This window comes from Neolamprologus brichardi, chromosome 6, assembly GCF_056152115.1.
Source record: "Neolamprologus brichardi isolate AB-2024 chromosome 6, ASM5615211v1, whole genome shotgun sequence".
NCBI classification, from domain to species: Eukaryota; Metazoa; Chordata; class Actinopteri; order Cichliformes; family Cichlidae; genus Neolamprologus; species Neolamprologus brichardi.
Genome location: NC_142109.1, coordinates 19,542,159 through 19,614,247, shown reverse-complemented (window position 1 = coordinate 19,614,247; position 72,089 = coordinate 19,542,159). Strand labels below are relative to the sequence as shown.

Here is a 72,089-nt window from a genome sequence, read left to right as displayed (position 1 = left end):
ACTTGTTCACATGATAATAACTCGTGCAACACTATATATTTTCCATTTGATGTTTTACAATTGGCTTCTGGTCTGACTGTCACTTCCAACACTGATCCACTGATTAAACTATGAATGCAGGACACAACACCTGTAATACAAACAGAATCCCAAAATGTGGAGATATTGAAATGGCTGTTGCTTTTTACAAAACTAATAAGGTGACCAACCAAACTTTGTTGAATGTATCAAAAAGCAACTAGGGGGTTTTGTATCTTGCTCAATAACATTTTGACATGCAGGTTGGAGCAGCCAGCAATCGAGCCACCAACCTTTGAACTGACCTACTAGATGACCTAGATGCCCTGCTCTACCTCCTGAGCTACCACCACATCTATAAATGCCATTTTAATTATATCCTTAAACAGTCTTGTAACTTCCAATATTCACAAGTGTAAGGTTGTTCTCTGAATAATTGAATGGATTCTAAATGTGCAATAGACTCTAACAGTGCAAACTTAATTTACAATAGAACTATGTATTGTGTAACAAATATTTTGCAGTCACCACAGAGACTGTTACCTCCACTAAACAGATATGGTGACTCGAAGATGAACATTTTATAATCACAAATACTTTTCTTCATTGTCATAGAATTTATCTGAATGCTATGAAGGATTTGAAGCTATGAAGCATTGAGAATATATTTTTTGTTTTTAAAGTTAAATCTAAAATGGGAAATTTTTAACTCAAAAGAGACAAATAACAATAATTACAAACAAATGTTCAGATAAAACTATGCAACCAACTTATATGTGATGATGAGCTTTAGAAACAGTGAGAAACGTTACCCTGCATTTATTACTGACACAAAACAAAAGGTGTCGATGATGTTTTCTTGTTTTTTTCTTTTCTCTGTTCTCTCTGTTTCTACTGTGACTGCACATTAGCAAATGTGCTAAAAACCTGTAGCAAAAAACAAAACAAAAACTGCATTGTGCCAATTAGTCACATGATAAGCATTCATTATATTGGTGGGTTTTTTTTAAATTTTTTGTCTAATGTCTTTATTCATATTATTCTTTAAAAATGGAATTTCATTGTTTAAAAAAAGAGTCATGCAAAGATAATCAGTTTACCAAATGAGTTGCCAAAAAACAACTAGTATGACTTATTTTCAAAAGTAACACATAAGTTATTGTAACATAACCGGACATTCTGTTGTCTGTGGTTTTAGGGTTTTTTTCATGTCAACAAACATATTTTAAGTGCAAAAAAGCAATGAGGCAACGCCTTCAACAGGCCACTCATCTTCATAGGTTTTTTTTTTTTTTTGTCTCTGTGGGTTTCCTGTTGGCCCAGTTTCGTGGGTGTAATGATGCGTGTTGGTATCTCTTGCAGAAAGCGCTTTTTCATCTTCTTTCTCACATTTGCAGCACCAGTGGCTTAAGTATTTATGTATGTTTATTTTTTAAATATTACAGACAGTTTCTGTTTAACATCCCACACAAGTACACAAGAGTGAGCACTGCTTTATATGTATTTACACATCCTGTATAATATATCATGTAGGTGAAATTATTAATTAAAACACAATGAATTCATATATATTCATATATTTTGGTCCCCACGTGTCTTTTGATTGCAGAATAGGTGCAGATCTTCAGTTTCTGTCCATTGCATTTATGTAAATGAGAGTAGGCCAAATAACAGCAACATACCTTTGTAAAATGCAACACAGTTCAACAGAACCTCAAACTACATTCTCCAAAATTATCACACAGATGTATCAACCAGTCTCAAGACAATCCCAGAAAATAAACCTTTATACTTTATAAACTTTGAGAATGTATTGTGCAGATAATATCTGGCACACACGCATCATGTTGTAATGCTTGTGGTCTGTTACATAGCAGGGGTCTCTACTACTGTTATAGTATTGAATGGGAGTGTTGTTATTATATTGTCATGTAATTGTATTTTTTCTTGCCTCCTGCCTTGGCTGTTTCTAAATGAAGTAAAAATAAGGCAGTGACTACAGTGCTTTGTTTCCACAAGTCACTGGTAAAGTAACCATGGCACATATTCATTGTGCAAACAGAATAAATGTAATATTTAAATCCCAAATAATGCTGCTAAAGATCTAAATGCCAAACTTGTTGAAAACATTCAGCATGGACTTCCTCACACAACCACTAGAGGTCACTTAACATTGGAAAGTAACTGTAGATCTTCCTAAAGTGTTTGCACTGAAGTCTTCTTGCTTGCAATCCAAAGAAGTGAACAAAATTGCAACAGCATCATCGTGAAAATGATAAAAGTTTGAGAAATTATAAATCTATATGAAGATTAGAAGTGTGAGTAATTTTACTATTTTTTATTTTTTATGCTGTTTTCTTATGCTATACTGATACTTTGTGTATCTGTGGTCATGTATGGGTGTGATTTGCGCAGAAACCACTTCTGAGCTTTAGGTTTAAAGCAATCCACTTCCCACATATGCATGCAGAGTATGTTATGTCAGTTTATTAATAGGAACAAAACTGGCATCTAATAACAGAACTGTCATTTAGGTTTAACCGTTGCGTTTCAGTGTTTACCAAAAGAAACATTTTGTGATTTATTAGTATTTCAACCTCAGACTCCTCATTTCTGGCTCATTTGAAAAGAACATATAGAATAAAATAAAGCAGTTTTCATTACTTCTTATTGTAATGTATGTTATGAGCCTGGCCATCAGTCAAGAATGCACAAATTGAAGGGTGCACGAAAGCATTCAACAGGCCACCAGTGTGCAGATTGTGTTGTTCTGCATGCTGCAATCAGCTGTCAGAGGGCATGCTTATTCTGTGGTTTTCCTGTGAGCCTGCTGCTCACTAGATGGTCTACATTATGGTTATGATTTGTCAACTCTATTATCTCAAACCCTTGAAATGCACCATTCATAGATTAAAGTTGAAGATGAAGTGGAAATTTAAAGCATAATCATTGCAAATACCTAAAGACAGCTAGAAGAGAAAAGAGTGATATATAGATGTCACATTCATGTCACATTCATCCTCAGACTCATACTCTGTTCTCTGGTTAAAGATATTTCTAGCTCTGCAGCTCTGTTAACAGAGACCACTGAAAGGGCATCTGTGTGTTAGGCTTACAGTGCAATTCTGTTCGATTCACAGTATTTTTTCTGAACAGTGCAAGGGACGACGTGTGAAGTTGTACAGAAATTTTAAAAAGATATCTTATAACAACTAAGAGTCAGTGTAATATTATGAAGTACAGATTTCTGTGTCAAAACAAGTGGATTGAATTAGAATCTAAAGAGGCCGTGTGTGTTCAGCTGTTTAATGTAAAAAGAAAAACCATATCAAATTAACGGGCTTCTTTCAATGTGGAGAAATAGCGGCTCTACTCTGAGTCCCACCCCAATGGCCAAACTTCTCAACCTATCCCTCGTCTTGGTTGACATGCCTCTTCAATGTCTCATGAACTAATTACTGATTACTTCCCCCCAAAAGTAATCCTGTTACTTTACTGATTACTTATTTTCAAAAGTAATTAATTACTTAGTTACTTAGTTACTTTTTAAAAACGCGATTTACAACCTGAATAGGTAATAAAACAATAGATCTTTCAGCCCAATTCTACTTTTTCTGCATAATCCATCATACAAAATGTAATCAAATGGAAAAGTCTCTTTTTTTAACTTGTTTTATCAGTTTTAATCTTTTAACTTTATGCATCAAGTAAAAATTAAATTATATGCACAATTCTCTGACTTGAAGAAATTAGTCTAACATTTAAACCTATTTTCTGCACATTCCAGCACATAAAATAAAATATTTTTTGTGTTTACACTCACTCTTTCAAATAGATGCAAGTAAAACACAGCAGAAAATAAATAAAGTCAAAGACTAGCGGTCCTTTTGCTCTATTTTCACCTGTAAAGCAGGAGTGGGGTAGGCGGAGGTGTGCCCTGGTTCAGGTGTGCCACAGCGGTCAGTGGAAGAATCTGCGAGTTTCTCTGTGAATTTCACATTACGTGGTAGCGCACTCAGTGCTTGTTTAGGGGGGTTTTTTCGCTGTAAAAAGAAGTTTTCTTCCCACACACAACGGACACTGTTTTTGTCACTTTTTATGGAATCTCAAAGTAAGGTCAGTACTTCCATGCTTTAAACGCTGCACGCTCATACTCTCTCCCGCACTCGATACATTATCCATTGTTGATCTGCACACAGCTGTTGTCACGAACGTTGCACTTGCTTATGTCATTGTCATTAGGCATTCTCGCAAAAAAATCACGGTTTTAGTAATGCAGTAACGCAGCGTTCCTACAGGAAAGTAACGGTAATCTAATTACTGTTTTTGCGATAGTAATCCCTTACTTTACTTGTTACTTAAAAAAGTAATCTGATTACAGTAACGTGTTACAAGTAACACATTACTGCCCATTTCTGGTAGTGGGACATCCAATCCCGTGAAGAAAATATGGTGGAGACTGTTGTTTCACCCCTTCTAATGTCTTGAAGAATTTCCCCTTGTAAGAGTCTGGGTCTTCCAGTATATGACTGCTGTCCCATGTGCTCACCCTGTCTCAGTTCCATCTACCTTCTTTTGCATTTGCATCTCTCTCAACCTCACAAATGAACCATCTATGTATTTTTGATATCGCAGACATTGTCATATTCCAAATCCTGTGAGCTGCTTTGTGTTGCTTTGATTTGTTATGATATGTTTTGTAATTATAGTTTGCATGGCTATTTATTTCCAAATAAAGGCCAAGGAAAATATTAGAAGACAACATCAGTTTGGCATGAGATGTTATGTTTGTGCATAAATATCTTTATAAAGTACAGCAGTAAAAATATGTTTGCATATTGAGGCTTGTGGTGGTGTGTCCGCAGAGACAAAAGATAACCATAAAACTGATTGAAATCTAAAAAAAATAGTGATAATAATTTTAGAGAGTAGTTTAAATAATTTCAAGGATTAGTCTAAATCAACAATTAAAAAAGGGCAAAGGAAGTATACTCTCTAAAGACATTCAACAGACCATGGGTATGAAAAGATATTTTTTATTTAAAAATTTTAGTTTCCTATAATAAGCGCTGTAATTTACACAAATCTGAAAAAATCATCAGAATTCATCACTCTGTTTCTAGATACTTTGTTAGTTTTACTTTACTTTACTTTTTACTAAGTTATTTACATGCAACAGTCACCAAAACTACAATTTAAGGCAAACATAAAGAACAATTAAAACTAAAAAGTAAAATTCAATAATGGCTAACTCTGTTGAGTTACAAATAAATAAAACAAACTACGTATATAATTTTCAGTGGAAGACAGCGTTTTCCCCATCTTGAATCTGTCTAAAGATTTTTTGTCCATTTTGAGCCTGGAACCAGACTTGTGTTAAACACAAATCTTCATCCTGAGAAACAATTTGACATTTAGAATCATAAATTCTTCTGATATTAAGAAATTACCTAAATGAATACTGCAATCATTAGAACAATATGAAATTTTAAAAAAGGACGTTCTGTTTGAATGCCATATGTCATTAAAAAAGTACTGACACATTATTTGTGTTTATCAGTGTTGTGTGTAATGTATTACAAACTAATAAACTGTTATAATCACATTATAGTTAGGGATTTGATAAGAATTTAGCAATTCTGATTCAATTATTGATATCACTTATCAATTTTATTCCTTTTTGGCTCCACTTTGAGAGCCAGCACCATCAGTAAGAAGCATATCAAAGACATTACATTTGTGCAAGTTATTCATGCTGTGTGGACTAATGTCTGTGAATGTTGCAGGTATTTCCCCTCTTTGTTGTGATCAGTGTTGCAGTCATTCCTCGAATGAAATAGTGTATTACACATATTACACAGAACACTCTTCTTAAAAGTAATGCAGTGCATTACTTAATTAATGTAATTAATTTATTACATTACTCTCGCATTTCTCCAGAAATTATCTGATATTAGTGGTCATTTAACAATATAAACCTACGAGCTACAGCCCCCCACACACAATACAAGTACTTGTGCTAATAAGGACACACAATTGATCTTTCTCTTAGTTTTTAGGTATGAACCCAAAGCTGACCGCACATAGCAAAGTTGAAAACAAGCAAAAACAGACTTGATTCTGTTGAAACATGAACAGGTAGAAATGGAGGCTTCAGCCTGACTGCTAATCACTTCCTTTGTTATATAAGTTCAGGGTCTGGCTGTTTTGCTGGGGTCAGCACTCATTTAACTTTAATGTTACTCTGGGATTTTGGCTGTCTTAGCACTAGTTAGCGTTGGCATGCTTTCAAAGCACTGAAGTTATGTTATTTGCACAATACAGTTGTTTCTGTTCTGGACACAGTTTGCACTTCTGCTCCTGCTCTCATCCTTTTGTGCATTAAAACTAAAAGTAATGTCTATATACAGGCTGCAGACTTCGCCACTATCTTCTGATCCGGGTTCCCAGTAGTTAATTTTCAAGGAAGTGAACTGAATTCCAAGGAACTGAACTACTGAGAAGAGTTGGTTCTTCTCAATTCCCAAGTATAGTAATGTAATGAATAACTGTAATAAATTCAGTAATCACATGAGTCACATAAGTAATTATCCCCCCTTGCATTTGTGGTATAATGAGCTCACTTTAGAGTATGTGGTGGGAAACGACAAACTGTACAGCAGTCTACAGATTTTAAAGAGACTGGATATTTTTATTTCACAAAAAGACATGCATGTGGTGACAGAGTGGAAACTGTGCCCAGGCCACAACAACGATCCTTTTTTTGTGTAGATACTTATGTAACTGTGCAGAAACTTAAGTCTATTTTATCTTATTCTCCTATCCTAAAAGAATCCAAATCTAAATCTACATGGTGCAAAACTGTGTCTCATTGTTCTTGTAACAGTGACAATAAAGATCTATTCTATTCTATTTGGTCTGTTTTCTAACGCTGTCAGCTTTTTGTCAAAAGTTTTTTTCCCTTTCCTTTTCTTTTTGTTAAAAGTTAATCACCTGAGTTCATTCCCATTAGGATAGAGATTATATTAATGTGTGGGACTGTAACAGAAGGTTTATATAGTTAACTGCTAGCTATGTGATGCAAAAATATTGTAATGACTAGCTAAAAAAAATTTCTCCATCATTTTGTAATTTTGTACAGTAATTGATGATCTTATAGTAAGTAATTGATAATAATGTGTATTACATTACTTTTTTGAATAGTGACCCACACACAGCTGTTTATGCAATAAAAAAACAAAAACAAGTGTAGATAAGAAAATGAAGAAGAGAAAGTTTACCTCATTCTGTCTCCTTTGATTATTGTGATCTGGTCTGTTCTGAAAAAATTGAAGTTCTTGTTCTGCATAAACAAAAATACACTATCATACTGTAGCATTCAACAGCAACAGTGCCATTAAGAATTTGCCATTTAATGGTTGTAGATAGTTTTGTGGGGGACTGTGTGTGTGTGTTCGTTTGAAGGTGAGTCAAACAATTCAAAAAATGTAATTCTAATAATTAAAATATACAGTACCTGTTTTCCGACACAAATGATAAATAAAAATAAAGGAAAAAAATGAAATGAGAATAGAAAATCCTGGTGTAAACATCATCAGCCAGGGCACAAGACTGGAACCACAGGTTCTGTTGTAGACAGCACGAGGAGTGGAGTCAGGTCGAGTATTGGAGTCAGAGTGAAGAGTGGAGTCAGGGCAAGGACTGGAATCAGGGCAAGGACTTGTGTGAGGTGAATCTGCATGAAATATGTAGTGTATTAGATCTACATTTTTACTACAATCCAGTTATGTATAGTGCTTTGTATAGTGTGTTTAGTTTACACATTATAGAAACACTGTGTAGCAATCTAGTTTAGTACTGACTTTAGTTATTGTACGTCTCAAGTGGCAAGCACACTGCTCTGTTTACTTCATGTAAGATGACTTTCAATCACAAGAAAGCCCCACGCCAAAGTATATCCTGCTTTATCGTCTTTTCTACTCTAAACGGACTATTATTTACAAAAGTAATACCATAATGCATATACAAATACTTCAAACCAGCAAATAAAATTATAAACACATTAAGAAACATTTTTTACAGCAAGACTTACCTTTGCATTCCCATTTGAAAAAAAAATCAGGTTTAATAATATTAACATCATTTGCAGTTTATTATTTTCCTTTACGTATTTTACTGGATATTAAACATGAGTATTTTTTAACCAAGAAGGTGATGCAAAAAAAATTTTCCAAAAACTTGGTGTGCAGTGTGTCCTTAAAAGTTTGTGGAAACTGGACAAGTGCAGGACAAAAGAAGTGGAAGACCTAAAACACTATCTACACCAAATGAACTGCATTTGAAAGTGATTTCCTTAAGAAAATGTTAAAAAACAATCCACCAAGACTTGCAGCTGGAAATGCAGCTGGCCCTTCAGTTGATACATGTACGGTTCACCTAGGCTAGGGGTCGGCAACTTTCAACATCATAAGAGCAATTTTAGCTCTTTCTACCAAAGAACTGGGCAAATTACCCAAGAGTTGCACTGAAAATCAGGGACAAAATAAAAAAATAAATAAAAACGAGGGATGGGTAAAGATTTTTGCTTATGTCAGAATTAAATACAGTAGATGTAATGCACAGAAGCATTGTCTTTGTTAAACAGACTTCAGCAGGACAATGTCCCCAAACCTACAGTCAAAGTCATTAAGAACTATCTTCAGCCTAAAGAAGAACAAGAAGTACTAGAAGTGATGGTATGGCCCCCACAGAGCCATGATCTCACCATCGAGTGTATGAAGAGACAGAAGGATGTGAGGAAGCCAACATCCACAGGAGATCTGTGGTTAGTTCTCCAACATGTTTGGAACAACCTACCAGCCGAGTTCCTTCAAAAACTGTGTGCAAGTTTACCTAGAAGATTTGATGTTGTTTTGACGGCAAAAGTTGGTCACACCAAATATTGATTTGATTGAGATTTATCTTTCATTTGTTCATTTACTGCATTTTGTGGATTGATGAAAATAAATGATTAACACTTCCATTTCTGAAAGCGTTCTTTGTTTACAGCATTTTTCCTCACCTGCCTAAAACTTTTTCACAGTACTGTATGCATATATATAACAAACCAACAAAAAAACCCCAATCACACATGAGTACTTACTGATTAAGATTCTTGTTGCGATACTGGCATATCTGTGGTCATATCTGACCTGAACGCTTGTGCCATCTACCCACTGTTCCTTTTCAGTTCCACAGTAATAGAGGCCCTCATCAGAATCAGAAATATTCATGATCAGGAGATCATAGGATCCAGAGGACTGATTCTTTTTAAAGTGGAAGCGTAATAGAGAATTCACTGAAATTGCTCGGTCACTGATTTTTTTCCATGCATCTTCTTTTAGTTTCAGAACAAGAGGAGGCTGATTTTCATGGGTACAATTTCTGTACCACACAATATATTCCTCAGGTAATGCTTCACAGTCACAATTCAGAGTGACGTTCTGTCCTGATGTCACTCTCAAATCCACCACTGATCCAGAAATCCAATCACCTCCTGAAATACAAACACAATAACAAATTCTATGTGTTGAGTACAAGATGTGATGTAGATTTCCAAATAGAGTCGACACATTCATTTAATGTTTTATAATATTAATGTCTAATCTAATTAGTTGTACAAAATATTACCTAAAAGAAGAACAAGAATGACATGAAGGCTGTCCATGTTTGATGATTACCTGCAGTTAAAAGACAGTAAGAATGGTGTGACTCTCGAATGTCATCGCCTACGCATAACTTTTCCACTAAAGGAAATGTAAGTTGCGATCGAGTGGTGGAGTGCAACCTTCTATTCTGTGGTTACACTGTGTCGGTGCAATGTCATGTGATGGTCTGGATGTAAAAATTAAAGTTCTTTTAACATGACAGACTGCTTTTCAACATGCTTTTCAGTCTTAGCCATTATAGACATGAACAAGAACACTCAGGGATTGCATCTTCTCCCACAGGACAAGAGGTACACACGATTTTTGATGAGCTATGATTTTTTTTATTACAACATCCTGACATTAGTCTTTTATGACATCATTCTGATGTTATAGAGTATCATATTAAAAAGGTTAAAAGTTTGCTGTACAGTAAAATGATATATTACTTGATATGCATCCTTGAAATTTTATTTAAGGTCAACTTTGACCTTGGGCACTAACAATAAAGGCCAAGGTGAAATGCATAGCCAACCTAGATACTCATGTACCCCAAGGTCTAGCATACTGTGAAGTTTGAAGGCGGTCCATAAAAACTTTTATTAAATTTTACATCTGGTGTGTTCTTGACCCAATTTTCACCAAAATTTGAAAAAACAAACAGACAAACAAACAGAACTGATTATTTTTTCTTAAGATAATGACACAGTGTAATATGTCGTGTATTCTAGTTCATCTATGTGACCATCTAAGTTCATTAAATGATCACTATGTGACAATGTAATTTATTTAGAGAACACATGACAGAAACATTTGGTTTTATCAGCTGTAGGTTACCTTCTGTGTGCCACGCAGTTGAGGGTTGGGGGAGGTTTACCAAGATCTAGTGTGACACTTGCACAAATCTCCATGTTACAAACTATTTTCAGTGTGCTAGTGTATCCGCTTCATACTTCAATAAAAATGAACAAATCAAGTTGCTAGATGCATATGAAAACAGATGTAAACTTTATCTGACTCGAAACTACTCATATTACTACTAAAATGTTTCAGTTATTCTTTTTTTAGTTTAATGGCCTGTAGATTTACTGCTTTGGCTCAGTCTTACAGCAATGATCGAAAACACTATTTTCCAAAAACAGCATAAAAAGCTATCAGCGGGTAAATTTAGTGGAACATTCAACAACTGAAGAGTAACGTTTTTGTCGTGAGTTGGTCAAACTCACTAAGCATAGAGTTAAAAAAATACGAAATATGTCTATAGTGATGGTGATTTCTGTACTTGAAACAACAGAGTGCGTCCCTCTTATCAGAAATCTGTTCTGTCTTTTGGTTTTAGAATTAAAAAATAAAGATTGAATAAAGTACGGGGTTCACAAAAACATGTTGCATTCTGTCGTCCGAGTAGACATTTGTTTCTGTGGTTTTCCTGTGAGCCTACTGCTCACTATATCGTCTACAATGGTGGTGGTTTGTGAGCACCTTCAACTTGTGAGAGTTTCCAAAAATATGGGGCATGCGTTAAAGCTGAAGTGGAAATTTAAAGCATAGCTTAAAAAAATTACAAGAAAAAAAAGAGTCTTGTTGTATATTAAGAATCAACATTGTGCAGATTTCTGCCAACCAAATGGTAAATGGGGGGATTTTTTGAAAAAATACATATCTTGCATTTTGTCTTGTAGCTGTTAGTAAACAGAATTATTTTGCCTTCATGGTGTAGCAAAGACACATATCAGTCAATTCAGGAACATAACACAGTGTAGAAATATGTGAGGTTTCATTTCAGATCTTTTAATAATCTTTAATATGAATTTTGGTTTTAATATAAATTATACCCTGGTGCTGAACTGCGTGGTTGTTCTCCACCATCATGGTGATAATCAGCCCCTTTTGGTTTGAGATTCCCTTACTTCACCCCTGCCTGCCTGCCCGGCTACCCGTCTTTTCTGCTCATCCATGTCTGGAAACCTTGTTCAGGATTTTTCTGTCCAGAATACCACATTTAACTTCATCTGCAGACCTTCTTCTCTCTGGCACCTCTGGTAATACTTCTGCTAAGCCCATCCTTAATCTACCTGTTTACTCACCACCTGGCTATAATTTGGAACAGTATTGTCAACTGCCAACTCCCCCCACGCTTGCCCGGCCTGGTAAAACACTAAGGCAGAATCCAGATTAATTTAATTAATTGATTAATGAATGAATGAATTGATTGATTAATTAATTTTGACAGAACTCCTGAGACCACCCTTAAGTTGAGCCCTGTTGTGTTCCTCATAACCTTGCCCCTTTACACCTGCCTATTCCACAATGAAGTTGGTTTAACTGCTAGCACTGCTCCGAGCATGCTCCTTGACCCCTGCCTGAACTGAGCTATAAACATCAGACAGATGGCCTCACATTTCGCTCCAAAAGCTCACAAGAATAGAATAGTTTGTTATACGGAGGAGTTCGTTGTCTATTCAGTGCCCAAATCCTGCGGCTGCAAAACAAGTCCAAATCATCACCTCTCTACCACTATGTTTGACAGTTGAGAAGAAGTATTGTTTTTGAAGAGTAATAGATGGAACGCCTTTATTTTTTATTTTATTTTATTCCTTTTGGGTTTTGTTTTTGCATTTTTGTTGCAGAGTCTCACCCTTTGGTAAATTTCCTGTGATGTCCACTCCTGGAAGGCTTTAAAAACTAATGTCAGCAGAAAAGAAGGATTTTAATATTTATCAAGTTAGTTCTGGATTATTTTTCAAATTTCAGTGCTTACAAATTTCTCAGTACAGTGTAAAAGACCTTGCTGTGGTTGAAACTGTGCATTTTGTTATCAAGGACATGGAAGAAGTGTAGATTTTTTTACAATCACATTTATTATTTATACTACTAATTAGAGAGGCTTAAAAAACGAGCATCGCACCACAAATACAATCACAATTTAATATATTAGCTGCATGAACAGATAACATAATATTTCTGCTTCAGTAAACTTCTGTAAAGGTCTGTATTCTTTGGTATACTGTAAACTACTACAACTGATTTGAAAAAACAAAACACTTAAACATCATAAACAACAAACACCACTGTTTTTTGTTTATGATACATTTCTTTTGTCATCTTTTAGATGATTAAGCAAAAATACATAATTAAACATTTTAACAAAGGAAAAACAAACATGTAATCTAAAAAGCTAAAGCTACTGATTTTGCTATTAAAAATGGCGAAAAAAATACACAAATGAACAATCTTAGAATTAAAACAAAACAAAACAGGAATACAAATGATACTAATTATTTACATGTATACACCAATCATCCAAACCACGATCATTCACAGATAAGATGAAAAATATTAATTATCTTGCATCAACAGCACTGTGTGTTTGGCTTCCTTGCAGTTTATACCAGACATCATCCTCAGTGATTAAAGGCTCTATAGGCTCTAGAACAGCTTTGCATAGGATTGTGCTAATCTCAATCCTTGCAGAAGTTTTTGGTTTAACCAGCATAATTCATTATGCATTTTTAAATGAAACAATGAACAATCTAGAGCCCAGAGGTGTTGATAGCAGAATAAGTACAGAAGTCAGAACTATGCGTTATCTTCTTCTTTTGTCTTTGTGTGGCTTGACGGGTTTCCACTGCAGCATAAAACACATCTTCATCCTGTGAATGAACATCTGTCATTTACAGTCATGAACATAATCAAATGCATGACATGATTTTCTACAAATCCTTCTAGGGGCATATAAATCTGGTCGCCATTGTGAGTGTTAAGCATCACAATTAAGACAGCCAGTATCTTCTCTCTGATTAAAGAAACATGCCAGATCCAATGGTTCTAAATGTTCTCACTTTATGTTACCTCAGGTTCATGCACTATTGCGCCAAAGGCATCTCCTATTATCACTATGTTGGTAAGACAAAGCTGTACTTTTCTCTTAACCACCTCAATAGCTTCTCCTACCTCAGTGAATGCTTCACTGAGTGATTGTGCCTTGTCTGTTTTCTGTGTATTATTGTAGGGCTTTTATGTTACAATATAAAGCGCTTTGAGGCAACTGTTGTTGTGATTTGGAGCTATATAAATACAATTTAATTGAATGTAACAGAATGGTCATTTTTAGAGGTTAGCTTTTCCTTAATCTTTCTGGCATTATTTTTTAGCTATAGTTCTAATCTATTTATGTAGGAATAAATATAAGACTATTTGTTTGAGCTTGTGTCTGTATGCTGGTACATGTTTACTTTATATTTAATGTGCAGTTTTATCCAAACTGTTAAGCACTTTTTTAAACTGCGTGTGTGTTTTAAGATGCAAAACAAATGAAGTTATTCTTATTATTTATATTTTTTTTATTAATTAAATAATGAAAATATGTGAATCTATAACACATTAAGTCATTCTTCCTTATTACTGCAGGAAAGGGATAGGACACTGATCATGATGAGTAATTGTTACAGAATATTTATAACACATTTTTTATAAGATGTGCAGGTAGGGCATACCATGTGTCAAATTGTACTTGATAAATATTATCAAGTACAATTTCGAAATAGATCAGTATAAATACAAATTCTGCAATTATAAATGCTATATGTCAATTTTAAGGAGAATTATTAGTAGGAGAATGAGTTATGAAAATACCAAAAATTGAATATGCATGTGATTTACCTGATTTTTTCTTGACTGGTTTTAGGTCGTTGGTGATCAACTTTTGGTCACAGAAAGAAAGAAATACAACAAAATAATAAACAATAATATCAAACATTAGACAGACTTAAATATAGTATGTAATGTGTGTGAAGCTTTACTTGGTGATTAAAATACTTAATACTTAAAATACCAGATTTTGGACAATAATTTGAGATTACAAACTGATTCGATCATAAACCTCAGTGATGTAGTGAACTGATGACAGAATTGATACAATAAACAAAATTAAATAAAAGTACCATTACTAGCAATTACCTGTTTTCTGGCAGTAGTGATGAACAAGAAGTGAGACAAGAAGAGAGGGGACAACAGCAGAAGTTGGACACAGGACAAACAGCAGTTTCCAACACATGTTGCAAGCTTCAACCTGTGGAGTCCTCTCATGGGTTGGAGTTGTATCACTGGCCTCTAAATTGTTAATAAACATGTTTCAGTTATGGCCTATGTGTATATATTTTTGGTACTTCACTATTATACAGATCTCAAAAATCAGTACCCAGTAAATGTAGTTTAAATAGATAAATAGATGCCAATCAAAATATTTTTTCTGCCTCTAAGCTGTAGAGGATTGTTTGGAAAACCATTCTTCATCTCTTTTGGATAGCCATTATATACACAATGCATGTACATGTAAAATGTATCTAACATTTTAGTATTTAATGGCTTTTTAAATTAAAAACTACCAAAAAAATTCCATAATCATACAATTAACTTAAGTATTTTTTCTTTATAAAAATAAAAATGCTTTCTGACAATGATCCCGAGTGTTACTGTTTTTAAGATCCAGACATTTCTCTTACTTAACATTTAAAAGATTAAATTTAAGCAATTGTATGTGTACAAAATTCTACTCAAATATTTACTACAAAAATAATACAACCTCATAATGGTTGTTTGTGACTCGATCATTAAAATTTATTTTAAACTGAACACAAGCACACATTCATTAGTTCATCAGTTAGTCATAGTTAAATTCCTTAATATACATATTTATCACACAAGTACTTACTGATTAGGATTCTTGTTCTGATGTTGCTGTATCTGTGAACATATTTGACCTGAACACTTTTATCCTCCTTCAAGTGTTCCTTCTCAGTTCCACAGTAATAGAGACCCTCATCAGAATCAGAAATATTCATGATCAGCAGATCATACGATCCAGACAAGTTATTCTCTACAAAGTGGAAACGGGCTAGAGAATTCAGTAGACTTTTTTGGTCGCTGATTTGTTCCCATGGATCTTCTTTTTGCTTTAGAACAAGAGGAGGCTGGTTTTCATGCGTACAATTTCTGTACCAAACAATATATTCCTTGATGTTTGTTGATGTTTTACAGTCACAATTCAGAGTGACGTTCCCTCCTGATCTCACTCTCAAATCCACCACTGATCCAGAAATCCAATGACCTCCTGTAATACAAACACAACAACATATGTGGCCAGTGTTTAAAACCACACCAAATGGTTGTAACTGTTGAGTAAAAAGGTTAATTTAGAATGTTATATATAATTAATTAAATACTTTATTCTATAATAAATTGTATATTTAATTACCCATTCTAAATATTACCTAAAAGCAGAACAAGAACAATGTGAAGTCTATCCATGTTTGACGATGACATGCAGTAAAGAGACAGTAAAACCGGCCTAATTCTCAAATTTTATGACCTGTGCAGACTTTTCCATTAAAGGTAATGCTAGATGTGATTGGCTCGTTGAGTGGAACCTTTTGTTCTGTGGTTGTTTTCTGTGAATGTAATGGTATGCTGTGTTCTTTTTTTTTTAAGACAGTGTGTCAGACATTTACATTTCAGTCTTAACCATTAGACACATGAAGAGTCTGCTGTTTATGATGCAAAATTAGATAAACTTAGTAGCTTTCACAAAGAAGGTGACTGTGAAAGTGAAAACATGCCATAATTACCCATCCATCCATCCTAGTCATCAGTCTAAAAAACGCAAGCTAAATTTATCTACATAACTTGTGTTTTTGTCTTTGTAAGAAGATTAGATTTTGTGCTTGTCACCGTTTCTGTGTGTGGAAAAAAAAAGGCTATAGTTTGTCATATAGCACTGTGTTGCTAATTTAATTATATTTGGCTCTAAATGTAGAACATGTCAGGAGCATTGTTACACCTGAGATCATAAAACACAGCTGTATTTGGGTTATAACATTTTTACTAACATTGCTTTGATGATTAATCAATATATTATTTAACATCTGTGTCATAACCAGTCAAAAATGTTTAGCATAAAGCCTAATAATTACCTGACTTGGGCTTTTATATCTTTACATGTAATCCTAGTTTTTTTTGTTTTTTTTTACTTCAGAAATAAAACAAAAGAACATACACAACAACAAAAAAGGTGGCACTTTATAGCACAGTTTGGTAATGATGTGGTACTATTGGGAAAACAATGTGTAAATAAGGATATTATTAGCACCATGTTTTTACCATGTCCATCCATCCAATTCTTTGTCCAAGCCAGAACTGGAGCCTATCCCAGCTGCTGTAGAGTGGTATTTACCATGTAAGAACCAACATAATATCTGAGTAATATCTTTCAAAAATAGTTCTTACATCAGTTCTTTTGGTATCTATATTAGCTGTTTTTGTGTTTTTTTTTGTATGAAATTGTTTCAGTCTACTGTAGATTAATCACTGGCTGCCCTCTGCCACCCCCCAGAGGCCATCCTCCTGTCTCAGGAAAAACAAGGCCATCACAGGAGACCAATTACACCTCAGCCACCACCTGTTTGACCTGCTGCCCTCTGGTTTGCACCTCAGGTCAACCATCTTCCACACCTCCAGACTCACAAATAGGTTCTTTTCCTGGGCCATTTGGACTGTTAACAAATACCATCCCCCCACACCCCACCCCTGCCCACTCACCTCACCAATCTGAGCCATGGTCTGAGTATCCTCATCACTCAAGCCACTCAAAAGTGGACTCTAAACTCAGTCCAAGTCCTTTGCACTACTTCCTGTCACGGTCAGGTGTGTGAAGGATGGAAAGAGAGGAGGACGAGTTGGTTGATGAGGAGGCAGGTGGATGAGTGGCAGAAGAGTGAGCAGCCAAATATCATCGAGTAATGCCCACTCTCCGCTGTGGAGGCTTGGGTGCAGATGGGGCAGCAGGTGGAGGACCGCCTGCTTCAAGGACCCCCCAGAGCCAGATGAGTCCTGTCGAAGACATGCTTATACTCCGGTATGAGTCATGGTTTCCACCTCAGCTTCCCCTCCAACATGGAAAGCGCCTTCTTGCTGCTGCTCATATAGTGAAAAGTCCACTGGTTCCATTCCGTGTTAGCAGCACGGGTCTCATCGCTCTGTCAAGGTCGGATGTGTCGAGAATGAAAAGATAGGCCCCAAATGCAGGACTGCTAAGAAAGTGCCTGGTGTTTAAAGACGGAGACTGAGTGAACAGGAAAAACACGGAAAAACACAGGAGGACTGGAAGCAGGTAAGAACACAGCTGGAATGAATCTAATTAATGGAACACAGGAAGTAAAACTAAACATAATGCACGTGACCAAAAGGATATCACAAAAAAACAGGAAACATATGGGAAAATAAACAGTGACAAAAGTCCAAACTAAAAGCACTGTGTCAGCGACCCAGGTACCCTGACACTTCCAAGCCCTTTGTTCTCCACTGTGGGCCTTTCTCTTGTTTATATATATATATATATATATATATATATATATATATATATATATATTTCTCTTGTTTGTTATTTACTCCTTCTTACTATTTATATTTTATTCCTGCACAGTTTGTCACGGCGGGCTGCGCCGATGTGTAGATGAGGTAGACCCAAAAGCACGGTGGAGACAGAACTAAGTTTCCAAAAATAAAGCAAGCCTTTACTGTGGCTGATGGCATGAGAACAACTCTAGAGACACACTGAAACTGGGAAAACTAAGGGGACTAAGAACACTGTGTAAACTAAAAGACTATGACACTCTGTGAAAGAACTATGAAAAACTATGAACACAGAGTAACTAGGAATGCTATGAAACACAGTGAAACAAAGAGGGAAAACTATGAAATCTGTGGCGAGGATAACAGACAATCTGACAATGAACAGTAAGAGACAAAGGACTTAAATATACACATGAGGTGATCAGGGGGAGTGGAGACACACGAGGAAACAGCTAACTAGGATGAACATAATGATGCACAGGAAATGTAAACCCAAACACAAAGACATGAAAACTGGACTTTCAAAATAAACAGGAAAACATGACAAGAAGCAGGCATGACACGAACTTGACAACATTAACCAGGCAGGCAAGAAACATGACCAATAACACCCAATAAACAACAAGATGAACTTTAATACAAGGGAAGAAACGAAGGACTAACAGCAACCTAGAAATTGACTGAATGAGCTAAACTGAAACTAGAACACAAGTGAATACAAAGTGACACACTAGTAACAACCCACATACTGGGTCACATGACCCAGTACCATGACACAGTTGGTGTGGAGCACGCATAATTACATTGTACAGCTACAGTACAATGACAAAAAAGGGTTTTTCTATTCTTCTCTAACATTCATAATTAAAAAAATATACAAAATATGAAACCACAGTTCCATGCACAAAGTTTTGTTTTATTTTTCAAATTTCATTACAGTGTTCCCTTGTTTATCGCAGGAGTTACGTTCTAAAAATAACCCACGATAGGTGAAATCGTATCACGAAGTAGCCAGCTTTATTTATTTATTTTACAATTTTTATAGATGTTTTAAGGCTGTAAAAGTTGTCACTACACACTTTATATACTTTTAGACAGGAATGAACATTTTCACACTTTTCTCTCTTGCTTAAACGCTCCCAAAGTTCAAACCTTCGTAGAAAAGTAAGTCCAGTATTATAGAATGAAACCAAAGAGCAAACCCTGTTTTCAGGTCCAGAACATGGGAATAGAGCAGCTGCGAGAGAATTCAACATTAATGAATCAAGAAGAATGCGTTGAGTAAAGTTTGACTTATCTGACTGTTTTGTTTTGCTTAATGCGCCTTATAATGCGGTGCGCCTTATTGTCCAAAAAATATGGTAACTTCTACCTTCCTTTAGCATGTCCAGAAGTCCAACTTTTTGTGCGATGATTAGCATCTTCCTTTGCCTTTTTGGAACTACCGCAGGTGCCTTTTTACGGTTTCGTCGATATTGTTGTGTTTGTTTTGGAGAAAACTTACAAACATACAGTACAGCACTTCAGAGTCACACTACTAGCGATTGAAGATTTCTGTAAATTTGACAAGCTGAGCGCATTTTGTACTGTACAGAAGACACGACACAGAGGAGATTAATTGACAATGGTTTAAAGCCAATCAGGACCCAGAACACAATACGCTGTTAAACAAAAGCATGTAAAATTGCACCAAAAAAAATCCACGAAACAGCGAGGCTGCAAAAGGTGAACTGCGTTAAAGGAAGTCCCTTACTGTCCCTTACTACAAACACAGTGTTTATGACCCTGCTCTAGTTGACACAGGGTATTTAAGTGTGGAATTCGTTTACAATTGTATGTTTGTTATTTATACTACTAATTAGACAAAATAAACAAAATAAAAATGAACTACAAGGAGCATCAACCCACAAATACAATCACATTCTATATGTTAACTGCATCAACAGATAACATTACATCTCTGCTTTGGTAAACTACTTCTGTTTCTGTTTAAATTCTGTTTTTTGGAAATGTTTCTTTTTTCAGCTGTTAAGTTATTCAATTCAAATATATAATTACACATTTTACTCAGGAAGAAGCAAAAATGTAATGTATAAAGCTAAAACTATTTAGATTTTACTATTATAATTGCTTAAAAATATATAAATGAACAACAATAAAAAAAAAAAACGAGACAAATGATACAAATTGTTTTGTATGTATATACCAATGATCCAAAGCATGAACATTCACAGATAAGATGCACAACTTTAATTTACTGGCATCAACATCTAGTACTGGCACCTAGAGATTCTGATATGATGCCTAAACAGGACAGCGAGGAGATTGTGGTTTAGGCTATGTGCACACAGTCAGGTCACTACAGTTTTCAATATCATTTATAGATGAGGGAAAAAGCAAAGGATCTACTGTCAATCCTTGCGGATTATTAAAGTTGGTTTAACTAAAATAATTCATTATGCATAATTGAATAAAACAAAGTTAAATCTAGACCCTAGAGGTGTTGATAGCAGAATAGGTACAGAAATCAGAACTATGCATTATCTTCTTCTTTGATTTCTGTGGTGCTTGACTGGTTTCCACTGTAGCATAAAAGACATCTTCATCCTGTGAACAGACATTTGTTATTTACAGTCAGGACAGTAGCCAAATGCTCCAATGCTTGACAGTGATAATGTTCTTTAAGTCTTTATATTGGCATTTAAATCTGGCAACCAGAATTTTAAGCCTCAAAATAAAAAGAGCTAGTGTATTACATATTGTTAAAAAAACACAAACTATGCGACATGGGATACTTGCTAAATTCCAATTTAGTTATTGACAGAAACACATCACTTCTCTGTGATATTTAAAAAAATATATTCATGTCTTATTTTCTGTCTTTTATGTGAAGCACTTTGGTATACCGTTGGTTTTTAAATGTGCTCTATAAATAAAGTTGTATTGTATTGTATAACTTGGTAAAAAGGTAAATTTCCTTTTTGTCTGTACGCTTTTTCACCAATAATTGAGCTAGTCTGATTGACAGATTTGGAACAGAGTGGGCATCCCTGGCTCTGTTCTCATTTGGTTCTCATTATATTCATCTGACATAAAATTAATATAAATCCCAATTTGTCCTCTCCTGTGCCCCTTGTATGAGGGGTCACTCAAAACTAAATCCGTGGACCAGTTTTGTTCTCACTTTATACGTTACCCGTGGGATATGTAATTATTAGCTTCAAAGCCATCTCCTATCATTGCTATGCTAGTGATACAAAACTGTACTTTTTTGTTAAGCTTAACAACCTTGATAGCTTCTCCAATCTCAGTGAAAACTTCATTGCGATTTTTTTATAGGTTAGCTTTTACTTAATCTTTTACCCATTATTTTTCTTTATAGTTCACATGTAATATGTGTATAGAATTATTTATGTCAGAATTAATGTAAGACAATGTATTTGAATATATATTTGTACAGTGGGACATGATCACTTATATTTAATATTGTATCCAAACTGCGAAGCACTTTTTAACTGTGTGTATGTTTTAAAGGACTAAAAGTACAAGTAAAGTTTTTTTAATCACTGTTATTAATAGTATTGATTAAATAATGAATATATGTCAGTCAAAAAGGAAATTAAGTCATTGGTTTGGGTTACCATTGAAGGAAATGGATAGGACACTGTTCATGATTAGTTCTTGTTAAAGAGAATTCACAATAAATTTCACATACTAGTGTGTCATCAAGCACAATTGCCAAGTAGATTGCTGCCATTACAAATGCCATATGTCGAATAAAAAAAAGGAGAAATAATTATGAAAAAATTATCTGTGCTATTACAGAAATTGAATATGAATGTAATTTACCTGATTTCTTCTTGTTTGCTCGCTGGTTTCAGGTCTTTGGTGATCAACTTTCAGCCACAGAAATTATTATACAACATCATTAGGCAACAACATCCAACATTACTATGGGATTAAAAATACTCTTAGATTTTGATCAATAATTTGAGATTATAAACTGAGTATATCAAAAACCTCAGTGATGTAGTGAACTGATGATGGACTAATTGAATACAAGTACAATTTATAGTAATTACCTGTTTTCTGGCAGTAGTGATGGACAAGAAGCGAGACAAGAAGAGAGGGGAGAATGGCAAAAGTTGGACCAAGGACAAACAGCAGTTTCCAACACATGGTGCAATCTTCAACCTGTGGAGTCCTCTCATGGGTTGAAGTTGTATCACTGGCATCTTAATTGTTCACAAACATGTTTCAGTTAGGTATGAATATATTTATGATACTTCTCTTTTACACAAAACTCAAACATTAGTACCCTGTCAGTCTAGTTTCAAAAGAATTATGCCATGTCAATAAAAAAATATTTGTCTGCTTGTAAACAATTATTTTTTCTGTAATAACGATCTGACTTAGCCATTGTGTACACACTGCACAGTATGTCCTATTTGCAGAGTATTCAATTGGATATATATGCAACATGTGTTTAATATTTTATTATTAAGGGATTTTTAAAATAAAAATAGCCAAATAGTTACCAAAAAGTTGATTCTGTTCATCTGAGTGTTACTTTTTAAGATTCAAATTTGGTTTCCTTTTTTTTGGTCACCCTGTGGGTTTCTTTGAAAAATAACCATATTGATCAATCATGGTATATTACTCTTCCCTTACAGTAAAAAATTGAAAATCAAGAGCAAGTTGACTTGCTTTTGACTACATCTGACCTCATTATATAACCTGATGGTGATTTGTCACCTCATCATTAAACATAATTATCACTTGAACACAAAAGTACACTCTACTACTTTGAATCAGTTAGTAATAGTTCAATTCCTTAATTTTCGATTATCCCCAAATAGTAATCCATAATCACATTTGTCATCTGTAGTTAAATCTGGCTTCTTTCAATTGCATCAGATTTCTAAAGCTAAGCGTTATATACCACGCAGGGACCTTGAAAAACGTATCCACGCTTTTGTGACCTCCAGGTTAGACTATTGCAATTCTCTTTACTGTGATCTCTAATCCGTCTCTCTTTGAAGGCTACAGTTTGTTCAGAATGCTGTGTCTCGCCTTCTTACTGGAGCTAAAAAATGTGATCCTATCACTCCAGCTCTTGTTGATCTACATTGGTTACCTTTCAAATATTGTACTGAGTTTAAAATTTTGCTACTCACTTTTAAAATCCTCAATAATATTGCATCCAGTTATCTCACTGATCTGCTCAATCTGTACACTTCTTGCCATGCGTTAAGATCTTCAGGTCAATTACTCCTGGCCCAACCTAAGTTTAGGCTGAAGACCAGAGGCAATCGTGCCTTTGCTTCAGCTGCACCTAACCTTTGGAATAGCCTCCCCGCTTCTATTCGTGCCTCAGACTCTATCCAGTCCTTTAAATCAAGATTCAAAGCATACTTATTTAACCTGGCTTTCCCGACCAGTTAATGCCCCTTTTAAACTTTATATTAATTTGTATTATTTTATTATTCATTTTACTGCTGTTTTTATCTTCTTAGTAGATATTTTGTATTCACAAACTGACCTTACTCCTGAATTGAGGCTTGATAGCTATTTTACTTAACTCTTCCGGTCTATTAGTGCCTCCCTTCTGTCTGTGCTAGTGCCCGATCTGTACTTGTTAATTGATTTATGTTGGTTTTTTGTATTATTGTGAAGTACTTTGGTGTATTGTAAAACTGTATTGTATTGTATTATTAACGTCACTTTTTTCCTTTATAAAAATGCTTTCTGAAAATGATCCTGATTATTTTCTGTTAAGATACAGATAGTTTGCTTTATATTGGTCACCCTGTTGTTCTCTTTGAAAAAGAAAACTAATGAGCAATCAGATATCTTACTCTGACATAATAGTGTATGGTCGAACTCACTTAAATATACCGAATTTGACTTTATAATGGTCATTTGTCACTTCATCATTAATAAATAAATAATTCTCTACTGAACACCTTAGCACACTTCCCTATAATGTTGATTGCTAAGTCATGGATATATTCCTTTAGATCATTGAAAAAAAAATCAGATGAGTACTTACTGATTAAGATTCTTGTTGCGATACTGGCATATCTGTGGTCATATCTGACCTGAACGCTTGTGCCATCTACCCACTGTTCCTTTTCAGTTCCACAGTAATAGAGGCCCTCATCAGAATCAGAAATATTCATGATCAGCAGATCATAGGATCCAGAGGACTGATTCTTTATAAAGTGGAAGCGTAATAGAGAATTCACTAAAATTGCCTGGTCACTGTTTTTTTTCCATGAATCTTCAGAATTAAATTTCAGAACAAGAGGAGGCTGATTTTCATGGGTACAATTTCTGTACCACACAATATATTCCTCAGGTAATACTTCACAGTCACAATTCAGAGTGACGTTCTGTCCTGATGTCACTGTCAAATCCACCACTGATCCAGAAATCAAATGACCTCCTGAAATACAAACACAAAACCATGCCAAATGCTTTTAACTGTTAAATACAAAATTAAATTTTGATTGTAAATATAATCAATTAAATAATGTATTGTTTAATACCTAAAAGCAGGACAAGAACAACATGAAGTCTATCCATGTTTGATGATGATCTGCAGTAAAAAGACACTAAAGCTTGCCTGACTCTTGAATGTCATGGTCTGCGCAGACTTTTCCATTAAAGGTAATGCTTGCTGTGATTGGCTCGTTGAGTGGAACCTTTTGTTCTGTGGTTGTTTTCTGTTGACGTTACTGTTGTAACAGTATACAATTTTTTTTGTTTTCAAGATGACAGTGTGTCAGTTATGTACTTTTCAGTCTTAACCGTTAGAGCATGAACAGTCTGATAACAAATTGGCAAAGAAAACATGCAAACATCTTTTAAATTCCTGATGCTGATCAACAATAAGATTAATCCACCCAATATTCAGTCTAGGAAAGAGCAAGCAAAATATATTTGTTTAGCACTGCTCAATAACATGACTCATAAAATATTTTACCAATTCACACCACAATTACAGATTTAAAGCAACACAAAATTAAAAATAGAACAAATACAACATGACAAATTGTCAGTTTTGCCACTAGGGAAAAGCAGAAATCAATCAATGACATGTGATTTCATTGAGCAGTGATAATCCCAGCTCCCAGTGATTCATCTCCCAAGAGCAATTATGTGCAATGCTCTCTCTCCAAAATTGCTCCACAGTTTTCCTAAACAGAAAGGAGAATGAAAGGTAAGTTTCTCCCAAGGTTTGCTAAGACAAACCTTTACTCACGAGCCAGGATTTTACTGACTATTGGACATTTAATGATCCAACATTGACTGAAGCTCAGCCACTCCTCTAAATATGGTTTGATGCATGCTCAATCATCCAGGTAAGGAAATCCCAAATAGTTCGTTCTTTTCATATGAAAATAGTGTTTTCATGGAAGAAATGTTTTGTCACTCATCCAAGTGGCTTCTTCAGTCTCAGCTGACTGCAGGTTTCCACAACCTTGTAAACAGTACATTTGCACAATGATTGAAACCTTACTGAATGAACAACTTCACCACTGAATGAACAATGGTCCGTCAGGTCAGTTTCATGATCAGTAATATACAAATTGTCATGACCACTAATTAACAACCACTGATCAAAGACCATTGATTAATGACAATTGATCAGTGGCCATGAATACCATTCATAGAGAGTTGGGGAATGGATGCAGTCAAAGCATTGTAAAATGGTGAAACAAGTACCCTTAGGTCCTCTACTCGACTCATTCGTTTTGCAGATAAGTGGTCCCCTTGTTCTACGCTCAAACCAGCATTCCTCGTTGTGCAGGATGTGCACATTGTCATCACTGAAAGAGTGGCTTGTAGGTGTAAATAGACTGATAGGCTAGGACAGGATAGACTAGATGACCCCCATTACTTATAGAAATCTCATAGTCTCAGAAGGCTAACCTGCCACTTTTCATAGCCTCTCTGGTGAATTTGATGTACACTTGTACATCTTCCATGTACAAGTTGAAACTGGGGAACCCATGGCACAACGTGCAATGCTACAGTAACTTTTATACAAGATGATTTCAAGCAGCAATCCATGTAAGCCTCTGACTCCGACAGCTATGACATCAGTAGTTTGTCAAAAAAAAGAAGAAAAAAAAAGAACAGAGCTTATATTGCAAACAGTGCTAACCATTACATAAGATACAATATATCTATACCTGGTGTTCAAATATAGCACAGGTTATACAACAGGAGGTATTTTAGTATGTATGTGTTAATTCTCAAAAACTCTGGGGCCTGTGTGTTGTAAAGTCACATGTTAAAATGCCCAATGTTACTGCAGAAATGATCAAGTTCTCCAGTAACTTTTTTGTTTCTGTGTTGAAAGCTTTTACAAATCCAAATACCAATTTAAAATGTTTTTGTTGTCAATTCATAAACACTAGTCAACTAATTAGTGATGAAAGAAACACTGTAAATGAGACTCATTCAGAGGGAAGTGCAACCTTATTAGGTCTAATGTCTGTTTTTTCTGTATAAGCATTTAAGGCTTCGTGCTTGGATAATAGTTAACTCTTGAAGAAAGTCATTTTCGTGAACCTAGTTTTTGTTTGTAGCCACAAGCGGATCTGTTTGTCAGGTAACTGATACTCATGTCGGTGTGGAATTCCTGTATAGCTTAATGATCACACAGACTACATTTCATGATGGCTGAGGTCTTTGTTAAACTTCATTTTCAAATATTATTAATAATACAATATATATATATATATATATATATATATATATATATATATATATATATATATATATATATATATATATATATATAACTGAGGCACTTTACATTGTAAGGTAAAGATGCTTCTATAATGCAGAGAAAACACAAAAAAATCAGATGACCTTCTATGAGCAAGCACTAATGTAGGAAGGCAAAATTCCCCTAACAGGGAAAAAGCTCCAGTAGAACCAGGTTTGGGGTGGGCGGTGGGGGGGAAACAATCTGGCACAACCAGTAGGATACAAGGTGAGGAAGACAGGAAAAAAGACACACTGTAAGAGAGCCAGGGATTAATAATAACAAATGACTAAATGCAACTTGTTGTACAAACACAGAGAGTGAAAAAAGTTTAGTTAAGAAGAAACATTCCAGCAGCACAGGCCTATTGCAATGTTGCTAATTATGTTATGTGCACATAATCAAGTTGCTTCATCTTTCAGTAAGGTAATTTCTCCATAAGGGCAAAAGGCCAGTGCCTGTCAATTCTTGTGGTAAAGCTAAGAATGCTGACAAATTCACAACATGAAATACTGTTAAATCTATATGCCAGAGGTGTTGATAGCAGAATAGGTGCAAATGTCAGAACCATAGGTTATCTTCTTTGATCTGTGTGCTGCTTGACGGGTTTCCACTGTAGCATAAAACACATCTTCATCCTGTGAGGGGACATTTGTTGTTTACAGTCATAATCAGATGCTTAGCACTCACTCACATTTTTCTGGTCAGAATTACGAAGGTGAAGTCTCACGTTTGTAACAACCAGCGTTTTCCCTTTTAATAACAAAACCCTCCCTAGATCCCATCATTTAAAAAAATCTTGAGATCACTCTTCTATCGCTCTTTCTCTTTGATCGGTTAAGGAAAACAATATTTAATAAATTCCAATCTGGGTACTGAAAACACTGAAACAATATTACTAAAAAATAATAACAATATTCTTTTGAGTTTGGATAAAGTCAAATATTCCATTTGACTTAGGTGCACAGTTTTTCACCAATAGCCATGCTATTTTGATTGACAGATTATGAAACTGGGTTGGCATCTCTGACACTGCTCTCAAATGCTCTTCATATTGATTTGATAGACATTACCAAATTTAAATAAATAGCTGTATGTTATTAGTATAAACCACCCTGTATAGATGTGGTCCCTCAAGACTCAATCCTTAGATCACTTCTGTGCTCAGTTTATAAGTTACCCCTGTGTCATTTTCCTATCATTGCTATGCTGACGATATACAGCTGTACTTTTCTGTTATGCTTAATAATCTCCTCCCTCCTTCCTCAGTGAGTGCTAGAAATGGTAGCCAAGTTTCTAGCAGGTAGCTTTAACGTAATCTTAACCATCTAAAATTATTGAACGTAGTTCACATCTTATGTGTGTATATAAGTATTTATGTATCATTGCTGGATTTTGTTGCTCACAGTCTAATTTCATGGCACTATACCAGGGAAGATTTTTTTTAATGTCTACACAGGGTATGATGTATACGTAAGTAGGTACAGAAGTTAATATAATGTCAAATTATTATTTTGGATTGTTGCTGCAGAAAATACATAGAATGCTGTTTATGATGAGTAATTATCAGAGATACAAAGTCTGCATATATTGCATATACATATAACTCACTGCAGACATTATACAAGGTGGGGCATTTATATGGATACACCGTAATAACATGGAAATGGTTGGTGATATTAAAGTCCTGTTTGTGGCACATTAGTATATGTGAGGGGGCAAACTCCTCAAGATGGGTGGTGACCATGGTGGCCATTTAGAAGTCGGCCATCTTGGATACAACTTTTGTTTTTCCAATAGGAAGAGGGCCATGTGACACATCAAACTTATTGGTAATGTCACAAGAAAAACAATGATGTGCTTGGTTTCAACGTGACTTTATTCTTTCATGAGTTATTTATAAGTTTCTGACCACTTATAAAATGTGTTCAATGTGCTGCCCATTGTGTTGGATTGTCAATGCAACCCTCTTCTCCCACTCTTCACACACTGATAGCAACGCCGCAGGAGAAATGCCAGCACAGGCATCCAGTATCCGTAGTTTCAGGTGCTGCACATCTCGTATCTTCACACCATAGGCAATTGCCTTCAGATGACCCCAAAGGTAAAAGTCTAAGGGGGTCAGACCTGTCCCGTTTGGTTCTTTTGCCATCAGAATTATTGTCTAAAGGCAAAGAAAGATACCCAATGAATTTACTTTACCAAATGGACCATCCCGGCCTTGCCATATTGGTCTATTTGATTCACCTTTGCTTTTATTGTTTATTTTATTTTATTTTCACTTGCTACACACGGGACAGACATGACTGGGCGAAAGAAAAGGGAGAAAGAAAGAGGGAAAGAAAAACAGCGGAGAAGAAGAACGGTGATAAAGGGCAAAAACCAACAAAACAAACAGACAAAAAATACATATATCAATCACCTGGATCACCTGTTGAGAAAGAAAAAAGAGAAAAAAAGCAAAAAAACAGCAATATAATAAACAACATCATCGCGATGATCTATGTGAATATAACAGTAAATACTAAATATTGAATATTATTGTGCAGCACGTAGAATCGACAGCGCACAGTGTGCTTTGAGGTAGGAGCCAAAAAGGGTGTAGTTTGTGTCTGTGAGCACACTTGTGACTATGAGCGCGCTTGTATTTCAAAGGTTCCTTCATGTAATGATCTGCTAGAGCAGGGGTGTCGAACTCCAGGCCTCGAGGGCCGGTGTCCTGCAGGTTTTAGATCTAACCTTGGGTCAACACACCTGAATCAAATGATTAGTTCATTACCAGGCCTCTGCAGAACTTCAAAACATGTTGAGGAGGTCATTTAGCCATTTAAATCAGCTGTGTTGGATCAAGCACACATCTAAAACCTGCAGGACACCGGCCCTCGAGGCCTGGAGTTCGACACCTGTGTGCTAGAGGGTGTGGGGAGCCACATAAAACCCAGGAGGTTTAGTTGGGATCATTGAAAATAAATAATTTATTTTTAGTAAGACCATCATTTTTATAGCGGCAACCCTTCCCATGAGTGATATGGTTAGACCTTTGCATCTAGCCAGATCGCCTTCTACTTTCTTTAAAAGTAACACATCATCCGCATAAAGGCTGATTTTATGTTCCACGTTCTTGCATTTTATGCCCTTAATTACTGTATTCTGTCTAATGGCTGCTGCTAGTGGTTCAATAAAAATTGCAAACAGTCAAGGGGAGAGTGGGCATCCCTGCCTGGTGACCCTCAGAGGACAGAAACTGGAGGATGTTTGGTCATTTGTTTTGTAGTGATGGGATTTCCGGCTTTTTCGGCTCGGATCACTAAAAAGAACCGGCTCTTCAGGTTGTTTTGTTGCTTTAATTAATTTATTATTAACAATAATATAAAATTATGCACAAAAGGAAATACTAATGTAAAAAAAAAAAGTGGTTTTATTTATATATGTTATATATAAATATATACAGTGGATCTAGAGACAAAACACATACAAACTCCAAAAGACATTTCTAGCGTTAACAGAACTTCAAAACAGAGCTACCTAGATCACTTAAATTACAAGATTGAAAGCATATGTGTATTGTTTGTGTATTTATACACAAGCACTCCTATATATATTCAAATAATTAAAAAAAATTTACCTGTTACTACCACACACCAAATCCGGTCGTTGGTACTTGCTGGTTTGTGTAGCCTCTAGGTCAGCGGTCCCCAACTTTTTTTGCGCCACGGACCGGTTTATGCCCAACAATATTTTCATGGACCGGCCTTTAAGGTGTCGCGGATAAATACAACAAAATAAAACTAGTACCGGTACCGAAAAAAAGAAAATTTATTCATAACACACGTGAAAAGGAAAACCGAGTAAACGATAAAAACGATAACAAAATAACGCTGAAAACTGATAAAAACCCTGAAAACCATACATTTCACACCTAAGCTTCAACTCTCGCGGCCCGGTACCAAACGACTTCTTTTTGTTTTCATATTTTAATTTATATTTAATTGTGTTGTGGTTTGCAGTGTTTTGTGTTGTTTCACTTTAAATTTGTTTAAAAGGAAAAAGCTGAAAATTTAAATAGTTAAAAGTTTAAATGTGAATAGTTGTTTTTTTGTATTATATGATTTATTTATTACATTTTATGTGGAGTGAATAAATAAAAGTATATTTATGATGGTCCCTAGAGACAAAGCACGTACAAACTTCAAAACAGTTACGAACTCTGAAGCACGTACACCCCTGAAGCATGTACAAACTCCAAAACGCGTAAAAACTCCATAGCATGTACAAAAGACAACAGAAGTGCTCCAGAATGCTAGGCCAAGTTTTGAGCTTTTGTTACTTAGTGGCTACACAAGCCAGCAAGTACCAAACGACTGGATTTGGTGTGTTAACAGGTAAATGAACATTTTTTCTTTAAATTATTTGAATACATATGAGTGCTTGTGTATAAATACACAAACAATACACATATGCTTTCAATTGTGTTATTTAATTGATCTCGGTAGCTCTGTTTTGGAAGTTCAGTTAACGCTAGAAATGTGTTTTGGAGTTTGTACGTGCTTTTTGGAGTTTGTACGTGTTTTGTCTCTTCGGGCCACAGCATATATTTATATATAAACACATATAAATAAAACCACTTATTTTACATTAGTAATTCCTTTTGTGCATAATTTTATATTGTTGTTAATAATAAATTAATCAAAGCAACAAAACAACCTGAAGAGGTGGTTTGGAGCCGAAGGAGCCGGCTCTTTTTAGTGAGCCGAGCCGAAAGAGCCGGTTCTCTAAAAAGAGCCAGAAATCCCATCACTATACTGAGAGTGTAACTACCGCCCCTCCCCCCTCTGCCCAGCGCAAAGCACAAGGCTCGCATGCGGAGTGAAGCGGGAAAAAAGTGCGAGAGAGAGAGAGGGTGAGGGAAGGAAAAAAACAAACCATGGCTCGCGATAAGGAGCCAGCTCGCGTCGTTCATGTCAAAGACCCGGTTCTAAGAGCCATTTTGTTTGCGACCGACACATCACTATTGTTTTGACACAAGCTGTTGGTGGACGGGGATATTGTATATCCCCGTCCACCAAAACCAAATTTGTGTAAAGTTGCAAATAGAAATTTCCAGTTAACTCTGTTAAAGGCTTTTTCTGCATCTAAAGAAAGTTGTAGTTTCGATGTTTTTACTGTATGAATAGTCTATCAAATTAAGTAATCTACGTGTATTTGTTGATGAGTGCCTACCTTTTATGAAACCAGTTTGGTCAGGATGAATTAATGAATTAATTACAATTCTTTGTAGAATTCTGCAGGAAAGCCGTCTGGACCTGGAGCTTTATTATTGGGCACACTTATCAAGGCTTCCTGGAGTTCACCTGGCGTCAGTGGCGAATCCAGTGCCATTGCTTGAGTGTCTAATAATTTTGGAAGCGTTATGTTGTTCAAAACTGATCAGTTTCGTTTTTAGATGGGTTTATTTGTGGTGAATACTAAGTTTTATAGAAATCCCTGAAAATGTTGTTTATTTTTTCCGGGTCATATATTGTGTTCCCAGACAAATCTTGAAAAGCACATATAGTTGTTTTTTATTTATTTATTTTTAGCTGGTTCGTTAGAAATTGACCGGATTTATTACCATGTTCATAATTTTGTATGCGTAGTCTTTGTACTAAGACTTTTGGGTTTTTTTTATTAATGATCTCATTTCATTCTAGTTTTGTTTTGCGTATTTTGCTCAATGTTTCCTAATCTTGGTGTGACATGTAGGCTTCTTAAAGGGATTTGATGTTTTTTTCTAATTCCTGAATATTTTTGTTTTCTTCTTTCTTTTCACATGATGAGAAAGAAATTATTTTACCTCTCATCACAGCTTTCCCTGCTTCTCATAGAACAGAAGCTGATGTTCCGGGAGTGTCATTAAAGTCTAAATATAGAGTCCTTTCCTTTTTTAAAAAATATTTAATAAAGTCTTCATCTTTAAGCAGTGATGTATTAAATCTCCAGTTTTTACCTGGCGTAGTATTATTCTTCTGTATTAGAGTTAAAGATACAGGAGCATGATTGCTGACAGCTATAGGGTGAATCTCAGTGTCTGAAATGTCACTCAGCAGTGAGCTGCTGACCAAAAAATAATCCAGACGAGAGTAGGAGTGATGAACATGTGAGAAAAAAGTATATTTTTTACTGTTGGGGTGAAGGGAGCACCATGCATTGCAAAGGCCATAGTCGCTCATATACTGTTTGATTATATTTGTGGACTGCCAATTATGCTGAGTTCCTGCTGTACTGAGCCTATCCATTTCTTCATTCACCCCTGACTTACATACACAGGTGAATCCAATCATGAGAAAGAGTATTTTGGGGGGTCTCAAAACAACTCTCAAATGACCTGAAGACAAAGATTGTTCACCATTATGGTTTAGGGGAAGGATACAGAAAGCTGTCTCAGAGATTTAAGCTGTCTGTTTCCACAGTTAGGAACATGTTGAGAAAATGGAAGACCACAGGCTCAGTTCAAGTTAAGGCTCAAAGTGGCAGACCAAGAAAAATCTCAGATAGACAGAAGTGACGAATGGTGAGAACAGTCAGAGTCAACCCACAGACCAGCACCAAAGACCTACAACATCATCTTGCAGCAGATGGAGTCACTGTGCATCGTTCAACCATTCGGTGCACTTTACACAAGGAGATGCTGTATGCGAGAGTGATGCAGAGGAAGCCTTTTCTCCGCCTACAGCACAAACAGAGCCTCTTGAGGTATATTAAAGGCACATTTGAAGTGAACGACGCGAGCCGTGAGGGTTTTTTTTTTCTTTCTCTCACCCTCTCTCTCGCCCCTTTTTCCGCTAAACTCCGCATGCGCGGCCTGTACTTTGCGCTGGGCAGAGGGGCGTTAGTTACACTCGCAGTAGCACAGGAACAGAGCCAGAGAGAAAGTGAGCGAAGGACAACAACGTCACATTAGAAAGGTATAGTAATCATCCACTATTTTCAGTTGCAGATGATAAAGGATTCAGAAATCATGCAGGCCCATATGACAGAGAATGTGCATCTTCTTTTTGTTTTAATATTTTAATTTATATTTAATTGTGTTGTGGTTTGCAGTGTTTTGTGTTGTTTCACGTTAAATTTGTTTAAAGGGAAAAAGCTGAGAATTTAAATAGTTAAAAGTTTAAAATGTAGATGTTGTTTTTTGTATTATATGATTTATTTATTACATTTTATGTGGAGTGAATAAATAAAGTATATTTACGGTGGCCCTTAGAGACAAAGCACGTTCAAACTCCAAAACACGTACAAACTCCTGAGCATGTACAAACTCCAAAAAGTGTAAAAACTCCAAAACGCGTAAAAACTCAGACGCACTTACAAACTCCGAAGCATGTACAAACTCCAAAACACATAAAAACTCAGAAGCACGTACAAACTCCAAAACACGTAAAAACTCAGAAACACGTACAAACTCAGAATCAAGTACAAAAGACAACAGATGTGCTCCAGGATGCTAGGGCGCAGTGTTGAGCTTTTGTTACCTAGTGGCTACACAAGCCAGGAAGTATCAACAACCAGATTTGGTGTGTGGTAGTAACAGGTAAATGAACTTTTTTTTTAAATTATTTGAATAAATATGAGTGCTTGTCTATAAATACACAAACAATACACACATGCTTTCAATTGTGTAATTCAAGTGATCTGGGTAGCTCTGTTTTGGAAGTTCAGTTAACGCTAGAAATGTGTTTTGGAGTTTGTACGTGCTTTTTGGAGTTTGTATATACTTTAGAGTTTGTACGTGCTTTGTCTCTAGGGGCCATATATAAACATATATAAATAAAACCACTTTTTTTACATTAGCAATTCCTTTTCTGCATAATTTTATATTATTGTTAATGATTAAATAATTAAAGCAACAAAACAACCTGAAGAGCCGGTTCGGAGCCGAAAGAGCCGGCTCTTTTTAGTGAGCTGAGCCGAAAGAGCCGGATCTCTAAAAAGAGCCGGAAATCCCATCACTAAAGACAACGCCCCGAAAACACTGCTCAAAATCCACTAAGGCATTCATGCAGAGGAACAAGTACAACGTTCTGGAATGGCCATCTCAGTCCCCAGACCTGAATATTATTGAAAACCTGTGGTGTGAGTTAAAGAGAGCTGTCCATGCTCGGAAGCCATCAAACCTGAATGAACTAGAGATGTTTTGTAAAGAGGAATGGCCCAAAATACCTTCAACCACAATCCAGACTCTCATTGGAACCTACAGGAAGCGTTTAGGAGCCAAAATTTCTGCAAAATTTCTGTAAAAGGCGGATCTACTAAATATTGATTTCATTTCTTTTTTTGTTGTGCCCAAATTTATGCACCTGCCTGATTTTGTTTAAACAATTATTGCACACTTTCTGTAAATCCAATAAACTTCATTTGACTTATGAAATATCACTGTGTGTCTCCTATATGATATATTTAACTGACATTTTTTATTGTAACAGCCAACAATTTATATAAGAAAACAATGACTATTAACAAGGTTGCCCAAGCTTTTGCATCCCACTGTAATTAATACATAATGGGCTTGGATTGACAACATTATGAATGAAATGTGCATGGGAAGCAGCCCACTCCCTCCCCTTTGTGTTGTGTATGAGCAGCATCAGCAAGCAGGTGCACCAAATATCTGTATTTGAAACAACTGACTGCATCCCTCTGCTCGGAAATCAGTTTTGTGTGTGTTTTCGGCATCATATGCATGTGGCTTCTAAAAATAAAGAATGAAGACTGAAAAAAGAGGGGTGCACAAATGCATTGGACCACCACCACTGGTCTGTTGTATTCGTTGTCTGGGTTGTTTGTTTCTGTGGTTTTGCTGTAAGCCTGCTGCTCACATACAAAATGGTTGTGGTTTGTGAGCTCTATTATCTTGTGACATGAAGTGGAAACTGTAATGTAATGTAGCTGTTTGAAATACGCACAAGAAGAAATCAACAAGAGAAAAGAATGAGATGTAAATGTATATCATGTTAAACGCTGTGGATTTATGTTATCAAAATCAGGGTAGAAATATCAGATATTTTGAAAATAGATTGTAAGTGTTAAGTGGTGGTACCAGCAGTGTCTAAATAGTTAAACTAATGTTGGATGGGAAACATGCAGTGTAACTGCCAGACTACATAAAGTGGACAGGCAACCAACTTTGATAAGGTAACATTTGGCTTTAGTCACACAATTTGATGCATCAACCCCAGTGTGTACGTGGTGGGGTTAGAAGATCAGTGTGAACTTGTTGGGAGGAGAATTAGCACATCCATGCTATGCTTCTCAGCCAGCAAAAGGTGGAGTACCTAATGTGGGTCAGGAACAAATTGTGGAGTTTAAGTATTATTGGGTCTTGTTCATAATCCAAGGGAGAGTTGATCAGGAAATTAACAGACTGATTGGTGCAGTGTTAACAGTGATACAGAAAGTGTCCTGTCTGTTGTGGTAAACAGAGAGCTGAGCTTAGTAATGATACTGTCGAGTTACTGGTCAATCTACATTCTCAACCTCATAACCACAAACTTTGGGACCAAAGTTGCAAGTTTTGTTAAGGAAAAGTATTGATTTTTCATCTTTAAAATATGCTAATTTTATTGTATAGTTGCAATAACAATTCAATTTGAGTAAATGAATTACATAACTAGTAATGAAGAAAGATGTTTTGATATCAACAAAATTGTGGACCTGCCAATTTCCTTTTTTCCACCTTATAGTTCTCTGCCTCTCCTCTTTTGGTATGTGTGTGTGTGTATATAGGAGTGCTGGTTTTTGTGTAGTGGCAGGACTCTGCCTAGGCTGCCCAGAGTTGCAGAAAAGCAAACTGTTGTAGAGAAACAGTCTAGGAAACCTCGGTGAGAGGATTTGAGGAAACATGAGAGTCCCCTGAGGTTTAAAAGACAAAAAAAACATACAAACAAAGAAAGAAAACAATGGACGACAAAGAAAATTAATTTTCTAATGACATTTCATTAATACATATTCTGACCAGAAAAATACTTATCTGACAGGCAGACATTTTTTTGTAATTTGTAAAGCTTTTTTTCCCCAAATATACTGCAGTCCATTACAATCAATATGCAAGAGTATACAATAAAAAAAAAACTCACTATATTATATGTTATAGTTTCTGGATGTGTGAACATTAACAATTACACTTCACAATTCATTGAAATGAAAAGCAGCAAAAAAGAAGATAAAAGCTAAAACTGCAAAACTGTCATGTGCGGCAGGCAGGATGAGGACCCAAACACAAGACTCAAGCAAAAGTTTGAACTCAAAATGGCAGCTTTATTTGCTGGGGATAACTCAGACATCTAATACAAAGACTAACTGGGAACTAGAAACAAGAAACTCAAAACTAGAAAACAAACCAGGAGCAGAAAACTAGGAATTGTCAGGTGCACAGAGGAAACACACAGCAACGAGGGTGTTCAACACAACAAAGGACAGAAAAAAACACAGGTTTTAAATACACAAGGGAGTAACGAGGGAATGAGAAACGGGAGTAACGAGGGAATGGGAAACAGGAGGGAAACACAATTGGGACTAATCTGTCATAATGAGACAAGGGGGAATCAGAACTCAAAACACTGAACACAGGACACAAGACTATCAAAGTAAAATAGGAAAGACAAGACAGGCATGGAGAAACAGACTTGACAAGGAAACCATGAGAAACACAAACATGAAAACATAACTTGACAAGACGTGAGACATTGAGCACAAGAAAGGCACAATGACAAAACCTAAGATCTTAAAATCATTAAAGAAAACCAGAAACGAACTAAAGGATATTAATAATCAAAAAACACAAACATGGAGTCACCAGACTCCAGACCATGACAATAAGACTGGCAAGTTACAACTATTATGTAATACACTGGGATTTTAATTTTTCTGTGAAAATGTGGAAAATTCCCACTGTTTTCTTCATCTTGTTTATTGATGTTTATATCCATCCTGAGCCCAGAACAACACTTGTGTTAAACATAAGTGTGTTGCCCTTAAGGCATTTCTCTGAATAAATAGGTTCATAAGTTTGAAATAAATAATTCTAAAAAGATTTGCCATTAAAAAATTAATATGTGTTGTTAAAATGAATAATTCATGCTTTACTTAAGTTTTAGTTAAAAGGAAAATATCGCTAAAATGTATTTCCTGTTCTGGCGGGGCACTTCCGGTTCCGGTCAAGCACTTCCGGTTTTGGTCAAGCACTCGGTTTTGCTGAGAAACAGGCTCCTCATGCTAAAGGCAGTATGGAGATGTAATCAAATGCCATCTACTCCGAATTATCAGGCTGGAACGCCGTAAGTTACTTTATATGACAGTTCATGCAGATAGCTTTGGATATCAATGTATATTTTGCTAACATGAATGTTTTAGTGAGAGTAATGCACTTTATTGATGTAAACATGCTCCTGCCTGTTGAGATGGAGTTTATTTTCTGTCATTTCAGTTTTCACCACATGTTCATGGAGACAATTAAACAAGCTGCAACTAAACTCCAGGGTCTTCATTTGTGGTTTAACTCGGTGTCACCAACATCCTCGTTGAAAACACTACAGTGAAAAGGCGCCTACTGATGATTCATCACGGTCAAAATGGCATCCAGTAACAAGTCTGCACGCAGTTTAAGGACCAGCCGCTCATCTGGATCAGCAGTAAGCGCTGCCCATGCTCGAGCTAAAGCAGAGGCTGCCAAGGTGAGAGCATGCTATGCAACAAAAGAAGCACAGTTAAAAGTTGAAAAAGCTCAAAGCGAACTGGAAAAAGCAAAAATAGATGCGGAATTAGAAGTGTTAACATTACAGAGGGAAGCTGATGCTGCTGTAGCTGAAGCAGAAGTGCTAGAGGAAGCTGAAGCAATACAAGAAGAACCTGAGAGTAGAAAATCTCCATCAGAAAGTGTAAAATTAGAACGTACAAATGAATATGTACGATCTCAAATGGACACCAAGCTATCTCCCAGTCCACAAAAATTACCAGCCACTTCTTGCCCCCAAGCAAGTTCACCCAACACATTTGTAACGTGGCATCCCTCTGAAGAAGGCAATTTAGAGCCACAACCCATCGACTCTGAAACAAGGCTTACCAAAGATAATATCGCTGCTCTAAATAAGCCCAGCCAGCTGAAAGGTGAAACAAAACCTAAAGTGGAGAAACAAAATACCTCTCTCAACCCATGCGGCTCACCATTCATACCTCAACATAACTATAACACCACGGCCAGCATTTTAAATCAAGCAGAGCCCTTTGCCCAATACATGGCACGTCGGGATTTAATAATCTCAGGCCTTTACCAGTTCGACGATAGGCCAGAGAACTACAGAGCATGGTGCTCTTCGTTTACCAGCGCAACAGCTGAGGTCCAACTCACCCCCATTCAAGAGCTAGATCTCATGACGAAGTGGTTAGGGAGGGAGTCAAGTGATCAGGTGAAACGCATACGTTCAGTATATGTCAACAACCCCACATTAGCTCTATGCAAAGCATGGGAAAGACTGAATGAATGTTATGCAGCATCAGAAATAATCGAAAGGTCACTTTTCCAACGGTTGGACAGTTTCCCAAAAATAACAGTCAAAGATCATGTCAAGCTACGTGAACTAGGAGATTTACTGCAAGAGATTCAAGGCGCTAAGGAAGACGGCCATCTGCCTGGTCTACTCTATCTGGACACTTCTCGTGGAATTAGCCCAATCGTAGACAAACTCCCATATGGACTTCAGGAGAGGTGGATGTCACACGGCTCTCAATATAAAGAGAACAACCAAGGCTGTTTCCCACCCTTTGAGTACTTCTGTGAATTCATATGTAAAGAAGCAAAGAAACGTAATGATCCAAGTTTCCACCAGCAAAACTTAAAACCAGAAAAACCTTTTGCAAAAAACTTAAATTCCAGCAAGCCAATTACTGTACACAAAACCAATATTTCTCCCCCTAACAAGGACTTTAGCCGGAACTGCCCACTGCATAACAAGCCACACCCACTCAAAAGATGCAGAACATTGAGGAATAAACCACTGGACGAAAGAAAGGCCTTCCTCAAAGAGAAAGGAATATGCTTCAGATGCTGTTCTTCAGACACTCATCTTGCGAAGGAATGCAAATCTTCAGTAAAGTGTTCTGAATGTGACAGCACAAGTCACGACGCAGTCATGCATCCCGGTCCTCCACCACAGACCAATAAGGCTCCACCTCCGGCACAAGAGAATGGCGGGGAGAGAGAAAACAGTCATGACACGGTTGATGTCACAACAAGCTGCACAGACGTGTGCGGTCCAGGTCAGTGGGGACGTTCATGTTCCAAGATATGTCTCACATGGGTGTACCCTAAAGGTTACAAGGACAGAGCTGTTAAAGCATATGTAATACTAGACGATCAGAGCAATCGTTCTTTAGCCAAGCCTGAGTTCTTCGAACTTTTTGACATTAAAAGTGAACCTTTCTCCTACAATCTTAGAACATGCTCTGGTGTTGTAGAAACATGGGGTAAAATAGCTGAAGGCTTCCATATTGAGTCACTGGATAGGTCAGTAGTTATCCCTCTACCATCGCTCATAGAGTGTCAGGACATTCCTAACAATAGGAATGAAATCCCAACTCCTAGCGCAGTGCTACACCAGCCGCACCTCCGTACCATAGCAAAGTACATCCCAGAGCTAGACCCTAAAGCCGAAATACTCCTGCTACTAGGGAGAGACATTTTACAGGCACACAAGGTCAGGCAGAGAATTAACGGCCCCCATAATGCCCCCTTCGCCCAGCGCCTAGACCTAGGGTGGGTTGTAGTTGGGGAGGTCTGTCTGGGTAATGTTCATAAGCCTACAGTCAGCACTCTGAAGACAGTCGTTCTGGAAAATGGCCGCCCTACAGTTTTCAAACCATGCAATAGCCTTCTGCAACTCAAAGAAATGCCACACACAAACAGGCCAGGTAAAGCGCCCGAACAAACTCTGGGTCAAACGGTTTTTAACCGGACAGATAACGACAACAAACCAGCTCACTCAATACAGGACACTCTCTTTCTAAAAAAGATGGACAATGCTATGTACAGAGATGTGGACAACAGTTGGGTCGCCCCACTTCCATTTAAGGAACCCCGCCAGCAATTACCAAACAACAGACAGCAGGCGGCCACAAGGTTCTCCTCCTTAAAACGCACCCTTAATAGGAAACCTGAAATGCGGGAGCATTACGTGGCCTTCATGGAAAAAATCCTCTCCAATGGTCACGCTGAGGTGGCTCCTCCACTGGAAAAGGGAGAAGAGTGTTGGTATCTTCCAACATTTGGAGTCTACCACCCACAAAAACCCAATCAGATCAGGGTTGTCTTCGATTCTAGCGCCCAGTACTTGGGTGTCTCACTTAACAATGTCCTCCTTACTGGCCCTGATTTAAACAACACACTTGTCGGAGTTCTTCTCCGCTTCCGGACAGAAAGTGTTGCAGTTATGGCAGATATACAGCAAATGTTTCACTGTTTTATGGTACGCGAAGACCACCGCAACTTCCTCCGTTTTCTGTGGCATAGGGACAACGACCTAAACAACGAAGTTGTCGAGTACCGGATGAAAGTCCACGTGTTTGGCAACTCAACATCCCCGGCTGTTGCCATTTATGGACTACGCAAGGCCATCAGGGCAGGTTCGAAAGACTATGGTGCAGATACAGTAAAGTTCGTGGAGAGGCACTTTTATGTAGATGACGGCTTGATCTCTGTCCCCTCTCCTGCTGAGGCTATAGACTTGATTCAAAGAACACAAGCCTCACTCGCTGAATCTAACCTGCGCCTGCATAAGTTTGTTTCCAACTCTCAGGCAGTTATGCAGGCCTTCTGCCCAGAAGATTGTGCTCCTGTCATTAAAAACTTAGATTTAAGTGGTGAAGAGACACAATCCCAGCGAAGCCTTGGACTCATTTGGGAAATAACAAGAGACACGTTCACTTACTCAGTGGCCACCTCAAGCAAGCCATTCACTCGCCGTGGCGTATTATCCTCTGTCAATAGCGTCTTCGATCCCCTGGGCCTATTGGCACCCGTTACAATCCAAGGAAGGGCCCTACTCAGAGAGCTTACTTCGGAATGTTCAGATTGGGACGTACCCCTTCCAGAGGACAAACAAAGCAGATGGGAAACGTGGAGAAATTCCCTTCAGGATCTAAGAGAACTACATGTTCCCAGAACCTACACATCCACCTCACTAAGTCGAGCAAAGCGAAAGGAACTGTGTTTATTCTCAGATGCATCTATTAAGGCCATAGGAGCTGTAGCCTACTTAAAGGCAATTCAAACAGATGGGAAGGTCGAGGTTGGGTTCATAATGGGCAAAGCAAAACTAGCCCCCCTGTCAGAACCTACAATACCAAGACTTGAACTATGTGCAGCCGTCTTGGCAGCAGAAATGGCCGACCTCATTCAAGATGAGTTGGACTTAGACTTTGATGCAGTGCACTTCTATACGGACAGTAAGGTAGTGCTTGGCTACATCTGTAATGAGTCAAAAAGGTTTTACACATACGTTCACAACAGAGTACAGCGCATTTGCCAGTCATCAAAGCCAGAACAGTGGCATTATGTGCGCACAGAGGAAAATCCAGCAGACCATGCGTCTAGGTCACTGTCGGCATTCCAACTAAAAAAGTCCACCTGGTTCACCGGACCACCCTTCATCCACCGTCCTGCCGCAGAGACAACACAACTGAGTGGAACGTTTGACCTGATTGAACCAGATAAGGACTCAGAAATTAGACCAGAAGTAAAAACTTACGTCACTCACCTCCAAGTACTCATCTGTAAGCGTTTTGAGCACTTTTCTACTTTTCAGTCTTTAGTCAGAGCCATAGCAAATCTTATCCACATTGCAAAGTCCTTCAATGGGACTAATCCAAACAAAAAATGTAGAGGCTGGCACAAATGTCATCTGCCCCAAACTCCAGAGGAGATTGCTCAAGCAAAAACTGTCATCTTCAAAGAGACACAGAAGGCATACTTTGAGAAGGAACTTTCTGCCCTTGATGCTGGCAAGCCAATCTCAAAACAGAGCCCCCTCAAGAAGCTCAGCCCAATGTTACAGGACAGTCTCATTTCTGTTGGAGGCTGACTCAAACACGCAGAAATTGAGAGTGTTGAAAAGAGCCCAGTAATTCTTCCAAAAAACAGTCACATCTCCCTTCTGCTCACTCGCCATTACCACGAGCTAACAAGGCACCAAGGTCGCCATCTGACGGAAGGAGCAATCAGAGCTGCTGGGCTGTGGCTTTTAGGCGGCAAAAAACTAGTCAATTCAGTAATCCACAAATGTTTAACCTGCCGCAAACTACGTGGAAAACAAGAACAACAACTCATGGCGGACCTACCACCTGAACGCCTAAAAACTTGTCCTCCTTTCACCTACGTTGGCCTTGATGTCTTCGGACCGTGGTCCATAACAACCAGGCGTACCAGGGGCGGAGCAGCTGAAAGTAAGCGGTGGGCCATCATGTTTACCTGCATGAGTTCGAGAGCTGTGCATATTGAGGTAATCGAATCTCTGGACACATCCAGCTGCATAAACGCCCTCCGCCGCTTCTTCGCTCTGAGAGGCCCCGCCAAACAGCTGCTATCTGACCGTGGCACCAACTTTATTAGCACTTCAAAGGAACTTGGAATGGATAAATCACTCCAACAGTACCTAACTATCCAAGGCTGCAGTTGGGAGTTTAATCCACCACATGCATCCCACATGGGAGGCTCTTGGGAGCGCATGATCGGAGTCGCCCGCAGAATCCTGGACTCCATGCTACTACAAAATAAGGTTCAACTGACTCACGACGTGTTATGCACACTCATGGCTGAGGTTACAGGCATAATAAATGCAAGGCCGCTCATCCCAGTGTCTTCTGATCCAGAGAACCCTTTCGTCCTATCCCCTTCAATGCTCCTTACGCAGAAATCTTGTCTCCTATCCCCACCTGGAGACTTTTCGGATAAAGACCTCTACAACAAACAATGGAGACGGGTCCAAGCCCTTTCCAACCAGTTCTGGACACGCTGGAGGCAAGAGTATCTACCCACATTGCAGCAAAGGCAGAAATGGACCGGGTTGCGCAGAAACCTCCAAGTTGGTGACCTGGTTCTGCTCAAGGACAAGCAGGTTGCACGAAACAGCTGGCCCATGGCCAGGGTCACTGCCACATTCCCAAGCAAGGACGATCGAGTAAGGAAAATTGAGGTAAAGACATGCGATCAAGGATGCATAAAGACATTTATGCGACCAGTTACAGAAGTTATCCTCCTCATGCCAAAGGACTGAATGCATAATGTTTGTTTAGCAGAGTGGCCTCCCGAGGCCAGGCGGGGAGTGTGTTGCCCTTAAGGCATTTCTCTGAATAAATAGGTTCATAAGTTTGAAATAAATAATTCTAAAAAGATTTGCCATTAAAAAATTAATATGTGTTGTTAAAATGAATAATTCATGCTTTACTTAAGTTTTAGTTAAAAGGAAAATATCGCTAAAATGTATTTCCTGTTCTGGCGGGGCACTTCCGGTTCCGGTCAAGCACTTCCGGTTTTGGTCAAGCACTCGGTTTTGCTGAGAAACAGGCTCCTCATGCTAAAGGCAGTATGGAGATGTAATCAAATGCCATCTACTCCGAATTATCAGGCTGGAACGCCGTAAGTTACTTTATATGACAGTTCATGCAGATAGCTTTGGATATCAATGTATATTTTGCTAACATGAATGTTTTAGTGAGAGTAATGCACTTTATTGATGTAAACATGCTCCTGCCTGTTGAGATGGAGTTTATTTTCTGTCATTTCAGTTTTCACCACATGTTCATGGAGACAATTGAACAAGCTGCAACTAAACTCCAGGGTCTTCATTTGTGGTTTAACTCGGTGTCACCAACATCCTCGTTGAAAACACTACAATAAGTCTTCATCCTAAAAAAAAACAATACGACATTTGTTATTTAGAATTATCACTGCTATTACAATCAATTAGTTCATGAAATTTCAAAATAGTTTTTTTATTTAGTTAAGAAAACTTAATGAGTGAGTAATGTCACAACAAAGATCCTGCTTCATAAGTATTCTGGTGAGTCTAGCATTATCTGTGCACTGTTTTTTAGCCCTTTGAAAAACTAACCACAGACACACCCGCTGGGGATCAAACTCTGGTAATTGGTGATTTTGTTCTCAGACATGTGAAGCTAGAGACACCGGCAACCATAGTCAGTTGTCTTAACCACCATGCTGTAGCTCATTTTCATGGTGTTGGCAATATTTTTTATAGCCTAGGCCATCTTTATGTAGAGTAACAATTCTTTTTTTATATCTTCAGAGAATACTTTCCTATGATGTGACATGTTAAACTTCCAGTGACCACTGTGAGAGAGTATGAGAGCAATAACATCAAATTCAACACACCTGTTCTTCATTTGCACCTGCTGTTGTCCCACAAGAAGATGTAATAAAATATTTTCAAAAATGTGAAGGCTCACTTTTGTGAGATACTGTATATTATTCTCTCGTGCTTCTGAGTTTAGTTAGTTGTTGGTTCATGTCTTGTAATGTTAGTCCTTAGTCATGTCTCTATATTTGTTACCCTTTCCTTGTGTCTAGTTGTATGTCTTGAGTCTGGGTTTCGTCTCTGTGTTTATGTTTCCCGTTATATTTTAATAGTCGCTTGTCCCACGTGTGTCCTATGTTTAAAAGTGGAGGGAGGGGGAGGGGGCAGTATCTTCCTTCTTTGACAAAAGTCGAATCCTCTGGAAAGAGGACAAGGACACTTGGTGGTATAGTGAAGGTCAGAAGTACTTATATTGTGTCTTTGTGGATCTAGTGAAACGATACCATAACATAGGGAAGTCAGGACTGGCAGAGAAATATGTGATATATGGTACAGCACATGTATGAGGACAGGAAAACAGTGGTAAGGTGTGTGGTAAGAGTAGCAAATGCAAAGGCCAGGCAGTGACACAATAGTCCATGCCACCATCACTAAAGAAAGTGCAAAATAGTCACAAACAATAAAATAGGTGAAATATTTTATTAACTATATTTTAATAACAGACATATTACACTTGCTACATGAACATGTTTAAAGAGAAACTGATAATACCTCTCTGTTAAGACTATAGCATTAAGCCAGTTTTAAAAAGATATACAGTGTTGGAGATTAGTATTTGATCGCCTGCTGAATTTGTAACTTTGTTCATTTACAAAGAAATAAGCAAAAACATGACTTAGTACTTGGTCAAGAAACTTTTGCTGGTAATGTAATGGGAAAATTGTAGTTAACCCTCACATTTAGATGTAGGTGGTTAGAACTTCACTGTATGATTTTTGTATAACATTTGTATGCTTAGATGAAGTATGTATATGTGTCAGTATGACCTGGCGAAAAAATCCTTAGTTTTGCCTAACTATGTTTCATTATGTTATCTGCTAACTGTTAGGGTGTAGAAGGACGAAACTTGCAAGATGACCAGTGCCAGGAGCTTCCTGGGAAAAGATAGCGGGAGTTGCTCTCTGCCCAGCAACAGGGTTACTGTAGTTGGACTAGCTGATATATAATGATCTGCTACGTGATAGCTAGCAACACAGCTATGTTAGCCTAACAAACACAGTGAAGCTGGAGGATGAACGCTAACTTTTTCCACTCGATAAAAGTTAATACGAGGGTTCCCGATGATGAGGGACAAATGCAGTCGCATGTCGGGATGCTGTAAACTGACCAAACTTCAATCAGGAGAAGTTGACTTCTCCTGAGAAAGAAGAGGCGCTGCTGCGCCTTCTTCACTGTTTTGTTTATGTGTCCTGACCACGTAAGATCCTCAGCCAGATGTACACCAAGGCACCGGAAGCTGCTCACTCTCTCCACAGCAGCGCCATTGATGGCGATGGGGGTGTGTACTTCTCTGCACCTCCGGAAGTCCACTATCAACTCCTTTGTCTTTGCAATGTTGAGGGTAAGATGGTTGTCTTGACACCAGTGGGTCACGGCGCTGACCTCCTCCCTGTAAGCCGTCTCATCACCTTTGGTGATAAGACCCACCACTGTAGTGTCGTCCGCAAACTTCACAATGATGCTGGAGTTGCTAGTGGCCGTACAGTCATAGGTGTAGAGTGAGTACAGGAGAGGGCTCAGTACACACCCCTGTGGAGCACCAGTGTTCAGTGTGATGGGAGATGAGGTGATGCTTCCCAGTCTGACCACTTGGCGTCTGTCAGACAGAAAGTTAAGGATCCAGCTGCAGAGGGAGCTGCTCAGTCCTAGATCCTGCAGTTTCCTGTCCAGCTTCGAGGAAACGATGGTATTGAATGCTAAGCTGTAATCCACAAACAGCATTCTCACATATGTGTCTCTCTTCTCCAGGTGCGAGAGGGCAGTATGTAGTGTCAGGGCTATGGCATCATCAGTGGACCTGTTGTGGCGGTATGCGAATTGTAGAGGGTCCAGTGAGTCGGGTAGTGCAGAGCAGATGAAGTCCCTGACCAGCTTCTCGAAGCATTTGCTCACGATGAGGGTCAGGGCTACAGGGCGGCAGTCGTTCAGTGAGGAGATGGTGGAGGATTTGGGTACAGGGACGATGGTGGCCATTCTGAAGCAGGCTGGGACTACAGACAGAGAGAGGGAAAGGTTGAAGATGTGTGTAAACACTCCAGCCAGCTGAGCCGCGCATAACTTGAGGACGCGGCCGGGAATCCCATCCGGACCAGTAGCTTTGCGTCCGTTCACCTTCCTGAAGCACTTCCGCACATCCTCCTCAGACACAGTGTGCGCACTGACGTCATCCGCGGTGCGCACACTGTCCAGTCTCACGGTGTTAGCTGTGTCGAATCTAGCGTAGAATACGTTTAGATCCTCACACAGAGAGGCCGTGGTCTGCGGTGTGCTGGTTTTCCCTCTAAAGTCTGTGATTGTGTTTAGTGCCTGCCACATACTCCGAGGGTTGTCAAACTGTTGTTCCACCCTGTCCCTGTACTCACGTTTGGCTGCTTTGATCGTCTTCCGGAGTTGGTAATGTGCATGTTTGTAGTCCGATGTGTTCGCGGAAGCAAAAGCGGTGTTCCGTGCCGCCAGTGCCGTGCAAACATCTCTGTTAATCCACGGTTTTTGATTTGGGGAAGGATTTAACTGTTCTGGATGGGACAACATCTACTCATCATACTCAGGTTGAGTGTGGTGTTTAAATGACTCAGTTCATACTAACGGGCCGAAAATGTGTCAAGCAAACATCCCCTACACATTTACTCTACACCAGCCTGAAAGTTCTAAACATTCTACAGATGATGAGTGAATTTCGCAGCAGAAATTAAGATATGAGTCTCAAACCAGGCAACATTTTTCCAATCTTCTATTGTCCAATTTCTATAAGTGCAGAATTTTTTGGCTGAATAATACACAGTAGTTCTCAAGACCAACAGTAAGAAAAATGAAGAATAATCACAAACAATGGAAACAAGTGAAATGTTTTTAATAAACTTTACAGATGTATTACATTGCTTGCAAAAAAAGTAAAGCAAAACTGTTTCACATATCTAACTTAAAGACTATAGCATAATCCTCTTGGCAAACAAAGTAAATATATTTTTACTTTCACAGATCTAAGCAATTCTGTGGGATGTAATAAATCCCTTTGTGATAACACTGTTGTGAACAAAACATGAATTAATAAGTAAAAAAACCAAAAGGGGTGTGCTGGGATCTGACAGTGATTGTGTCTCTTTATATGTTGGCAGTGACAGTCGGAGGGGGAGCGGACGTGACAGCAAAGAGAGAGCGGGAGTGTCTGTGTCCCAGTCAAGAAACCACAGTATTAAATAAAAGTTCTGCTGTCAACATATTCGCCCCAGCGTATGTTTCTTGGGTCCAACACTACAACAGCATCCCGACATGCGATTGCATTTGTCCCTCATCATCGGGAACCCTCATGTTAACTTTTATTGAGTGGAAAAAGTTAGCGTTCATCCTCCAGCTTCACTGTGTTTGTTAGGCTGACATAGCTGTGTTGCTAGCGATCACGTAGCAGATCATTATATATCAGCTAGTCCAACTACAGTGACCCTACAAACATCACTGCTGTTTAGTTTTCTGTCTTCGTTTATGTTGGAAGTGATAGCAGAGCTGTAAGTTTTAAATTTTTCAGAAATCTCTCAGTCAGAACATGGTATATCTTGAAAATTAAAGGATTTTAAGAGTGCCTTATAGTGCAGAAAATACAGTATTATAAATATTAAATATCATTACATATAAAGACTGATAAAAGTTCTTAATTACCTCATTCCATCTTTTCTGTACTCTTTTGCTGTATCCTTTCTCATCATCCTGAGGTGTCTTAGCTATAGAAATTAACATAGTGTTATTATAATTCAGTACACCAAAAGAAAACAACTAGAACAAGATTAAAGGAAAAATTATAGTAAAATTATAATATCAGAATTATAGAGAAACTAAAAATATTTCAATTTTAGAGAAAAAAACTTAATTTAATCATGATGGCAAAATGATCACGGAAATAAAGAGATGAAAAATAATTTGCTAGACAAATTAAACGTTGAGGACTTACCTGTCTTCTGACAGTAATAAATCAAAAGAGAGGAGAGAAGTGATGAGATAACAGCAAAAGCTGGACACAAGGAATAAAGTAGCATCCAACAAGTTTCATGATGGGGCTCACTTGAAGCTGTAAAACAGAGGTTCTCACTTGAACCTGAAAAACAGAAGTTATCAAGGTTAGCTCATTGTGTAGACTGATGATAACATACAAGACTCTGTCACAATTTTGAAACTCTGGAATGAAACAATTACAATTCTTGATCCAAGCATATGGCATCACATGTAAGAAATAGTGCAGATAGTGTAATGCACACTGTCCAGTTCTGTTTGTTAATATGTGACATAAACCTAATCATTCTGACGTGTAGAGGGATATACTTTCTACAGTTGCGGTTCACATAAACTCATCATAGGCACAAATATCATGGTAATTTAGGGCTTTCAGTGATTATTGTTCTATTGGAACACTCAATTGTATTTCAACCGTATAGCTGTTGAGGTGTAGTCAAAGAATTTGGCTGTAGTCTTGGACTTTGTGCAACATACGAGTTATTAGCAATAAAACAGCTCCAGAGCATGATGCTACCACCTTCATGTTTGACAGTACAGTGTTGTGAGGTTTGAAAGCATGACTTTTACTCCTCTAAATATACCTCTCAATATTGTGGCCAAATAGTTCAGTTTTTTTCATGTCTGACTTTTATCCATTACGTATTTGGCTCGTCTGTGTGGGCAGCTGCATATGTCAGTTGAGCTTGAAGATGTCGATTTTGGAGCAGGGACTTCTTTACTGGTCAACACCCTCTCAGTCCATGGCAATGTAAAACTCAATTCACTGTGGGCAGTGGTGCTGGCATTTGAGGAGTTTTCAGTTCATGGCATGTTTGAGCACTGAATTGTCCCTGAACATCGTAACCAGATTCCTCCTATTTCAGGGTTAGTCTGGGTCTTCTTCCTTGGCAAAACGGCAACATCCAAATAAGTTGCACTTATTTATAATTGTCTCAACTGATAATCTTGGATTCTACAGTCATTTAGAAAGGTCTCCAAGAGACCTTCCCAACTTATACAATTCTCCTTCTTAGGTCTTCACTTAGTTCCTTGGACTTTCCCATTGTTCTGAGTATTGGTCAATCCAAAGATTGCTAACAAATAAATTATTATGGTTAGAATTGTTATTTTTGCAAAAATAAACTACCAAATGTAGTCAGTTGTGATCACTAATGAGACATTAATATGCCTTGACTTTGTCTGGTTCAAAGACATTGTAGAACCTTCAGCACCTCTTTTTAATACATTACTTGTTACTTTACTTAAAAGTAATGCTATGCTTTGCATAATTACTTGCCAGGAAAAATTATTTGTTACACTACTCATATGTTACATTAAGTTAGTCATTACTCCATAAAATGACCTGAAACACATTGTTTGATAACAACCAGCTAATGTAGGCTACAGCCCCATGTACCAACACAAATCTCGATCTTAATGGGGACACAGGTACAATATTTCTTTCAGTTTTTAGATATGAACACTAAACTGACAACACAAAGCAAAGATGAAAACCAGCTCAAAGAACCTTGAAAATGACAGACACAGTCATTCTACTTTAGAAACATGAACAGGTAGAAATGAAGACTATTAGCCTCAATGCTCATCACTGTTTTTTGTCCCTGTTGAAGATCAGTCAGTTTGTTCTCAGCTTTAACATTACTCTCAGTTCTTGGCTAGCTTTGTGTTAGCATGTTGTGTATGTAGATGCTTGCAAAGAGCAGTATAATGTGGTTGTTTCTGTCCTGGAAGCTGTTTCCGCTTGACCATCGTGCTCTTGTCCTTTTGTGCAATAAAAATGTAACTAATGTCCATATCCACTAGTGATGTGCGATACCACTGATTTCCTTTCCGATCCGATATAGCTGGTGCAGCCGAAGATAGCGTAGGCCCCACTAGCTGTTCCCCGGCAGACCCCAAGCAGCTGGGGAAAGAGGGCGGCTGGGTGACGGTGAGGAGGAAGCATAGTCCTAAACAGAAGCCCCAGGTACACCACCAACCCGTTCATGTGTCTAACTGTTTTTCCCCACTCGGCGACACACCCGCCAGGGGTCAAACTCTGGTAATTGGTGATTCTGTTCTCAGACATGTGAAGCTAGAGACACCGGCAACCATATTCAATTGTCTTCCAGGGGCCAGAGCAGGCGACATTGAAGGAAATTTAAAACTGCTGGCTAAGGGTATACGTAAATTCAGTAAAATCATAATTCACGTCGGCAGTAATGACACCAAGTTACGCCAATTGGAGGTCACTAAAATCAATATTGAATCGGTGTGCAACTTTGCCAAAACAATGTCGGACTCTGTAGTTTTCTCTGGTCCCCTCCCCAATCAGACCAGGAGTGACATGTTTAGCCGCATGTTCTCCTTAAATTGCTGGCTGTCTGAGTGGTGTCCCAGAAACGATGTGGGCTTCATAGATAATTGGCAAACCTTTTGGAGGAAACCTGGTCTTGTTAGGAGAGACAGCATCCATCCCACTTTGGATGGAGCAGCTCTCATTTCTAGAAATATGGACAAATTTATTAAACCCCCCAAAATATGACAATTCAGAGTTGGGACCAGGAAGCAGAGCTGAAGTCTTACACGCCTCTCTGCAGCTTCTCTCCTCCTGCTACCCCCCCAAAAACCCATCTCCATAGAGACTGTGTCAGCTTCCAAAAAGACAAAAAACTAACTAAAAACCAGCAACAAACAACTTAAACATAAACAATCACAAAGAAAGAACAATACAGTATCCACATCTGAACCAAAGAGTAAAACAGTGAAATGTGGATTATTAAATATTAGGTCTCTCTCCTCCAAGTCTCTGTTAGTACATGACTTAATAATTGATCAACAAATTGATTTACTCTGCCTTACAGAAACCTGGTTGCAGCAGGATGATTATGTTAGTTTAAATTAATCAACACCCCCGAGTCATTCTAACTACCAGAAATCTCGAAGCACAGGCCGAGGGGGCGGTGTGGCAGCAATTTTTCACACCAGTCTATTAATTAATGAAAGACCAAGAGAGACTTTTAATTCATTTGAAAGCCTGATGCTTAACATTGTCCACCCCAGCTGTGAAACTCAGAAACCAGTCTTACTTGTTATCATCTATCGTCCACCTGGGCCTTACACAGAGTTTCTTTCTGATTTCTCAGACTTTATATCTAATTTAGTTCTGAGCTCAGATAAAATAATTATTGTGGGTGATTTTAACATCCATGTAGATGCTAAAAATGACAGCCTCAACATGGCATTTAATCTGTTATTAGACTCAATTGGTTTCTCTCAAAATGTAAAAGAACCCACCCACCACTTTAATCACACTCTAGATCTTGTTTTAACATATGGCATAGAAACTGAACATTTAACAGTGTTTCCTGAAAACCCTCTCCTGTCTGATCATTTCCTGATAACATTTACATTTACAATAATTGATTACACAGCAGTGGAGAGTAGACTTTATCAAAGTAGATGTCTTTCTGAAAGCGCTGTAACTAAGTTTAAGAATATAATCCAGCCACTGTTATCATCGTCAATGCCCTGTACCAACACAGAGCAGAGCAGCTATCTGAACGCTACCCCAACAGAGGTTGATTATCTTGTTAATAATTTCACCTCCTCACTACGTACGACTCTGGATACTGTAGCTCCTGTGAAAACTAAGGTCTCTAATTAGAAGTACCTGACTCCGTGGTATAATTCTCAAACACGTACCCTAAAGCAGATGACTTGTAATCTGGAGAGGAAATGGCGTGTCACAAATTTAGAGGATCATCATTTAGCCTGGAGAAATAGTTTGTTGCTTTATAAGAAAGCCCTCCGCAAAGCCAGAACAGCTTACTATTCATCACTGATTGAAGAAAATAAGAACAACCCCAGGTTTCTCTTCAGCACTGTAGCCAGGCTGACAAAAAGTCAGAGCTCTTTTGAGCCAACCATCCCTTTAACGTTAACTAGTAATGACTTCATGAACTTCTTCACAAATAAATTTTTTATCATTAGAGAAAAAATGACCAATAATCATCCCACAGATGTAATATTATCTACAGCTACTCTTAGTACCATTGATGTTAAGTTAGACTCTTTTTCTCCAATTGATCTTTCTGAGTTAACTTCAATAATTACTTCCTCCAAACCATCAACGTGTCTTTTAGACCCCATTCCTACAAAACTGCTCAAAGAAGTCCTGCCATTGATTAATTCTTCGATCTTATATATGATCAACCTATCTCTAATAATCGGCTATGTACCACAGGCCTTCAAGGTGGCTGCACTTAAACCTTTACTCAAAAAGCCATCTCTAGACCCAGCAGTCTTAGCTAATTATAGGCCAATCTCCAACCTTCCTTTCATATCAAAAATCCTTGAAAGAGTAGTTGTCAAACAGCTAACAGATCATCTGCAGAGGAATGGTTTATTTGAAGAGTTTCAGTCAGGTTTCAGAGTTCATCACAGCACAGAAACAGCTTTAGTGAAGGTTACAAATGATCTTCTTATGGCCTCTGACAGTGGACTCATCTCTGTGCTTGTCCTACTTGACCTTAGTGCAGCATTCGATACTGTTGACCATAATATCCTATTAGAGCGATTAGAACATGCTGTAGGTATTACAGGTACTGCACTGCAGTGGTTTGTATCATATCTATCTAATAGACTCCAATGTGTGCATGTAAATGGAGAGTCTTCTTCACACACTGAGGTTAATTATGGAGTTCCACAGGGTTCAGTGCTAGGACCAATTCTGTTTACATTATACATCATTAGGCAGCATCATTAGAAGACATAGCATACATTTTCACTGCTATGCAGATGACACCCAGCTCTATCTGTCCATGAAGCCAGATAACACACACCAATTAGTTAAACTGCAGGAATGTCTTAAAGACATAAAGACCTGGATGGCCGCTAACTTTCAGCTTCTTAATTCAGATAAAACTGAGGTCATTGTACTCGGCGCTGAAAAGCTTAGAAATATGGTATCTAACCAGATTCTTACTCTGGATGGCATTACCTTGGCCTCCAGTAACACTGTGAGGAACCTTGGAGTCATTTTTGACCAGGATATGTCCTTCAACACACATATTAAACAAATATGTAAGACTGCGTTCTTCCATTTGCGCAACATCTCTAAAATTAGAAATATCCCGTCTCAGAGTGACGCTGAAAAACTAGTTCATGCATTTATTACTTCCAGGCTGGACTACTGCAATTCATTATTATCAGGATGTCCAAAAAAACTCACTGAAAAGCCTTCAGCTAATCCAAAATGCTGCAGCAAGAGTACTGACAGGGACTAGAAAGAGAGAGCATATTTCTCCTGTTTTGGCTTCCCTTCATTGGCTTCCTGTTAAATCCAGAATTCAAAATCCTGCTCCTCACATTCAAGGTTGTAAATAATCAGGTCCCATCTTATCTTAATGACCTTGTAGTACCATATCACCCTATTAGAGCACTTCGCTCTCGCTCTGCAGGCCTACTTGTTGTTCCTAGAGTATTTAAAAGTAGAATGGGAGGGAGAGCTTTCAGTTTTCAGGCCCCTCTTCTGTGGAACCAGCTTCCAGTTTGGATTCGGGAGACAGACACTATCTCTACTTTTAAGATTAGGCTTAAAACTTTCCTTTTTGCTAAAGCATATAGTTAGGGCTGGACCAGGTGACCCTGAATACTCCCTTAGTTATGCTGCAATAGACATAGGCTGCCGGGGGATTCCCATGATGCATTGAGTTTTTCCTTTCCAGTTACCTTTCTCACTCACTATGTATTAATAGACTTCTCTGCATTGAATCATATCTGTTATTAACCTCTGTCTCTCTTCCACAGCATGTCTTTTATCCTGTCTTCCTTCTCTCACCCCAACCGGTCGCAGCAGATGGCCGCCCCTCCCTGAGCCTGGTTCTGCCGGAGGTTTCTTCCTGTTAAAAGGGAGTTTTTCCTTCCCACTGTCGCCAAAGTGCTTGCTCATAGGGGGTCATATGATTGTTGGGTTTTTTTCTGTATCTATGAAGTGCCTTGAGGAGACTTTTGTTGTGATTTGGCGCTATATAAATAGAATTGAATTGAACGTATTTTATCCGATAAATAAACACTGTAAAATGTATTTATCACCCCCCAACAACCCTTTTGAATGTCTCCCTAATTCTGAGGTCTCAAGGTTGGCATGTATGGCCACAACACCTCACTTTTTGCCACATGTATCGCAAACCACGTCTCGGCTGTTTGTGGATGTAAAATATGTCCGCAAATTACTCCAATTGCGCTCAGCCATTGTTGTGAGCGCGCACGCCAGCAGCTGCGAGACATTTATACAGCCGTATTTCGCACATGACTATGAAAGGCGAAAGAGGAAGTAGTTCCTTTGAATGTAAACAATCCGAATTATATAGTTTCTTACCACTGTGTTCCTGTTACTGATAAACTACACATTTACCCTAAATTACTAAAATATCGATATTTTAATGTGAGAATTGATTCTAGAACATAAATGACTGGTATCGGAGGAATCGATATTTCAGGATCGATCCGCACATCACTAATATCCACTCCTCAAAAGCTGTATTGCTGTACTGCTCCACCAATTTTCTCCTCTCACACGTGAACTGAAATCACCTGATTTTAACAATGTGCAAATGGTTTCTGTCTGCCGCACAGCAGATGAATGAACCTTTGTAATGCAAGTGTCAACATAATTGTAACTGTAATATGCTGCATTATTGAATTTGTACAGTAAAATATTACTGGAAAATATAATGTGATTACAGTAATGTGTTATTTCTTAATGTGTCACAGCCACCACTATACATATTTGAACCTGTACATATAATTTTGACCCTGTGTGAATGAGTGAAAATCCAAACAAATTCACACTATTTTTGTAAGTAATTACAGAAGTATGCTGTACATATACTGTATCTTTCCACCACTGAAAAAAAAAAACCTGTTCAAAGAAATCAGTATGAGTCCCAAATGACAAAATGTTCCATCTATGCCCATGATGAGTGTATGGAAATTTCTGATAAATGAAACAAGCTGCATGACTCCTAAATAATGAAATTTAAAGCCAAAGAAATCTGGATATGTACATTAAGTTGCTCAGGTGTAGTGGTGTAAATTATTGCTCTACATGTTGTATGTGCATTTAATTGTATTTTCCATATCTGGTAGTGCAGGCTCTATCATATGTAAAATTTTCTGTATCATAATTATTACACTCCTTCAGTTACGTAAAAAAAAAACAAGTAGTACTATAAGTACTAAATAATGAATGCTATAGAATGTTTAGAATTTTATTAGACAAAGGCTTTTTCATGTAATTTTGGTAACTTGTTAGTGCATCTTATATTATCTCACTTTATTATCTTTTCTCAGAATCATTAATCAAGTTTCCGGCATCAGAATACGATATGCCTTGTTTCTTTTTTGGTGTCATGAATTGAAATTATTATTTTATTATTTATAATATCAGGGCAATAAAATGGAGGAACCCTCTGTGAATTTTTGCATCAGACCTCACCAAAATCTCAACTGCTTTCAGCTCAGATTAAGCCAAATGCTATTTAGGTTGTGGACAGTGAATCACAACACAAAATACAACTTTTAAATATAGGAGCAAATGATATTAAATTTTTATGTTCGAAATAAACATATTAGCTAAAATTTGCAACCAAAGTTGCAAGAAAAACAGTTTAAGTAATCTCAAAATCTGAAGCCCAAGTTTATTTTTTGTTCTATTGCTCTACTGCCAGCATTGAACATTACTATATATGATAAAACTAATTGTCTATGAATTATCATAACAAAGTAGAAATTAGTACAAAGGATCATATAACCTTGCAAGATAGGTGGTTTACAACTTCAAACGAAGTTGTACAGTATAAATGTTCTCATTTTTACCTACATTCTGACACCAGGCTCATCTTTTAGCCACAAAGATGAGGGCTTTTTACAGATGTAGTTGATATTATAGAGGATAACCCAGAATGTGCTGTAACAGCATCTAGCTTGTTTTAAAGAAGTAAAATGAATAAATAAATAAATCAAATATTTAGTAACGGCCACGTCATTGACTTGATTTCAGTTTAGAATGCAGTTTGCTTACTGGCAAAAGCTTAAGACAGCTTTATTTAAGGCCTAGCAAAGCATTCTGAGGGACGGAAAGTGTTAAAACACCACAAAGAAAACATAAAAAAAAAAATTGCATTTCATTCACAACTGCGTTTGTCGAAAAATTAAAAAAACTGCATCTTTCTCGTTTCATTTTAAATTTATTCCGGTGGCATGCAAATCATCATAATCATTTACCTACTATCTACTAAATAATCAAACTGTCCATTTTAAAATGCATCATAATGTCGGATCATATCTTCTTACTGTGGTTAGTTTTTCAAAGGGCTAAAAAACAGTGCACAGATAATGCAAGACTCACCAGAATCCTTATGAAGCAGGATCTTTGTTGTGACATTACTATATGTGCGCACATATCTTTGGATAATTTTTTCTTCATCCTTAACCTTGAGCTCTTCAGTTCCACAGTAGTAAAAGCCCTCATCAGTCTCAGTGATGTTTGTGATCAGCAGGTCATAAGATTGAGAGAAATTGTTCTTTACCAGATGAAAATCAGGAAATGGATTCAGGAGATGGAAGTGAGCAGAATCATAATCTGAGTGTGGGACACGATATCTCCGATCATGCGAGGTTTTTAGTACCAGGGAAGGCTGCTTCTCATGAGAACAATTCCTGTACCACACTATGTATACTCCAACTGATGATTTACAATCACAGTAGAGAGTGATGTTTTTTCCTGGTCTCACTCCCATCTCTATCACTGATGCATTTCTCAGATCTTGACTCGAAGATAAAGCTCCTGGAAGATAGAAACAAAAAAAAAATGTTCACATATACACATTTCTTAAAAAAAATTCAGAATGAAAAAATGCTCATTGTTAAAATGGGACCAAAATGAATATCAAAATGTTTAGACGATTTACCGAAAAGAACAATCAGAAATGCATGCACCCCGTCCATGTCTAATGACGATAACCTGGAGTTAGAAGACAGCAACACGTCCTATTAACAGATGTCATGACACATGAACATTTTCCATTAAAGGAAATGTGAGTTGTGATTGGCCTGCTGAATGGAACATTTCTTTGTGGTTGTTTTCTATAGGTGCAACACCAAGTGATGTTATGATGGTAACCTGAAAGATAATTTTTCAAAGACAAAGAAAATGAAAAAAAAAAAGAAAACGAAAGAAAGAAAGAAAACAACAAAACACACACAACCTATAAAATAAAATGAATAAGCCTTACCCTTTATTGAAAACTTTTATTGAAATCAATTTATAAATGCATTTTAAATATTTATACAAACCTAAACTTTCTGGTCATGTAAGAATATTATTTAACCATGTTTTATATCAATGAAATCTGAATCTGAATGAAGTTGCTCTCTATTGGGTTATAAATAAGGGAAATTTTTCCACATTAGCAAAGCTGGAGAGCACAAACAGAATGAAAAAAATTAATATTACATTTTTGCTTTAAGAGCCTCTCTGAAACAGAGTGTCTATCACTATGTCATTGGTTCCCTTTAGGCGGTAAACTCAGTGTTAAAATTTGGCAGCAATAATGACCAGTGCATAAGCCTCTGATTGATATTATCTATGCAAGATAGGAATATCAGGGCACTATGGGCAGTGTGAATAACTTGGGCGGTGCCTGAATCAAAATACCCTTCAAAACACTGCAGTATGAAAAGTAATGCCAAGGGTTCTTGATGCTGCTGTAATTCACTTGGTGTCTTGTTTCTTTGAATAACACTACACTGAATGATCTCTGTCATTCTGCAGCATGAGACAGAGCCTGTATGATGGTCAATCTTGACTTTAAGGACACAAGGAAAATGTTTACAACTTCTTTCAAATATAATTTCTTGGAAAAATAAAAAGGTAATCTTGAAAGTGCTGGCACAAAAAAATACTACCTAATTAAGCCATTAACCACGATTAATGCGATAAAAAAAAAATGTAACGCTATTAACGCATCTCGAGTGCAGAATGACTCAAAATATCCCTGAAATGTTTCTGTCAACACATTTCGGGAAGTTTGTCCAAGTAGAGTTACCTTCGCACATGTGCAAATGGGCATTTGATCTGGTAGTGACGGACAGCTGAACCAATCAACTCAATTTGGAAGATGATAAACGCACATTGGCCCTCTCAATGGGAAATTTGAGTATTAAAAAAATAACAAAATGGAACAGTCGACTGATGTAAAGTATTATGCACAAAGGTAAGGACAAACCACTCACGGAGCACCGGGGACTCAGTAAGACTACCTCTCAGATATTGACTCACACAGTGCCAAGTGGATTGCAACAAACTGCAGACCATATCATTGAGAACACACGCTTTACATAGCTTCAATTAGTTAGTTATTGACACATTTACTTAGTTATTTATTGATGTATTTATTTAATTCATTTGGCACTCCTGGCCCTGCGGCTGTGTTCATGAGTTGTGTTTATCTGTCACTCTCACCGATCAAAGGGGGAAGGGTTAAAACCTGATCAAGTCAAAACCACTGTTTCAGTGGGCATTTCTCAACACCAACAATGGACATATGAAAACTAACTAAACTATAATTTGAAATACCCTGCTTGTGTGTCACCAAATACACTTAATATTTCTTTAGCAGAATTTAGTGGTTTAATCTTCAAATATCTGGTCGGTTTGTCAAGATAGAGCCTATTTGCCAAAGTGCTTACATGATTTCGGAGATGTCTGCCCAGCCCAGTATCACAGCAAAGCATGTAATAGACTAATTTGCCTCACAAACAGTCGAGTTGTTATACAGCCGAAAAAGCGCGGCTCCCAGAAGACAACTTGCATAACCCCACGCTGACTGCCACCTCTCAGAGGTAGAACACCGACTTTATTTACTGAGGTTATATCTGTCAGGTCTTTGTCTCCTGACGTTCGTATGTGTCATACTTGTTTCAGTCCAAATTTTGGATTAAAACTAACATTAAAAACATGTTTAAGAGAGAGCGCAAATACATCCTATTAATATCTCATCTTTGTTTTTGGTTTTTTGTTCAATAATCAGCATGAACTGTGTATACACGCATAATCTTTAATAAAAGAGATAACATTGGTGTTTCTGTCATGTACTAACTGTTAGGTTTAATTGTACCAGACTTGGTAGATGCTGCTTTAGAGCCCTGTATACCAAGTAGGAAATTCAGCATATCCAGGATATCTTTCTGTTATCTGGAATCACTGACCCTAACACTGGGACCAGGATAAATGGTCACACAAAGCTCATTATCGGCTCTCTAAGTTAACCCATGGTTTCCCAGCACAGGCACAAAGTCTTGGCGTATGAAACTCATCTATGATTGATCCGCGAATGAAAGGGCATAAAAATATACCAGTCAAATGCAACAATGCCATAAAACAGGACAAGAGACGAATGATTTGCCACAGATCAAAGTCGATTTATCGTGATGTGTGTTCTGTGCTATCTGCATTTTCATCAGTGTAAGAGACTCAGCAGCAGATTAGAATCAAGTATAATAACCTTTATACATCTAATAAATCACCAAATGAATACACGCATATTCCTGTGACAATGCAACACAATGGTTGCTCTTCATTCAGTAATTTAGGTACAGCAGGCGTCACATGCTGTTCATATAAAAACAGATTCCCTCATCATATCAAATGAAATTAGGAATTGGATACAGAAAGTGACTGAAAAACACGGTCATCATTTAAATGTTGGCCATGAGTCCAATCAAGCCAGGTTTTCAGTACAAGGGAAAGCTGCTTATCATGAGAGCAATTTCTATATCACACTATGTAGCTTCCAACTGATGATTTACAGTCACAGTAGAGAGTGATGTTTTCTCCTGGTCTTACTCCTGTCTTACTCAACAAACAAAACAAAAATTGTCTGGCAAGCAGAGTTGCAAAACATTGCAAAACCCCAGCTGCGGCCCCAGCTGCGGCTCCAGCAGCGGTGTCACAACAGTCCCCCAAACAAAGTTCCGGCAGCCTACCTTAGGTCCAGTGACCACAGTAACACGGAACTGGCAGCGGCGTTGCAGCTCTGGTGGGCGGCCACAGGTCCAGCGGCAGCGGCGTGGCAGCTCCGGCGGTCTGCTATGGGTCCAGTGGCAACATTGTTGCGGCTCAGGTGGCCTCCCACGGGCCCAGTGGCGGCGACGATGTTGCGGCTCTGGCGGTCTGCCACGGGTCTGGCGGTGGTGCAGCTCTGGTGAGCGAGAGTGTAGAATGGCCCATGATCCCTGATGTGCTGGCCGTGGAGGCCGTGCTAGACGCGTTGGACGTGGACAGTGTGGAGGGCGCGCTGGACGTGGACAAAGTGGAGGGCGCATGGACGCGGGGGTCCCTTCGGCTTGCTGACCTCCAGCTTGGTTTAAGCAGGTCCACGTGGCACCGCAGCTGCAGGTGGTGGAGAGGATTGTGGTGTAGCAGTTGCAGGTAGGTGAAAGGGCCGTGGTGTAGCAGCTACAGATAGATGAGATGATGGCAGAAGCAGCCCCTCTGACCCTCCAGTGGTGAATGATGTGTGACCAGCAGGTGTATCGACCTCTGGCTGAGGGTGTAGATGAGTGGCTCACTGGACTAAAGACTGGGCTACAGGTAGCAGGGCCGAAGACTGAGCTACATGCTGGGCAGCTGACTGAGCTACGGCTACGGGGTTAGCATTCACACAGTCCTTGGTCGAATATCCAGAAAAGGTTAGTGAAGAAGAATTGTCCATATTACTCTCCACAGCCGGCTGATAAAAGGTCTGGGATTCCAGTGAGGAACACTGGCGACGCGAGCGTCGCTTCTTTAACGATGCCGGGGCTGGCGTGTCAGGCTGAGGATCCACCAGCTGGTCGGGCTGGAGAGCAGCTGTGTAGTTCTGTGCTGCTGGTCCTTTGTCTACTGACTCAGCAGATGCCGCGGGAGTGAGTGGAGATGTGGTGGAGTGCCGATGGCGTGGGAGCTGTCTCCCCCGCAATGGAGGGTCCAACAAGTGAGTCACAAGCGACGGTGGGGAAATCGTCTGCCTATGAAGAAAAAAAACAGGTGGCGAGGGCTCCCAGGGAGGCAGCCGCGTCCTCCTTGCCCGGACCGCCCAAACCAAACAGTTCAAAGCTGGAACTTGCCCTCAGCATGGTTACAATCTAAATTAGGTTGTTAATGTCCAAAAACCTTGCCGAAAAGGTAGTGGACGACAGGAAAGTATCAAAAAACACTACCTGTATGTGTCTCTGATGCTGATTGGCAGCCTGGATTACGTTCCGGCAGTAACTCCAGCCTGGTCGAGCAACTCCTCCTCTGAGGCGACATTTGAGTCCGCTGGGTCCATTATGTGGCTGGATCATTCTGTCATGGTCTGCGTGGCAGACCGTGGGTGTGTGGGGAAGGAGGACCCAAAATGCAGAACTCTGTGTGATGAATGCAGTGCGTTTATTTACAGTGAAGTAAATAGTACACAACAATAAATCCCCGTGCTATGTCTCCTCCTCAGTGCTCGTGCTCCGTGTCTCTGCTTCTGTGAAACTTGTGCTCGCTGCTCTCCCGTTCCTGCACTCCTGCTGGAAAATCCACAGAGGCAGCCGTTAACACACAACTACAAAGCAACACAGTAGCTGATTTTGCTGGAAACACTGACGGGTAGTCACTCAACGATCCAGCGTCGAGGAGCTCTCAACCACACTGCTTTGTAGCTCCTCCGACAGTCCAAGGGGCCCGTTCAGCCTTTGTCTGCCTCCGCTGGAGGGTCTAAGCCGCCCAATTAGCCTTTGTTTGTTTCCAACAGTAACAAACAAAAATATCCGACAGTTATTGTTGATGGAAAGAATTTAGTACCATGAGTGAGTTCAGGCATGTAGTTGTTGACCCTTTCATACACAGTGTAGTGCAGATGAAGTTTTCAATAAAGAGCTCTCTCTATCAGTTTGGGGTAGAACAGCAAGCTCGAGCTCTGTGTGGGTGCTTTGTTGTTAAGATTACTCAGCTTGCCACAATATGGTAACTTCTACCTTCCTTTTAACATGTTTACTACCGCAGGTGCCTTTGACGGTGCAACACGTTTTGTCGGCATTGTTGTGTTTGTTGGAGAGAAAACTTACAAAGATACAGTACAGCACTTCAGAGTCACACTGCTAGCAATCAAAGATTTATGTAAATGTAACAAGCTGAAGGCATTCTTATGGGCTCAAAATGTGGTCATAAATATTTTGTACTTGTAAATCAGGATTTGTAGGTGTAAAAAAAATTTGTGTGTGTGTAAAAAAGATTTGTATGTGTAAAAAAAATTTGTGTGTGTGTAAAAAAGATTTGTATGTGTAAAAAAAATTTGTGTGTGCGTAAAAAAGATTTGTATGTGTAAAAAAGATTTGTGCGTGCGTAAAAAAGATTTGTGCGTGAGTAAAAAAGATTTGTGTGTGGACTTAGCCAAAAAAAAACGCTGCAAGTTACAAGTTCGAATTTTGACCCTATTTTTCTTCCTTTCATCTGATTGGTCAATGTCATGTCAATCACAAATTTAACAATCCAATCAGAGAGCAGATGGGTTTGGCTGTCGGAGGGGCGCTTTTTTTGAACTGCAGGTCTTTGAAGGGAATAAATGCCCTTTTACACAGTGTTGCCAACTTAGCGACTTTGTCGCTATATTTAGCGAGTTTTCAGACCCCCTTAGCGACTTTTTTTCTAAAAAGCGACTAGCGACAAATCTGGCGACTTTTTCTGGCGTTATTGGAGACTTATTTATGACGTCTTTTTGACGTGAAGCGCCCCAAATGGGTCAACAAAGACAGCCCGCATCTCTTTCAGATACATTATCTTGAAAAACAAATGGAGATCATGTTGAAACCTAGTAGGTCCACGTCAAATTCTCATGGTTGTGTGGTGTCTTACAATGAGTGTCCAGTGTCTGTTGTCACAGACTGCCCCAGCTGCCACGTCATAATTCAGCAGATCCAGCTACAAAGTGAAGATCTTGGCATTACATCATGAATAGTCTTAAATGAGGATGTTTAAATGTCAAAGCCAACTCACCTTTCTCAAACCTTTTGTGGACCCCTGCCAAACTGATGTCATGAAATAGGAGTCCATAATCAATGCAGCGTGTTGTCGCCCCACCAGTGTCAAATACGCATTTATGATCTAGGAGCACAAACGGTACATTGTCATTTCCGTCCAATGAGGTGACCACTCATGTGGAAAACATTTACATACCTCACTTTCCAACTCTTTCCCAGGGGCCAAATCAGCAATGTTCTCCGAAAATAGCTTGTAAGGCCCAATTCTGGACCACAGCACCTTTCCCCTTTCTCCAGCCCAGATTTTGGTTATTACTGTGAAGACAATATTGTCAGGCACTTGTCAGACATATCATTTGTTCATTGTCTGCTTACTCACCATTTTCGGGGTCACAGCGAGACTGCACCAGTGATGGCCCCTGGCAGGGAGGCGGTGACACTGGTGGTGCTGTTGGCCCCTGGCAGGGAGGCGGTGACAATGGTGATGCTGATGGCCCCTGGCAGGGAGGCGGTGACAATGGTGATGCTGATGGCCCCTGGCAGGGAGGCGGTGACAATGGTGATGCTGATGGCCCCTGGCAGGGAGGCGGTGACAGTGATGATGCTGATGGCCCCTGGCAGGGAGGCGGTGACAGTGATGATGCTGATGGCCCCTGGCAGGGAGGCGGTGACACCGGTGGTGCTGATGGGCCCTCGCAGGAAGCAGACAAGTTCTTCAGTTTTGCTGGGACCCTCTCCTCAGGCTGGAAGTAGTGTGTCAGTTGGTCAACATTGACCTTCACAGTCCGCTTGCCCTTCTCTGACACCAAGTCAGCACTTTTGCCTTCCAGCTTCACAATCTTCAAGGGTCCCAGCATATCAGCATCCAGTTTGCCACCTTTTCTCTGTTCTTGCCTCACATTTTTTCGCAAAACCATGTCTCCCACCTGAAAGCCATCCTCCTCTCCCCTTTCTGCCTTCCCCCTGCGGATTTTGTCTTGGGTGGTTTTGACATTTTTGGTTATCTCAGCGTATACCACCTCCTGGGATTTTAGGCCCTCACACACACGTCTTCATTTGAAATGGTTTTAGTGACCATGTCTTCTGTAACCTGCCAAAATAGAATGACTGAGTAACTGGATTAGGATTGAGACATTTTCTCTCTTGTAAATTACACCATTTTACCTTGTATTCCTTTGGGATCTCTGATGGATACCTTGCCTCTCTGCCGAACATGAGGAAATATGGGCTGTATTTTGTCGTAAGCTGCTTTTTTGTCCTCAGTCCAAACATGGTTGACTGCAGAAATTTGTCCCAGTTCTTGGGCTCGTCACTCACCAGTTTATTGAGGGATCTGAAATGTGAATGCATAAAAACAATATACTAAATAGCCAACATTGTGACATAGTTACAGCACAAAATATAAATGACAGTATTGTACCTCTGGATTGTGCCATTTAATCTCTCCACCAAGCCATTGGTTTGGGGATGGTATGGTGAGCAGAGGCTTCTTTGGATGCCCAGGGTTTTGCACAGGCTATAGTTGACCTTGAAAAGGTGATCACATTAGTCATCCAAGCTGACATTACATATGTGCTTGAGTTATTAATACCTTACCTTGTTGCAGAACTCTAAGCCCTGGTCTGTAAGCAGTCTTTTAGGTGCACCAAATTTGTAGAAAAAATCCAGAATACAACTGGTGACCTCATCTGCAGTTTTGGTTTTCAGTGGGTAGGCCTCTGCCCATTTGGTGAAATAGTCAACCATCACACAAATGTACTGATTGCCACCATCTGTTAAGGTCAGTTTACCCACAAGATCCATTCCAACGAGCTCGAAGGGCTCTGTGACCTGTGAGGGGGGTAAAAAAGAACATGTTACATTTGGTGTATTTGGACAGTACCAAATATGCTGTCTGTGTTACTGTACCTCGATTGGAATGTATCCTTTCTTTTCCTTAATATTGGCCCTCTTACACTGGCATTGTGGGCACTGAGCAACCTATTGACAAATTAAGTAACATTACATGCTAATAATCAGCAAAATGCCTTAGAGTTGTAGCTAATATGGGTTAGTCAGGAGCAACAAGGTACAAACAAAAGACATACAAACAACAGAAAAACAAACAAACGAAGAGGGGGGGGTGGGGGGGAGTTTTTGGGTTCTCACAATGAGTTTGAGGCTCATTCAGACAAAATGTGTTCACCCATTTTTTAATGTCCCCTTCCATGCCAGGCCAGTAATAGCGTGCCATGATGGCACTGTGGGTCTTCTCCCATCCACAGTGTCCACCAAAGTGGCTGGAATGAAATTCCTCAAAAATGTCATTTGCCTCTTTGGCAGTGCAGACCACTTTTGCCAGGTTCTCCGTTTTGTTCTTCTTCTGCCTGCATACATAATACAGGTCTCCATCTACATTGAGCATGTGAGGCAAGACAAGAACAAACAGACAAAAAGAAATGATCACATTAAAGCACAATACTACACTCTGATGGTTTACATGACATTATCTATTGTACTCACCATTTATCCTGAAGGTCTCAGCTCTTCTCTTGATTGTATATCTTTCCCTGCTGGTTGATCCTTCAGGATAGCGATCGTGGAGTTTGAACTCCAGAAGCTCCCTCACAATTCTGGGATCCATTTCCCTCACCTACACCTGTCCACCTATCTACCTACTCCACTGTACCACAAACACACGGACTCAAAGACACACCACACAAACCAACTAGCACACCTCAGTCACTCACTTTCAGAAGTCCACTCTCTCACAAGCTCTTCTCAACCACACTGGCTATAGTTGCCTTCTAATCACTGTCTAACTGCTGTAAATTCACTAACTGCTATCGCCTCACAAAACCCACAAATGTTGGTTGTACTCACTGGGCTTATATAGACTGCATATGACTACCAATTCTCTCCAGCTGTGCTGCTTAATTACCTATATTGGCTACCAGTGTTCCTAGCAAACACCACACGATTGCCTCAAGTGACTCCAGTTGCACAATTGAAATATACAGAATCACAGTAAAGAAATAGGCAGACTATTCTGACAAGGTGTGTTGTGAGCACTAATGACATATTTCTATGTAATCTATGTGTGGAGTACATATTGTTGTCGGGTAATAACATAAACAAAAGGAGTTGTGATGTCTAAAACTTCATGTATATGATGAGATTTAAATGGATACACAATTGTGTTTCATGTGGTTGCATGGTTTATGGGACAGAAAAGACAATATTGACAATCACAAATGTATTGTGCAGGAAACATATTCAAACGTGGTGATAGGACCAGCTGCAGATGTGTGTCATAAGTATATCTGGCTGGATAATGGACAGAAGAAATTGACCCATATTGTAGTGATGTGACGTTCTGTATCGAGGCTTCGAAGCGTGTGTCGAGTAATTGAGGGGACGTTTCCGCGAAGCGCGTATCGAGGCTTGCTTCATTTATGGGAGGAGCTGAAATGATGACGTCCGAAGCCTCGCTGCCCGGCTGTACCACGTGACTGGTTCATGAAGCGGTTCAAACTTTGCCGCGAGATATGACAGCGATATAAACCCCTCAGACTTCATTCAAAAATGTAGGTGTTTGATGGAGAGTTGTGGTTAGTGAGAGTTAGAGACAGTTTGGTGAGAGTTTGGAGGTTTATGAGAGTGAGGAGAGAAAGTCAGGAGAGAATGGAGCCAGCTAAGAAGAGGAGGATGTCCTCCCCTGTGTGGGAACATTTTGATTTTATTCCTCCCAACAAGGTATGTAAATTTCTACAGAAGATGTATTTTCATAATACTGATGGTGCAATAAAACATATGTTAAGCTGTCTTTACTTTTGTACAAGGTGAAGTGTTTGCTATGTGCCAGGGAGCTGGGATATAACAACAACACCTCATCCATGCTTAGGCACTACAGAGCTTTGCATGAGAATGAATAGAATTTTTACGTCCAGTAGGTGTCCTACTAGAGCAAATGAAGCTTCAAGAAGCTTTGCGCTGGGGTGAACCAATTGGATGAAAAGCTTCAGTGCTTCATGAAGCTTCATCTGCCCATCACTACCGTATTGTCTTTGCTTACTGATTGTTTGTAGTGTTGACAATCCACATTGCTGGCATTGCATCTTTCAACATATCTGTGGGTAGATTTGGATGCACCAGGTGTGAGTGCAGCCACTCAGCCTTTACTCAATGTGATCATAGCAGCAGGTGCAGATGTGTGTCACAAGTTAATCTAGTAGTAGGCTATGGTACTTGGCCACAGGTGGCAGCAGTGGACTGACCTGCATTGGACTGTTTATTACTGATCACTGTGTAACTTCTGTATATTCAGCGTAACTGCCATCCCCTTACGGATCGTTATTAGATTGACCACACTTATGCAGACTATATCACAACCAACTCTGAAATGTTCGTTTGCAGAGGGAAGACATAGGCAGACTATGCTAACGACATGTGATGTTACAACACTGGTGAAATATTAGTGTGTCATATATTTGTTCACGACATTTTTCTTATGGGCAAAAGTATTGATATCAGGATGGTGATTCTTATGACTATGTGTATGTCATTTGGCATTTTGTACAAATGTAGGCTGATAATAAATTATATCATTTCAATGGTTTATTTGCATGACGCACAAACGCACAATTGAAAGGTACAAATGTATTGTGCATGAAAGGAATTCAAAAGTGCTGCAGATGTGTGTCACCAGTTGATCTGGCTGTAGGCTGTGGCACTTGGCCAGAGGTGGCGCTGGTTGATTCGACTCCATGTTAGTACACAAAGTAAACTGCTCGCTTTAGTTGTGCAGCAAAAACGCTGAAACCGGAGAAATAAAACGTGCGAGGGGAACGATGACGACGACAAGGGTCTCCCGATCGTTTACTCTTGCTGACCTGTGAACAATAACGGCGTGGTGTTAATTGTTTCCTGTTTTCGCGCGTGAGGATATCACCAGGTAAACTCGCCACATTTTTAAACATTTTGTTGTTCAACGGCATCAAGACTGACGGAGTGTGTTTGAGATAACCTCACAAGTGTCACAGATGACACATTTGGCGTGTTTTTGCTGGTTTGTCGGGAGAAGCTCCTGAAACGCAAGACTGCTACACATCTGTTCAACCAACGCCAGTTGATCTAAACGCCAGTAAATCTGCAACCAAGTGAGCTAGCGCAAAAATTTTTTTTCCATATGAAACCGGAGAAGGTGTACTTACATCTTATGCCATTAGCTTTTCCTTGGTCACGGTTTCCTTCCACATAAAGCTTTGCAAAAACTGAAAAAAAAAACGCTTGCAGCAACAAAAACATAATATTCCAGAAACACGCTTTGCCGATCCGATCAGCTGGTCATAACACTTCCTACGTCCATCAGCGTGAACTATCGCATGTCCGCCATGTCCTGCCCGAAACCGGAAGTGACATCATTTTCGCGGAAATGTAGTTTTTTACCATCAAGGCCTCATGAGCCTATACTGGTGTTTTTAAAAGTTATCTTTGACTTTATGACTTTCTGTGTCGTTTCTGAGATGCTTAGGACTCATATTGCACTGCTGGAAATAGTTTATTTTGATGCATATGCTGCTTTTTTGCAAATTTGCACTATAATATTTATTTTCGTTTTTCCTGCAGTATATAAAAATTGGTATATTTCAAAAATGAAACTATGAAGACACTCAAAATAAATTTCCTGTGGTGGGAAACTATTTTGTGCAACTTTTTTGTATTTACAGTTTTGAGGGATAAGCCTCTTACATTTCTCTAACTAGAAATATATGTAAAAAACAAAAACAATTTTTTTGTAGTTTATTGCACTTTTTTGCAATTTTGTAATGTTATTTTCAGTAATGACAATACAGTTTGTTGCCCTAATTTTACATGGGATTTTGCCTTTTTCAAGTGCTTTTAAACATTAAATTAGGTACATTTTAATGTGATCAAACAATGAAATTACCTATAAACAAGGTCAATGAATGTGGCAATATGAATAATAATACTTAAATGTACAGAAATATACAGTTAATGGTTTAAATAATAATGGATTGTATTCATATAGCGCTTTTTGAGACCCTCAAAGCACTTTACAATTCCACTTTATAATCCTCTGGCCATCACCAGTAGGTGGTAGGTGAAGTGTCTTGCCCAAAGAATGTCCGAGCCGGGGCTCGCACCGGCAACCTTCTGATTACAAGGCAAACTGCCAACGCTTGAGCCACCATTGCCCTAAATAACAATAATAATTATTATTATTTGATGTAAAAAAAAGTTTATAAGAATCATTTTATATATTTTTCCATAGCATTACATTTGAATTAAACAGTTCAATCTTTCAAATAACAGACAAATATTTGTGAAATTATGATACATTTGTGAATGTGTTTTAACAATCTAAATATGCATATGTACAGACAAATACATTTAAAAAACAAGAAAATGATGTTTTATTACATTTACAGTAATTTTACGTTAATTTACATTTGAAATGTAAAATCACAGTCTATTTATGTAAATTTAATGATATTCTAGAAGAACAGTACAAAACTGTAAAATACACAGTATACACAATACTTTTATATTACTTTTTTTTTTTACAGTGTATGGCACTTGACACTATTCACAAGGATTAAATATTAGAGGTTATCCATATGCATCTCCAACAAACAAAATCTACACACAAGAATGTCATCATATACAATTACCAATGGACTGCTGTCATTGTAAATGCCATTTGTACAATTAAAACAACTGAAAATATAATACAAATTGAATAATAATCTAATTTATCTGAGTTCTTCTCTTTTGCCCGCTGATTTCAGGTGCAGTAACAAATGCACCAAGGTTTTCACATTATGCCAAATTCTTGTAAATGCTGAGTTCAGTTTGTTGGAGAGATTTTATTAAAAGTTGTTGTTGTGCTTAAAATTTGTAAACCTTGCCTTAAACTGCAGGCACACTTGCATGTAAGATTCTGGTTTCCTTATTTGCTAAGGAATGTTCACTTCCTGGCCTTTATGGGCTCACCTGTGCTTGTATATGGTTGACCATTAAAGGGTTCAAGCCACATATTGGGTGAGGGGACATGACCCTTTTATGACTAGGGATAATGGGGCGACCGTGGCTCAGGGGGTTGGGGTTGGGAAGCGCATCTGTAACCGGAAGGTCGCCGGTTTGATCCCCGGGCTCTCTGTCCTGGTCGTTGTGTCCTTGGGCAAGACACTCTACCCTACCGCCTACTGGTGTTGGCCAGAGGGGCCGATGGCGCGATATGGCAGCCTCGCTTCTGTCAGTCTGCCCCAGGGCAGCTGTGGCTACAACTGTAGCTTGCCTACACCAGTGTGTGAATGTGAGAGTGAATGAATAGTGGCATTGTAAAGCGCTTTGGGTGCCTTGAAAAGCGCTATATAAATGCAATCCATTATTATTAGGGATGTCGTTAAACGGTTGTAACCAGGAAGTCACATATACAGACACACATATGCGCACACACATATACACACATTCACTCACATGCTCGCACGTGCATGAACAAACACACACAGTGCCGTAGCTTTTATGACACATCAT

The 72,089-nt window shown here is 38.5% G+C and overlaps 2 protein-coding genes across 2 annotated transcripts; both read right to left on the bottom strand.

Annotated features, from left to right (window-relative positions):
* Positions 1-5,221: 5,221 nt before the first annotated feature.
* LOC102798018 (uncharacterized) lies at positions 5,222-9,635 on the bottom strand. The gene is made up of 4 exons (XM_087842539.1): positions 9,161-9,635; positions 7,535-7,753; positions 7,299-7,360; positions 5,222-5,413 (listed from the first exon to the last, which is right to left on the bottom strand). Exons 1-4 carry the CDS (start codon positions 9,633-9,635, stop codon positions 5,315-5,317), a joined length of 855 nt encoding a protein of 284 aa, XP_087698665.1. The 3' UTR covers positions 5,222-5,314.
* Positions 9,636-27,416: 17,781 nt separating this feature from the next.
* On the bottom strand, positions 27,417-58,508 carry LOC148102529 (uncharacterized). The gene is made up of 5 exons (XM_087842415.1): positions 58,472-58,508; positions 57,910-58,347; positions 49,456-49,599; positions 49,167-49,228; positions 27,417-27,533 (listed from the first exon to the last, which is right to left on the bottom strand). The coding sequence occupies exons 1-5, from the start codon at positions 58,506-58,508 to the stop codon at positions 27,417-27,419; spliced, it is 798 nt and encodes a 265-aa protein (XP_087698541.1).
* Positions 58,509-72,089: the final 13,581 nt, after the last annotated feature.

Coding starts and splice junctions, on each gene's coding strand:
- LOC102798018 (XM_087842539.1), bottom strand. CDS start 9,635: ATGAATGTGTCGACTCTATTTGGAAATCTACATCACATCTTGTACTCA. Junction 7,361..7,534: donor TCATTTGTGTCGGAAAACAG/GTACTGTATATT, acceptor TTGTTTATGCAG/AACAAGAACTTCAATTTTTT. Junction 5,414..7,298: donor ATCAAAGGAGACAGAATGAG/GTAAACTTTCTC, acceptor ATTGTTTCTCAG/GATGAAGATTTGTGTTTAAC.
- LOC148102529 (XM_087842415.1), bottom strand. CDS start 58,508: ATGGACGGGGTGCATGCATTTCTGATTGTTCTTTTCG. Junction 58,348..58,471: donor ATTTCTGATTGTTCTTTTCG/GTAAATCGTCTA, acceptor TCTATCTTCCAG/GAGCTTTATCTTCGAGTCAA. Junction 27,534..49,166: donor TACAGAAAAGATGGAATGAG/GTAATTAAGAAC, acceptor GTCCCCTCACAG/GATGAAGATGTGTTTTATGC.